Here is a 55,863-nt window from a genome sequence, read left to right on the forward strand (position 1 = left end):
ATTATAATAGTAGAAACAATAACTGCTAGGACGAAATAAAACTAGCCTTGTTTTAATACTCGGAAATGATAAGACACATGAGTTAATTTAGAAATAATACTAGTATCGAGCAATAGAATTAGTCTGCATATCCTTAAGTAGTATGTGATGCACTTTAAACCGACTAACTAGGGCCTAGGCTTGACACTAGCAAGGGGTGGGTTAGTAAATGGTATTGTGTTCGATGTAGAGATTTCGGGCCTCGTCCTCTGTGGACTAGAGGGGTGTATGAGCTCCGAGATGCAAACCTCAGTCGCACCATGATGTTTACCATAAAATAAAGAGTACAGTATACGAGTATACTCACTATTGCATTATTCCAGTTAACTGAGCATTTAGTGAACACTTTTAGTATGTCTTAGTTGTTAGTGTGGCACTGGGCTAGTTAGCTCAGTGTTTGGAATTTATTTCCTTAAGCATATTAGTATAGGAGCAGTTGAAGAGCCTTTTTGAAGCAGCAGTGATCTAGTCTGAGTTGTGTGCAAAGTACATCTCAAGATTATTCCTTTAAACGGCATGTATATTTGTAGACCCCTATTTTTGTATATTCGAGTCGTAACTTTATTCAAAACATTGGTCTGTATATTTTGATATATTTTAATTGGGAGTTCCTCAACATAAAAAATTATTATAACTATGGATGAAATTCTTATTTGAAATGATTTTAATGTGGTTGATTTATAACGGAGTTAAGAAAAAAATTGGTTAGCCACTTTGGTGGTTCTGTGTGACATTCAAATCGGGTGAATGTGTGTCGTACTGCTTTAGGGTGTTACACCACCACCCACCAAAACCAAATCTGACCAGCCCATTATCGCACTAAAGAAAAGGTGCATCAAGCATATGGTGTATAAGACAACCCCACTACTACCAAAGTAGAGTTAGCCAAGGTACCTTGCATTACATTTCATTTTAATTTAGCTTTCATGCATTGAGGACAATGCCTCCTTCAAGTTTGGGGGAGGTAATGTTCATAGTTAGGCATTTGCATTGATAGTCATTAATAGAATTTTGCTATGGCATTTGTTAGGTTTTTAAGCAGTTTTTGAAATAATTTGATGATGCTTAATGATGATAGAATTTTTTCATTGCTGTGAATTATTGAATGTACATGATTGTAGAGATTGATAGAATCAACTCTAAGACTTGATTATTTGTGTTCTAATTGATACACGATTGTATGTTTTCTACGCTTAAGAAAATTAGAAACTTTTTATGAAAGAATTCTTGCATGACTTAGTATAAATTGATGTTAATGAAATTAAATGACAAATGATAGCTTGAAAGGCTAAATTAAACTCCCTTGTGCATATGAAATGTGTGAATTCTGAATAAATGTTTCGGCATAACTGTAGAGGGACACTCCTCTTTTCTATGACATTGCCTGGAAACCCTATTAAATAAATGGCAGCTATAGCATATGAGTGAATAAAAGTAGTCACACGATGACTCTGCTCAATAGGCTAGGGAATGGGGTGTTTGCTCCACTTCATTTTAAATTATAGGAAAGTAGTTGTGATAGACTGTCTCCCCTTAAAGTAGTGAAATTGTTTTGAATTTTAAGGAAATAGGAGTAAACTTGTTCTTAAACGTTGAATAAATGCTAAAGTAGAATAGAGAACTTCCATAGAATTTTTCTAACATTATTAAGCATATATTGGATACAGTCATGCACATACACGTAAATGATCTTGTTCTAGGGAAAATTTCTTAAATTCTCAACTTTTTTAACATGTTGAAGCCAATTGTTTGAGGGCTGAGTTTTATACCTTACAAATGCCTTGGATAAAACTTTATCATAGCATTTCTTTTGCTTATTAATATTCATTGATTGAGGATAAGTAATCGCTTAAGTTTGGGGGTATGATAACTCTGAAAAAAGCCTATAATTTGTGCCTTTTTTTACTTTGGTTATTGGTTGTTTAAAAGCCCATTTAATTTCATTTAGTCTCATTTAGTTGTATTTATCATACTTGTGGTGTAGTTTGCTCACTGGTCTTTAATTATCTTATAAATGATGATTTGTTGGGAGAAATGTAGCGTTTTGGTGGTGATTTGTGCAGGTGAAGAAAACTAGAGGAGAATTGGAAAATGTTGCAACATTATGGACAACATTCCAGGGTGGAAAATTGCTACAACATTCTGGACAGTATTTCTGGGCACAAAAATGATAAAAATATGAAGATATTTTATTATTGATGCCAACTATCACACATGAATGCCCTCTACCAGCTGTCTAGTCTAAACATGTGAAGGGAATATTTCCTTATAGTACAAAAGGAATTAGGGCATTCAACCCTAGGATCCCCCAGTATATAAAGAAAAATTCACCACATTTATGATGGGAGAAAAAGAATGGGTTTTGTGAGATAAGAGAGAAAATTAGAGAGGCATCCACTCTTGTCTTATTCATCGTGTTGACCTCTATTGTTGGAGCACCAAAGGGATAAAGCTTGTTGGCCTTTGAGAGAAGCGGTGATTTGGGTGGTTTACAGAAGTCCACAATAACTCTTTGCTTAGGAGTTTTCTTCCTTCTATAGTTGTTTTTTATTTTCATCATCTTTTTCTAGATATGGGTTGTATTAAACTGATGATTATGGATGTTAACTACCCAGTCATTAACTAACTTAAGTTGGCTAGGTTTTATCATGGATAAATATGTTTTGTGTTTTAATTAATGCTTTAGCATTTTCAGTTTATATACATGCTTTATTTACTGTTTTATTGTTTATATTTGTAAGATCTTTCGAGACATAGCCTCTATGTATGTTTGATGCTTGATATCGAGAGAGTTAAAGCTTAGATCTACGTGAACAGTAGAGTTGACCTGGGAAGTAAAACTCAAACTCGCCTTAGAGATAAGGAAAGGGTTTCAACGACTAAAAAGAGTAGGATTTAACTAATAGTATCTTGCTAGGCTTCATGCTGATAGGTATTGCTGTATTATTTTTATTGTCAGATTTCTTACAAGAGATGGCCTTGAAACAACTTAGAAAACTCCACCAATCATCATATTAATTGGAAAATGTTAAGTATTCATTGAGGAAAAAATATAGGATTCCAATATAGATCCAACCATTTATCCATCTTGAGAGTTCCACACGTGTGAAGGTTGTATCGTTGTCATATCTTGTATACACAATCCTTAACTCAATTTTTCCATAGCATTCTTTATTTTACAATTTGTCACAACATTTCATACTCCATACTTGACACTTTGCCACAACATTCGCATCACCTTGTTTATATTATTTAACATTTTATTATCTTTAGTTTAATTGCATTAACATACCTTGTAAATCCCTTTAATCCCTGTGGAGATGAGACTCACTCATCACTATTACTTCTTCTTCGATTGTGTATACTTTTATATATTTGTGTGCCAAAGCATAGTACATGACACACACAATAACACCTCATGAAACAGATCAGTCCGAGAGTTCTACTAAGCATCAGTCTCGCTATGATCAAAAGTAGTACACAATCCTAAACTATATCAAAATAGGGTTACTATCGAAGTAAAGTACTAAACAAAGTATTTAATAGATTTACATAACTATATGAGTAATCACGGCTCACGTGACCAAATAGATCAAGAAAAACTGGGTCGAGTAATCGTACGGTCGAGATAAACACGGGTACCTATCATAACCAAAGTTATAAATCAGTCCTTGCCTTTCTTTATATTTCCTCAACCAATTTAACTAAAATAACTATGCAATCATGGGTTCAAGGGTCAATTTTGAGGCTTTTGGGTTAAAATTTGGTGAAACGGGCTTCGAATTCAGATTTTGGACGTCGAAAAACATGAAATGAAACTTTTTGGAAAAAGTTAACTTATTGTTCAAAGTCAACGGTCAACGCAGTCAAAGTTAATGGGTCTGGTTAACAGTCAGTCAAAGTCAATGGTTCAGCCATGGTCAACGTCTTGACTCTGTTCGATTTGAGTTGACTGCCTAACTCGATATGATTTTACTCGACTGACTCAATTTGAGCTGACTCAGTTCTAGAAAACTTGAACAAAAAATAAGCCCCATGAGTGGCGGAGATGTGTGGCACCACGTACGGTGGTAAAAGGGATAGGGAAGGGCAACTGAAAGATCGGAAGATAACTAAACACCCAAAACAACTTAAATAACCTTAGATTACAACCCAAAACGTGATGAAATAACAGAAAAAAGAAATATAACTTTACCCATGACAATGATAAACGACGGTAGAGGGGGACGATACTGGTTGGGCTTTTGTTAGAATTGAGTGAGGAACCAGATGGTGGTGGCGGTGAGATAAATCGACGGTCGATTTGGTTGAAAACCCCAAAAGTAGCAACAGGTTTATACATTTTTAACGAAGCTTGAATAGTAAAATCGTAGCGAACGGTGGCCTTAAACAAATCGATGGTGGTCAGGTTTTTCTCAATGTGGGATAGTGCTCCGTTTGGTATGGTGGTGCGATAGACGAACAACTGTAGTGGTCAGAATCAAAAAGAGACTGAAATGGGGTTTTAACGAAGCTTCTCGGAGCTCTCTACATTGATGAATAGTTGTTTACAATGAATAGATATAGGGGTTTTATCAAAGGACGGTGGGGAACGTCACAGTGGTGGTGGTGTACAACACTGTTGGTCAGAGATAGAGTGAATGGTGGTGAGAAGATTATATAGTTTAAGGTTTTTGGGTTTTGGGGTTTTTTGGAAACTTTGGGAGTTTATGGATTTGGTTCCCAAATTGGGGATTTAAAATCCCTACCAGAAAATTAAGAGATATTTTACAATGACCTAGGCTAAATGATAAATACATAGATGAAGCTTCAAAAGGGCTTGGGTTCAAAACCTAAGAACCATAAAATTTTTATTTTTATTTCGAAAACCAAGAAAAAGGGTAAATCCCACTTTTAACCCTTGAACTAATAAGAAACTCACAAAAAATATAATTGATTCCAAATTCTTGCAATTTAATCCCTTTAAAAGATAATTTAAAATTACTAGAATTATTTTGAGAATTTAAGGGGTGGCAACTCCCTATTTCTTAAAGAAATTTTAGCTCGAAATTCACCTAAGTCGAACATATACAGAACTAAGCCTACAACCTTTACTTCAAAAGATAACCTAAGTTCCCTATTTACCAAAATTAAAGATCCCACTAAACTTATAGTGGTAACAAGGATCGTGATATACTCAATCAAACTCTGAATGTCTACGAACAGAGAACTATAAATATAAGGAGGGCATATAGGACCATTTTCTAGTGATATATGATAAGGAAATAGAAGTAACAATAAATATACCTGCAGACATCTGGGCTCATCCTGGTATCAAAATGTTTAGTAGCATAGACCAGAGTAGGTTGTCTTGCCTCAGATAAAATGATCCTCCACTCTGCTATGATTGGGTTCTACCATCAGTACTAAAATATCCAGAAGTCCTACCCTGATTATGACTACTAGCTGGGGTCTGAACAGAAGCCTGAGAACAAATAGGGGACGCTCAAAAGAGGAAGGGTGGGAACAATTCCTAAGGAAATACTTACTAGACCACAATGATAATAAGTACCCATCTTTTTCTGACACTCTCCTTTATGTCGATTACCACATTACTCACAACTCAAAATAGAGAGAAACCTGAAGAGTCGTCTCGACTAACTGCTGAAGGTGGAGGTGATATATTCCTCAAACCAATATGACTCCTCTGAGGGGTGACAGAACGAGATTTCTTCTCATGAGGGTAGAAGACTCATATATGCTTGAAGGTCTCTTAGACTGCTATCAATCTACTTTCTCGCAATCATGAGCCTTAGCTTTCAATTTACTCAGCATCATTCGCTATCCCTACCAATCTATTAAACACTTCATCCTGATGAGTAAAAATCTGCTTACACAAATCATACCTAAGTCTCTGAGCAAACTACGACACTTATCTCTCTCTATAAGAACCAAGCTAGAACCATATTTTGACAACTTTAAGTATTCAATCTCATACTCAGAAACATTCATATCTCCCTGAACTAGGTCTTGAAACTACTATCATCTCTATGCCATATATCGCTCTCCCAAGAATCGATTTCTAAAACACTCCCTAAAGAAGTCCCAAGTCAGACGGTCAGACGAAATACTATTCACTACAGACTCCCACCAGGTGTGGGCATTCCCATCAAACATGGAAACAACTCTTAAATATTTCTTATACGGATCTAAACTTGTCTGATCCATATGTCTCTCAATATCATAAAGCCAATCATCAGCCTCAATTGGAGTTCCACCAGTAGGGCCTATAAAGGTCCTAACTCTATTCGTAATAAGGGTAAAAGAAATAGGCACCTCGGGTATAACACATATGGTTCTAACCGCACCCTGAATCAGTTGAAGAAACTACCTACCAATTCTCATCTAGAACAACATTAACATGCTCAGTCCTAGAATATGACGCTCATCTAATCGAGGTAGTCAAACCTATACCAGGGGTAGAAGGTGGATCTATCGGGGTTGTAGGAGCCTGAGAAGTAGAAGGATCTATAAGAGCGAGGTATCTATATGTGTATCATCTAACGGGTCAGCAAACCTAGTCGGTTGACCTCGTCCATGGCTAAGTCAATGGTCTTGTCTAGTACTCATCTCGGAGAGTTTCAAGGTTCACTACATAAGATGAAACCTAGGATTAGAGTCAACACATGGAGTCTCCGTACACAATAAAACTTGTAAAAACTTCATGACATGGCCTTCAGAACTTGTTTGATAAAACATTTCAAAATTATGTGTGTTTTAAACCCATCCACAATCAGATTTTTAAAACCAAAAGCTTGATACCATAAATTGTAACTCCCTAGACCAACATATGTGTTACGACTAAATCTAGCATATTACAATAAAAATTTATAAAAATAATTTTCACACTTTAAAATCGTAACTTTTTAAAAAAAACATGGTTTTAATAATAAAACCCAAATTAAGTGATAGAAAACATGAAATTTCATAAATTAAATAAAATAATAGCAACTAGTGTCAATATAGTCCATACATCAGAGGTGGTAAGAAATAGATCATAAAATAGTATATCAAGACATAGGCACGTGTCACAAAAACAAAGGCAGTTCGAAAGATTGAAACATTACAACAAAATATATTGTACAGAATGTGTCGATCCTATAAGTATTGGGTTTAGGGTGCCTATCCGAGATCTGAAAGGTGAAACAATGAGGGAGTGAGCTAGGAAGCTCAGTGTGTTCCAATAAGTGCATAATAAATAAAACACACGGGTGACTTTTTAAAACTTATTTTCATGTCACAGTACAATAGTGATAGTAAGATTTTTATCTTAAGAACAGAGTTAAGCTTCCAACCCAAGAACATAAGTAGTTCCCCAAAACTACATCCATAAGGACTTACCCTAGGCCCATTGGCCCTAGAAGCCAATTTAATGGAGCACCTTGGGTCCATAAAGACTTACCCTAGCCGAAGCATAGGGGCCACCTGAGGGGAGTGCCCATAGGTCCATAAGCAAAGGAGCCACCCTATGAGAGTGCCCTAGGGTCCATAAAGTCTTACCACTACGCCCATAAATCCTAGAAGCCCACCCAAGGTTCACCTTAGGTATATAAGGAATAATTAGCTTTATCGGAGTTGAACCTATAAGCTTCCAGAATTTATCCTAGAAATACCCCAGTAAAACAGTTTCATATAGAACCAATAAAATTAAGAGATCATAAATCAGACATTTTACAGTAACAATAATCCAAAGAACATGCACTAGACAAGCAAAAATTTCAAATCAGTAAAAACAAAACTTAGGAAAAAAGGAAAATTAGTAAACAGAATCATGTTTTCAAAATCAGTTAAAACAATCATGTGCGTGGTAGTTCAGATATATATTTAAAACAGATAAATATAACACACAAGGAACACATCTCGTGAAACAGGTCGATCTAAGATCTATTGAGCAACGGTCTCGCTATGATCAAAAGTAGTACACAATCCTAAACCATATCAAAATAGGGTTACTATCAGAGTAAAGTATTGAACACTGTTACAAAACTATATGAGTAATCACGGCTCACACGACTGAATGGATCGAGATAAGTTGAGTTGAGCAGTAGTACGGTCGGGAGAAACATATGTACATATCATAACCAAAGTTATAAATCAGTTCTCGTCCTTTCTTTATATTTTCTTAGCCAAGTTAATTAAAATACTGTGCAAGCTCAGGTTCAAGGGTCAATTTGGAGACTTTCGGGTTAGAATTTGGCAAAACAAACTTCGTATTCAGACTCATGACACCAAAAAACATAAAATAAAAAAAAGTTAACTTTTTAGTCAAAATAAACGATCAACACGGTTAAAGTCAAAATCAAAGCTAACAAGTTTGGACACCGGTAATGCCAAAGTCAACGGTTCAATCAAGGTCAACAAGTTACCTCAGTTCAGTATGAGTTGACTCGATTTGAGTTGACTCAGTTAACTCGATCTAAGTTGACTCGGTTCTAGAAAACTTGACAGATAAACAAGCCTAACACGCGACGGAGGCACATGGCGCATGCATCGGTGACAGGAAAGGGCGATCGAAAGCTCGACAAAACACCCAAAACAACTCAAATCATCTAAGATTACAACCCAAAACATGATGAAATAACCAAAAAAGGATATAGAACTTTACCCACGACAACAACAGAGGAACAATGGCCGAGAGGGACGATACCGACTGGGTTTTGGTTGAAACTAAATAGGGAACTAGATGGCAGTGGCGATGAGGTAAACCGATGGTTAATTCGATCGAAAAATGCAGAAGCAACGACAGCTTTATAGTTTTCCAACGAAGCTTCAATAACTAAATCGTAGTGAACGACAACCCTAAACAAAGTGAAGAGGTCAAGTTTTGCTCGGCGTGGGATGGTGCTCCGTTTGGTGATGCAATGTGACCCACTGACAATTGCAATACCAGAATTGAAAAGAGAGTAAAACAGGGTTTTGACGAAGCTTATGAGGTTCTCCACGTCAATCGACGGTGGTTTACGATGAATAAACAGAAGGGTTTTGATCGGGGGACAATGGGAAATGTCACGGAAGTGGCAGTGCAAGCCACGGCTGGCTGGAGATAGAGTGAACCACAGTGGCAAGATTGTATAGGTTGGGTTTTTAAGGTTTTTTGAAGGCTTTGGGAGTTCAGGGATTTGGTTCCCAAATTGGTGATTTAAAATCCTTACCAGAAAATTAAGAGATATTTTTACAGTGACCTAGGCTAAATGGTAAAGGCATAGAGGAAGCTTCAGGTGGGGTTGGATTCAAAACCTAAGAACCACAAAATTTTTATTTCAAGAACCAAGGAAAAAAAGGTAAATCCCACTTGTAGTCCTCGAACTAACAAGAAGCTCACAAATAAGATAACATATTCCAAATTCTTGCAATTTAATCCCTCGAAAAGACAATTTAAAATTAGTAGAATTATTCCAAGATTTTAGGGGTGACAAATTCATACTATTTTATATATATATTAACTTTAAAAAATATTTTTATATTAACTTATTAAATATATTTTATGTTAAACATTTTGAAGTTAAGATGAGAATAAAATATATTTAAAATAATAATATAATATATTTAGTAAATTAAGATAAAATATATACTTTGGAGATTTAAAACAATTATAAAATATATTTTTAACAGAATAAATAATATATATATATATATATATATATATATATATATATATATATATATTAAATTGAGTTAATAATAAAATATAATTAATAAGTTAATGTACAAAATATTTCTTAGAGTTAATATGTTAAAAGTAGGATTAAATTGAGAGAATGTGTAAAAGTGGGATTAAATTTATTTTAATTTATTATAAGTATGACTAAATTGAGATAATTTGTAAATAACATGAACCAAATGTGTGATTATACCAAAATATGATGTCACCTAATATGTTAACTGTTAATGACATTTAACCCTCGGTGACTACTTTTACTTAAATAAAAACAAAAGTATCATATCTTAATTAAATAAAAATGAAAGTGATCATATATTATAATTTTTCTAATCAATGAGAAAATAGATAAAATGTATATATATATATATATAAATAATCAATCGTTCAGTTAACTCAAAAAATATAATGTGAAAATCAATTTTTCATTCGGATGAGTTTAATACAATGTGATACTGAATATCAGGAATTGATGGGCTCAATAGATCCAATTTAAATGGACCCAGAATTAAAATTTCAGGTTTCCTGTCAGTCTTTTCTTCTCTTCTTAATATTCCTGCCCTCGTCAATATGGGCCAGCTTTTTTCATAAAAAAATATTTATTATAAAATATTATAAAAATATCATAATATTAAAAAACATATTAAATGCTATCAATCAAATCGCTTTGCACTGGCATTTAACAAAAGAATTGACATAATAAAAAGACAAATATTTATTACATTTGGAGCAAAATAAAACATTTTTCTTTTTTTATAAAAATCCTATAGTTTCATTAAAAATAAAAAATAACCAGAATTATAATCAAGATTTACAAATATAATCGTAAATGTAAACTAAATTATATCTCTCTCCCTCGCTTTGGTTTTTGCTGAATTCTCTACATCCCATCTTCGGTTTCAAATTTCTGGAAAATCCCCCTTTTGTTCTCTCTCAAAACAGATCTAATTTAGATCCCTTGGTTCACTTTATTTCCACCTTATTTGGAGCTCAAAAGATGCAAATTTTAGAGTTTTCTTTTGGAAAAATTGTTTATTCAAGCTTTTGAATTGTTGATCCTTCTTGTTCTTACTATTTTCTTTTAAAAAGTTTTTACCTTTGAAATTTCGGCTTTACAGAAGCTGGATTTGTTTTTTAAGATATATTTTAATCTGCTGGGTTGATATAAAAGTTTGACTGTCACTTAAATTGCTTCTCGACGAATTCGAATCGGTTCTTTGTTGAAGGATGGGAAATCGGTTATTTCTTTATTATCATTTCGGCCTCTGCTTTCTTTGTTTTTTCTCTTCATTTTGTTTTTGGATTAGTGTATATTTTCAGGCTATCTCTCTCCATTTACGGTAAATTTAATTTTCCTTGTTCGTAACAGATCTAATTCTATTTTTGCTTCCTTATTTCTTTTATTTTCTATTCAGGACACTGTTTTGACTAGATCTGAATGTTTTTTACTACAATTTTGAAAATATCTAGTTAAAAACCTTGTTGTGTTGTTTCTATATGCTTCTGTTTGTTAGTTTTTCTTCAATTTTTTCATATCTTATTATAGCTGCATTTTTCTTTATTGAATCATTAATTTTTCTTTGAAATATAGGTCTGATTCTTCTTGGACACACTTTCCTATCTTTCCTTTGACACTCTTTAAACTTGTGCTTTTTCATCAGATCTTCTATCTTTTCATTTTCCTATACTTTTCTTTCAAAATTAAGATCTGGGTGTATTTCATTTTGTGATTTACGGTTCAATTTTTCTTTGCTTTTGTTGTTGGGTACTGTAAATTTGTTAAAAGAACAAAACTGCATTTGAGTGTTTTTCACTACGTTCAGTTTTACTATTTAAGCTTGAAATACTACTTGTTTATATTGATATTTTGTTTTTAACCTAGTTCAGTACAAGAAAACAGGAATTTACTTGTTTTTGTCTTTGATTTGAGCTCTCGATTTGATTATTTGGTGACAATAAGCCTTTTTAATATTTACCTGGACTGTTTAAGGTTGAAAATATCTACTTGTTTACGTAGATCTTTTTCCTTCCCTTTTAACACTAGGCTTTTAGCAATAATAATAACAATAGTATTTTATAAATTAAAATCCTATTAAGTAACCAACTAGGCTTCTTAGTACCCATCAATTCTCTAGCGTTTTATTGGTGCAACTTCTGTCTTCTTTGGATTCCTTTTTCATAGTTCCTCATAGCTTCGGCTATAGATGATTACTTGAGGTCATGTCCTTGTTTTAGATCCCATAGGGCGTATAGGGGGCAGACTCGACATAGTGATGTCAAGGAGACTAGACTTAGAGTTTGTACGTTGAATGTAGGCACATTAAATGCTAGGCTACTGGAGCTGACCAACGTACTAAGAAATAGGAAAATAGATTTTGCATGTATTCAAGAGACTAGGTGGAAAGGGGCTCGCGCCAGAGAGTGTAACGGGTACAAGTTGTGGTATTCAGGCGTAGATAACGCTAGAAATGGGGTGGGTATCTTGGTATCCTCTAGACTCAAGGAAAATGTAGATGAAGTCTGTAGATACCGTGATAGGATCATGATGATTAAGTTATTATAGAAGAGGAAGTGGTGAATGCCCTTTCAGTGTACGCCCCACACGTTGGGCTAGAGGAGGGGGAGAAACGTTGCTTTTGGGATTAGTTAGATAATGTTCTTAGGAGCATTCCGGAGGACCAAAGAGTTTTCACAGGGGAAGACTTCAATGGCCATATAGGTAGTGAAATCGATGGCTATGACGGTGTTCATGGGGGTTTTGGTTTTGGTAGTAGGAACGAGGAGGGGCATACGTTGCTTGAATTTGCTACTGCACACGATATGTGGTCACTAACTTATTCTTTAATAAGAGAGATGTGAACTTGATTACGTTCCATAGCGGGGGACATTGTACCCAACTCGACTACATCCTGGTTCGAAGTCGGGATCGATGGGTTTGCATTAACTGTAAGGTGTTCCCTGAAGAGACATGTGCATCACAATATAGATTATTAGTTTTGGTGCTCCACGTACGCCACGGTGGAGCACTCATAGGAGGGCTACACTAGGTAAATCTAGATCCTTTGGAAGAACTTACATGGAACGAAAGCTGATGACTTTAAGAGTAAGGTTATGTCTCATATAGGTTTTGTAACTACAAACTCAAATAATGCAGATGTTATGGAAAAATATGGCCAATTCTATCAGAGAGGTGGGCAAAAACACCCTTGGGTTGTCGACAGGAAGGCCAATAAACATAAAGAATCGTGGTGGTGGAACGACGAAGTCCAAACTAAGGTGAAGACAAAGAAAACTTGCTTTAAGGAGTTGCTACAATGCAATGACGACGAAGAAAGATCGAGAGCCAAACAAATATACATAGAGCAAAGCGGGAAGCCAAGAAAACAGTGGCTAAAGCAAAGAATAAGGCATACGAGGAAATGAACAAGAGATTAGACACCAAGGAATGACAAAACAACATCTTTAGGCTTGTAAAATCCAGTGAGAATAGGAAAATGATCTAGGTAGCATTAGGTTTATTAAGGACAACAATGGTGTTCTTTTAGTGAAAGATCATGATATTAAGAGGGTTTGGGGTAGTTATATCTTTGGCTTATTTAATAATGGTGCCTCTCCCTGCAGAGATAGTAATGTTGATGGGTCAGTCGACCATCATACTACGGCCAATGACTGCCCTACAAGTAGGATTGAGATTGAGGAAGTCAAATGGCCCTTAGAAAGATGGTGAGGGACAAAACTGTCTGTCTATATCAAATTCCTATCACGGTGTGGTTGACCATAGGAGAAGAGGGAGTTAGGTGGTTGACTAACATCTTTAATATTATTTTAGAGACTGCCAAGTTGTCAGAAGTGGAGAGAGTCTACGGTGATACCAATCTATAAGAATAAAGGAGATCCACAAAGTTGTGGTAACTACAAAGGTATTAAACTACTCAGTCATACCATGAAGCTATGGGAAAGAGTGATAGAGCCTAGGTTGAGATAGATTACTAGGGTTTTGGAAAACCAATTTGGCTTTATGCCAGGCAGGTCTATTACGGAGGCAATTCATCTACTTCGACGGCTTATGGACAAATATAGGGAAAAAATAGAGATCTTCACATGGCGTTTATTGACCTTGAGAAGGCGTATGATAGCGTACCCCGCGATACGATCTGGAAGACCTTGGAAACGAGACATATCCCAACTATAGATCTACTACATATGTCGGGACTACAGTTGGCGACACCGAGGTATTCCTGGTGAAAATCGGACTCCATCAGGGGTCAGCTCTTAGCCCTTACATCTTCGCCTTGATTATGGACGACATCTATTGTGTGACACCAGACGGTGTTCCATGGTGTATGCTTTTCCCTGACGACATTGTCCTAGTTGCTGAAACAAAAAATGAGCTGAATAGTAGTCTTGCTACCTGGAATACTACTTTGGAAGAAAAATATCTAAGGATCAATATTGAAAAGACAGAGTATTTATGTTCAAACTTCAGTGGGAACCAAATCGATGAAGATGTAGAAGTATGCATCGAAGGACACGTTCTCCCCTAAAAGGATTGTTTCAAGTACCTAGGTTATGATCATAAATATGATGGTGTAGATGACGACGTTACACACCGTATAAAGGCGGGATGGCTAAAGTGGAGGGCTACTACTGGAGTTTTGTGTGACAAGAATGTGCCTCTAAAACTCAAGGGAAAATTTTATAGAATGACAATAAGACCAGCGCTACTGTAATACCCTTAACCCATATCCGACCCGAATACGAGTATGGGGTGTCACATTGACTTTTCAAACTTTGACTCATGACAAAATTCAAAGAAAATTTAAAACTTTGATTAAAATAAAAACTGTTTATTTACATAAATTGACCAAAATAACCAAAATTGATCAGAGCATATTCAGCTCAATCAATTAGTACATGCCAACTATGTTCAGATTAACCAAACATTTAAATAATTTATTTTCTGATTTGAAACTTTGTAAGGAAAATGCTGACCTGTCTTGCTCCTCTAAACTTCTCTTCTTGCTTTCCAGAACCTACGTGTGAAACACTCACACGCTAAGTCTATGACTTAGTGAGGCATTAAACACATTAAAGTAACTTTAACTACTTAATCATGCATGAACATATCATATCATGCTATAACACAAAACAATATAGCATTTCATGTAATCAAATGTACACATATACACATCATCATATCAATCATATAATACATTTCATATCACAAAAGCATATACTTTACATGTAATATATATGTTTATTATTATCTCTTTGTTAGCCCATGTACATCTGTGAGAACTGTAGATATGTGAGTCTATTGAGGTTGTGCACTATGATGTCACCACAGCTCGTATGGGGTCCACTAGGGCTATGAGATTTGTCCCAAATGACCTATGTACTATATTTGTCCCGAAGGACCACTCTTAAAACCATATACATATTTCAATGGATCACATATGTGTCTCATAAGACCCTGTAAACGTTCCAAAGAATACATATATGTCCCGAAGGACCACGTAGAACCCTCGACTCTTGGCTTGCCACTATACCTCTAGCTCTCTTTACACATAACATGGGCATTAGCAATCTATCATGTCACATATAATTCATGTCATGCATATACGTATAATCATATATTCATGCATTCTAACATAGGAAATAGACTTGTCACAAGTCTTGTTTCCATTTAGCGCCATAAACGAATTAATATGCAATCACCTTGGCCTCACTAAGTTCCAATCCATTTTTATAATTTCCTCTCTTGCGAACGAATCATAACTTGATAAGCGTTCCGGGACTTGTTCATGCTCGATATCTATATAATCATAAATTGATACATATTAGTATCCAATTGATATACACTAATCAATCATTTCTTAGACCAAAAGAAATGTCTATTTCAATTTCCCCTTGAAGTGCATCGATGCATTCTACAGTGCATCGATGCATTCTTTAACATGTGCATCGATGCACTACCCATGCATCGATACACAAATTACCTTCGATGTTTTCATTTTTAAGGGGTGCATCGATACACACTGAACAATTTCTGGAAATTTACCCTTGATGATCGGTGCACATTGAATGTGCATCGATGCACATAGCCCAGAATTCCAATTTATGCCCGAAAATCCACTCTTTTCAGCTTAATTACTTCATATATCATCCCCTTTCTTATTCTTAACTTACATACTCATATTCAAACTCATTTCTATTCATTAATCACCTCTTTAACATCAAAATCTATTCTCCATATGTAATTCAAGAATTACACCCAAATTTTAACATGTTACAAATCCAATTCTAACACTTCATACAGGTTAATTAGATTGATGAAAAGGTCAAATTTATCTTCAAATTCAACTTATCAACTCTATTTCAAGATTTCATTCAAAAACTCTTTCTCTTTAATCTTTTGTAACTTCTTCATCTTTTGACTTTAAGATGACTTAAGTTTTCCTTAAGCTTAGTTATCACCTAATGATCAAAACCCAACCATAAAATCTACAAATAATCAACTAAATAGAAACTCACCTTTGCTCAGCACGTTGGAGAAGAAGAAAGCAAGAAGAAGAAGAGTTTTCCAGATACTCCCCCCACGTGTTTATCTATTCTTAAAGAGATAAAAAAATATCTTTTATGACAAATGACCACTTTGCCCTTAATTCCTTTAATAATTACTAACAACTTTATGGAAATATTCCCAAATAAATCATTGAACTATTTCATTCTTCTACTTTAGTCACCAAATTCTGAAACTTTACAATCTGATCACTAACCCGGTATTGAGGATGTTACAAATCTCCCCCCTTTAAAGAAAATTCGTCCTCGAATTTTCACTGAACAAATCAATAAGAACATATCTTCTATTGTTCTCATGTTACCTCATTTCTTAATCTTTCCTTCCTTTATTTCTTCAACTACCTTTTCCTTTATACATTCATTTACTGTCACTTATCATATGCACTTCCATCTAACCTTTATCGTATCTGATCCTTTATCTCATCCCTTTCATTTCTTTATTCCTTTATTTATTCCTTATACCCAAATCATATATTTCATTTCATGTTCACATACTCTTGTCTTATCACCTACACTCATCTCTATGTACCAATCTTCATTGCATCCTCATAAGTTTGATAACCATTTACTTATATAGAACTTCATTCTTTATCATTTCTTATACTTGTATTTTCCTTCCTTAAGGTTCCATGCAAATACTTATCTTCTTTTCTACATCATAGCTATCTGATCAGAATACATAATTATATTCAGTTTCACATCATAATTGATTAACTCAATTTTACCTTTTCTTCTAATCTTATAACCTTTACTCTGACAATTAATCAATAACATCTGTCCAATCTAGGGCACAAACCCTAGTCAACCAATCACATACATCCTTTCCAAGCGAAATTATCTCAAAATTCATTTACTTAACTTGTCAATTTCACCTCCATTCTCATACATCTTGAAATTTTCGTTGTTCAACTCAACATTATGACTTCCTTTGTCTTATAAACTGATCATCGATATACACATTCTCAAACTCTTCTTATCAATCCTCAACTTTACTCAAATATACAAATCCTTATTTCCTTTATTACACCACATTATTATGATCCAAATATACAATTGTATCCAGATCCATTTCATATTTGGTTATCATATCCTGACAATATCTTATAATCTCCAGTACATTTTTATCACATACTCTGGTTAGCCAACGCTAACTCTTTCCATCTTAACTGCAAACTCTTATCATAAACATACTTTTGTTTATGCTCAATACTATCACTTTGTTTCAACTCATAAGCTCTGACTTTATACATCTAATACAATTGTCACTAATGCACTTATTCTTGAGTTCTTCTATAAGTACTCACCACGTCATTCGATCTTTTTAACATTTTTATAGTAACACTTGTTCATCATATTCTATCTTATCCACATACTAACAAAACTAATCCTTATCATTTTTCCGATTCAAAACAATAATGAACTTCTTTCACTATTCTAATATGATTTCAACTTTCTGAAATCAACCTTTGATCTTATGAGGCACTTCCTAAGGTGTCCGCTCTTCCTCCTGCCTGGCCAGGGTAGATGAATTGCTATAACCATCAGGTTCAACCCTCGCTTTCTTTGAAATTCTCATAATCAGATTTCTACTATATTAAACTAATCTTATTCTATTAGCAAGACAACATACTCCTTACACTATCAGATCAGATTTTTTTTTCACTCTGTGTTGCCATGTACACATTTTATGACACTTTGGACTTTAGTTTATGCCAAGAATCGGCTAAACCGTAGCTCTAATACTATTAAATGTAACACCCTCAACCCGTATCTAACCCGAATACGAGTCTGGGGTATCACATTGACTTTTCAAACTTTGACTCCTGACAAAATTCAAAGAAAATTTAAAACTTTGATTAAAATAAAAATTGTTTATTTACATAAATTGACCAAAATAACCAAAATCGATCAGAGCATATTCAGCTCAATCAATTAGTACATGCCAACTATGTTCAGATTAACCAAACACATTTAAATCATTTATTTTCTGATCTGAAACTTTGTAAGGAAAATGCTGACCTGTCTTGCTCCTCTAAACTTCTCTTCTTGCTTTCCAGAACCTACGTGTGAAACACTCACACACTAAGTCTATGACTTAGTGAGGCATTAAACACATTAAAGTAACTTTAACTACTTAATCATGCATGAACATATCATATCATGCTATCACACAAAACAATATAGCATTTCATGTAATCAAATGTACACATATACACATCATCATATCAATAATATAATACAATTCATATCACAAAAGCATATACTTTACATGTAATATATATGTTTATTATTATCTCTTTGTTAGCCCATGTACATTTGTGAGAACTATAGATATGTGAGTATATTGAGGTTGTGCACTATGCTGTCACCACAGCTCGTATGGGGTCCCACTAGGGGCTATAAGATTTGTCCCGAATGACCTATGTATTGTATTTGTCCCGAAGGACCACTCCTTAAGAACCATATACATATTCAATGGATCACATATGTGTCTCATAAGACCCTGTAAATGTTCCAAAGAATACATATATGTCCCAAAGGACCACGTAGAACCCTCGACTCTTGGCATGCCAACTATACCTCTAGCTCTCTTTACACATAACATGGGCATTAGCAATCTATCATGTCACATACAATTCATGTCATGCATATACGTATAATCATATATTCATGTATTCTAACATAGGAAATAGACTTGTCACAAGTCTTGTTTCCATTTAGCACCATAAACGAATTAATATGCACTCACCTTGGCCTCACTAAGTTCCAATCCATTTTTATAATTTCCTCTCTTGCGAACGAATCATAACTTGATAAGCGTTTTCGGGACTTGTTCATGCTCGATATATATATAATCATACATTGATACATATTAGTATCCAATTGATATACACTAATCTATCATTTCTTAGACCAAAAGAAATGTCTATTGCAATTTCCCCTTGAAGTGCATCGATGCATTCTACAGTGCATCGATGCATTCTTTAAAATGTGCATCAATACACTACCCATGCATCGATACACAAATTACCTTCAATGTTTTCATTTTTAAGGGGTGCATCGATACAAACTGAACAATTTCTGGAAATTTACCCTTGATGCATCGGTGCACATTGAATGTGCATCGATGCACATAGCCCAGAATTCCAATTTATGCCCGAAAATCCACTCTTTTCAGCTTAATTACTTCATATATCATCTCCTTTCTTATTCTTAACTTACATACTCATATTCAAACTCATTTCTATTCATTAATCACCTCTTTAACATCAAAATCATATTCTCCGTATGTAATTCAAGAATTACACCCAAATTTTAACATGTTACAAATCCAATTCTAACACTTCATACAGGTTAATTAGATTGATGACAAGTCAAATTTATCTTCAAATTCAACATATCAACTATATTTCAAGATTTCATTCAAAAACTCTTTCTCTTTAATCTTTTGTAACTTCTTCATCTTTTGACTTTAAGATGACTTAAGTTTTCCTTAAGTCTTAGTTATCACCTAATGATCAAAACACAACCATAAAATCTACAAATAATCAACTAAATAGAAACTCACCTTTGCTCAGCACGTTGGAGAATAAGAAAGCAAGAAGAAGAGTTTTCCAGATACTCCTCCCCCCACGTATTTACCTCTTCTTAAAGAGATAAAAAAATATCTTTTATGACAAATGACCATTTTGCCCTTAATTCCTTTAATAATTACTAACAACTTTCTAGAAATATTCCTAAATAAATCATTGAACTATTTCATTCTTCTACTTTAGTCACCAAATTCTGAAACTTTACAATCTGATCACTAACCCGGTATTAAGGATGTTACAGCTACTGTATGGATCAAAATGTTGGGTAATGAAAAAGGATCACGTAAGGAGGATGGAAACTGCAGAAATGAGAATGCTTCGATGGGCATGTGGTAGGACTCTATGGGACATGACACCAAACTCTGCTATTAGGATGTCCTTGGGGGTGGTGCTGTATCCGAAAAATTGAGGAGGGAAGAATACGGTGGTTTGGGCATGTCCTTAGGCAAAAACCGTCGGATGCGGTCAGGAAGGTAGAGTCGATTACAGTCGACGGTGCCAGGAGGAGATGACGACCAAGGAGAAGTGGGTAGATTGCTTAAGATCTGATTTAAAGGATTTATTCCTTATCAAGGACATGACCTCTGATAGGAAAGTATGGAGACTTATGACCAGGGTAGCCGAGTAGTGTGGTCAATAGCTATAGGGTGTAGCATCTCTGTCTTCTTTTTAATTGTCTTTGTAGTAATTTCCATGATCAACGTTTCTGGCTTTGGAATTTATGAAGACTTAGAACTAGGGTAGTGGAGTAGTGTTGCCTTAGTTTAGGTTTTAATCATTTTGACTTTATTCCTTCTCGAAACTTGTTATCGCTGACTTCTGTGTATCCTTCTCTACATGTTTCCTCTTTTCAAATTTAGTCGGACTTACGTTTCTGTCTATATGCAGAGATTTTTAGGCAGGGATTTATTTGTAGGGATTACTTCCCATTATAGACACGTATATTAATGACTGCATATGAAGATTGTTCAACTATGCATTTATTTATTTATTTATACATGCACTGTATTTTATCTTTATTTTTAATTTCCTGACTACCGGAGGTCTTCCACGGAAGCTGCTCTCAACCTGGCGTTGGGGGCAGCCTACTAACCTCCTCCCCTTACCCCATTGTATATGGGAATAGGGTTTTATTGTTGTTGTTGTTGTTGTAAACTAAATTATAATTAGGACATTTTCCTATAATCATTAACATAAAAACTAGCCACCTAGATCACACAAGGACTACAAAAAGAAAATGTTAAAAAACCCAACCAATGCTCGAACAAAATAAAGATACGAACAAATCTGACTGCATTGACAAACGAACCACAAAAGAGATAAAACTACTAAAAGATCACAGACAAATCGCAAATCAGAGTTAAGTGACGTGAGAAAACTATCCACGAGCGTAAAACGCGTGTCCAAATCAATATGATGGTAAAAAGGGAATATCAGATGATAACAATTAAGCACAATCTTGATCAGTCTTGGCGATGTCAAATCCAACCCTGTCAAAAAAGATAAACAAAAAAACGACAAAAAATCGTAAGCTTCCAAAAGTAAGAGAAAAATGTGTCACAAAGACTGAGATAAACGTGACATAAAGGTAGAGAATATATCACAAAGATATAATTATTTTAATTAAAAAAAAGATAACTGGTAAGCATCAACCAACATCAAAACCATTTTCGTCGCCGGTTAAACAAAATTAAAGAAAAAAAGTTAATTTAATCAATAAAATTGATACAAATTATAAAATAAAAAAAAGAAGGAATAAAGTGGTTAGAGTTTTTAAATAAAACATTTTTCTAAATCATGGTGTTTCGACTCATCCTTTTCTTTTCTAATCTAAAATCATATAGAAATCGTGGGTCTATTGATAAACAGTAACAGCGTCGCACATAAGCTTTTTATATGTGATGATTCAAATGGACCAAAACAAGCTATATGGAAATGTTGTAGTATAAAGAACAAAGCGACCCCTTCGGTTAACCCTTAAAAAACCCAATCAACTTCACGTGAGTGGCCGCCTTCCACTGTCTCTCATATGTGCACTTATTATGTTCATTATGATTTCACCTTTTTTTGTCTTTCCTAATTTGTTAGTTTATTTACTATTCTTTGGGTCAATGGTATTTTATCATTTTTAATTTTTTTTAAATTATTTAACTTTTTTTCATCTCTAATTTTCAAATTTTTTTGGAAGGAATCGATTAATAAAAAGTAATGAATAAACTGATGTTAATTATTTTATTTTTTATTAATATTGATGTTACTTTTTTTCTTCTGTATAAAAATATTAAAATATATATTAAATATTAAAGTCTTATAAAAATATAATTAAAGTATTGAAAACGTACAAACTATAAAAATCGAAAAAATATGAAAATTTTATATAAAAATGTATGAAAACTATTAAATTATATTATTTTCCAGTCAATTAATTTAGTTAAAAAATTAAAGATAAAAAAATAATTAATTAAAGATTTTAAAAAATATATCATTAAAGCTTAATTTTCTTCTACAAGTTCATTACAATTTGAGCTTCTAATTTCCCAAAGGTATATGCTAAAGAAACAAAGAGAAAGCGAAAATCACCTAAGAGAAAGAAAAAAGATAAACTGTATTCACGTCAATAAAAATAGAAAAAAAATGTGAAAATATAACTTTTAATAATTTTCATTTCAACCCCATTCTTTTGAATTTATACATTTTAAAATTCAAACTCTCCTAAATAGCTGAATCTTAAGCAAGCTTAAAAAGTTGAAAAGATCGTGTGCATTGTTTTCACTGGTAAGCCACGTGTCCTAAAGTTTTAGCTTAATTTAGGTATCTCATCATTCACTTTTTGATTACTCTAAAACCAGGATTATTAATTATTTTATTTTTTTCCTTTCTCCATTTTTTTTTGATTTGATTGATAAGTGTGTAGTTTATTGCAATAAAAAGGCTGTAATGATCCTAACTTTCTTGTGAGTTACCATTAATGATGGCTTCATTGTAAGCCTCCAAAAGCACCCTGACCTCTCATTTGTATTATTTCGGACGCAACTTAATTATAACTTCGCTGAAAAGCGTAATAATAAAATCAAATCACATTAAATGGATTAAGCGTCCTCTCCAAATCTAGTTAATCTCAGCCTTTAATTTATTTCAATTTAATGATTTTAAAAATATGTAAAATTAAAAGAGTTTTATATAAATATATATGAGGCAAGATCGTTCAAACTATAACACCATAAACTCAATTGAGTCTAAAGTGTCACATTAGGCTACCATGATAACCCTTATTTAAAAAATATGTTCATTTTCATTTAAAAATATATAATGTGGTACCAAAATAAATATATACATCAGTCATAAAAATACTTTTATAAGACCAGACCTCCGTGACACATAATTTAATTCAAATAATACAACTCAAAGTTTACAAATCTCAATACATAAGTAAGGGTCCTGTGAATACACATGTCCACTACAAGTAACCAACCAGTACTCTGAGAGGAAACGTTGAAAATCCTGTTGCGACGATTCTCCTCGAACGGCTCAAGCTATCAACTTGAGAACGGAAAACATCCGAAAGCTGAGCTTACAAAGCCCAATAGTATAATTGCTAATCTATAGAAGCATTAAGAGTTTCATAAACTTAAGCATGCTAAAGGCATGGTACCAAGCAGTAGGTACATGCATGATCCTGATCAAGTGCTACCTACTTAAGGTTCACCAGTTCTACCTCTTTAGTATAAGTCTCATGCTTCCCTTAGTCTTTGTTAAGGGCCTCGCTATGAGTAAACGTATACCAGGTCTCTAACCTTGGTATCATCCTACAATGCATCATCATGTAACACACAATGTTAGTAACCGATATAAAAAAGACAATATGTACAATCACACAACAACAAGTAAGCATCATGGTGTAGCTCGGGGTCATATAGTATCACGGAACTCACACCCCTGTTTGTTTACTAAAGAAACTTTAGGCAAGATTTGGGTCACACGACATTAGCATCTCTCTATTATCTCTGGTGAGATCCGGGCCACAAAGCATCAGCACCTCCCAAATACCTTAGGCTAGGTTCGAGTCACACAACATCAGTACCTTGCTTGGCTAGTCTACTCCTCTTGAGCACGTGGGATGTGTCTAAGTCACACATCATTAGTACAACATCCAACTAGTGCTTTAAGTGCCTTGGCACTAACTTGGATATATCTGGATATTCTATACACACAAGATGATAGTCATATTACTAAAGTAACTCGGATGTCATTGTTGTTTCCCAAGTTTCACACAAAGGCTAGTTTTATGGAATCTTACCTTATAAGGTTCTTATGATTATCACACACAATATTATTATCTTATTACTATCTTGTTTTTATTACCAAGCTCCCTCATAGAGCTAACACCTAGATACACACACGTCAACCAATGTCATGCAAGGGCAATCAGAGTAACTCAGTTACTCACTATCGAACTTATCAAAGTCAAGTGAGGTCATCCCCTCACTCGACACTAATCCACTTGTTCTCTCATCTAGAATGTTATACAAGTATTTATTAGTATGTTATTGTTGTTAGCTATTAAGATGCTCTATTCTGGTCATTCGTTACTTAAGGGCATTTTAGTCATTTTTTTTATTTGGAGAAGTCTCTACGCATTTCATGGTTTTACGATAATATTGATTTTGATATTCACTCGTATTATTTACTGGCCCGGTACCTGAATCGGGTTCAATACTGAGTAGCGATACTCTAGTCACTCTTACTAGGCTTTCTCTCTATTCACTCTTGAATCAAAGGGACAATTGTACGTTCATCATTCGCTGACATTCTTGAAATATGTAAATCCACTTAATGTTTTTTTAGCATTTTAAATTGAAATTGGAGTTTAAAAGAGAGAAAAAAACAAATATGATGAAAAAGATATATGATAGAAGAGAAAACACATACGTGATATCGTCCAACCTTAATGGTTTTCAGCCTTTTAAACTAAAATTAGGATAATTATTTTCTTGGACCCTTAAGCTTTGGTTAAATGTCAAAAGTCCCATTTTTAACAACAATTAGGACCAATTTAAGCCTAATTTCACTCAAACTTGAATCAAGGTTTCCTACATGCTAATGGGTTCATCCAAGGCCTTTTTGGGTTGGCTCGAAATTCTTAACCCAAGATTTAGGGTGTTACAGTAAAATTCAAGAACTTGACAACTAAAAACTTTCTAGCTATACTATCCTCAACTTTATATTTGTGGTCCAATGCCTTCTACAATTTCTTAATTGTTGCTTAAACAATATATAATGAATACAGTGAATCCTTTAGACTATTTAGTATATGATTCTAGTATAAAATCAGTGTGCTTCTAAGCATAAATAATATTAAAGTGGTAATATTGTCTACCTATCTTTCTTCGTCTCCCAATTTAAAAACAATAGGATCTTCCTTTAAGAACTTAGAACTGTTCTTTGTGGTCATATAGAAAAACATCTTTTGTTGTAATGTGTTGAAATTTTCTCCATAATTTTTTGTTGGTTTCTTGTCATGGTTAATTATCACTATCGATTGACTCTTTGTTGAAAACATTTTGATATTTCGATATAATAAATTAAGATAAATGAATTTTAGGATTTTTCCAAAAAGATTTTCTAAGTATATTCGATATAATTATTCGAATATAAAAATATTACTCCAAATCTTTCAAAAGTCATTTTTAATCCTTACTCAAGTGTAAAATTAAGTTTTAATCTTAAAATTATTTCAAAATAATTTTACAAAGTATTTTGAACCATTTCAAAGCCAAAAATTCTAGAATGTCCATAGGGAACCGATTTCCCCCTGAATGGTTTGGCTTCGAGAAAAACAGAATGCTCGGAGGGAATTGATTCCCCCCAAGGGGGTACCCATTTCCCCCTGTTTAATGGTCTAAATATTTGAATTTTACACTTAGAAAACCGATTCCCCATGAGGGGGTACCGATTCCCCCCACGCTTCAAGTTGTTTTATTAATTGATTTCACACTAAAATGGCTCTATTGACTCCACTAATCATCCCCAACGTTCAGAATCATTTGAAGGTGTATTTAAACAAGCTTAGAAGCCATTGATCAACAACAAGAAACAAGAATCAACAAAAATCAAGAGAGAATCAAAGAGAAAGCATCAAACCTCAAGTTTGAGCATTTTCAAGCCTATTTCATTTAATATTCATTTTTGCTTTCAAGAACACTTATTGTGCTCAATTGTATTATTCTTGAGTGTTCTTTCTTTGTTCTAGAATTATGCAAACATCTTGCCTTGTGAGGATTTTCTTGTAAGTTTGCAAAATTTGTATTGTTCTCTTTGGGAGAGAGTGTTCTCAAGAATTTGGGGTATAATTCTTGAGGGATTTGTAAGGTTACTCTTTGTCCTCAAAAGAAAGACAAATTAGTGAATTTGTGAAAAATCCTTAGTGTGGATAGCTAAGGTAGTGGACGTAGACTTTGGTTGAGAAAGTCGTTCCGTTGCGCAATTACATTCAATTTTCTACACAAGCTTCCACTGGAATTTTTATTTGCCAATTCACCCCCCTCTTGGCCATATTCATAGATCGATTAACTCAACAATTGGCATCAAAGCTTGACTCATTTGAAGGTTTAACTGCCTCTTGAGTAGATCCGGGAAGAGTTACATCGATAATCAAAGTCATCAATGGCCTCCACTTCAAGATGGTCTCGATTCGATGCCCGTCAACAAGCCTCCTTTCTTAAATGGAGCTAACTATGCCTATTGGAAGAATAGGATGATGTATTTCATTCAAGTAGTGACATGGGAGCATGGAATATTGTAGAAGACGGATATATCAAACCTCTCACTCATTCAAGATTGTGGAGTGATTGGGAGACAAGAATGTTCCAGCTCAACTCCAAAGCTATCTATATCATATTTTGTGCTCTTTGACTAGATGAATATGGAAGAGTTTCATCTTGTACAACTGCCAAAGAAATATGGGATAAACTACAAGTCACTCATGAAGGCACCGATGAGGTAAAAGAATCTAAAATTGGTCTTCTAACACATAGCTATGAAAATTTCAGGATGAAACCAAATGAAGATATCAAAACTATGACGGATAGATTCTCAACTATTGTCAATGGTCTCAAATCATATGGAGAGATCATTCCTAATGAGAAGCTTGTTTGGAAGTTAGTTTACTCACTTCCAAAATCATGACAATCCAAGAAGACGACAATCATCGAGGCTAAGAACCTAAAGTCCTTAACTCTTGAAGAGCTAATCGGTTCTCTCCTCACTCATAAAATGATGCTTGAAGATGAGGTAGACCTCGATAAGATTAAAGAGACGCCAAAGGAGAAGGAGAAGAAGAAAAACATTGGAGTTGCTCTTAAATCCACAAAAGATGAGAGTGATTCGGATGTAGATGACGATGACGAGGAAATGGCATTGTTTGCCAAACGGTTCAAAAAAATGATGAGACCTTACCGAGGAAGAAAATTCAAATGAAATGAAGGCCTCAAAAATGAACCAAAAGAGAAGGACCCGATCATTTACTATGAATGCAAAAAACCAGGGCATGTCAAATATGATTGCCCACAATTGAAGAGAAATGTTCAATTAAAGAATAAGCACAAGGCTTATGTGGCTACATAGAGCGATGAAGAAGGTTCCGATGAAAAGGAACAAGACGTAGCAAACTTGTGCTTGATGGCATTCGGGGAAGATTCTAAGGTAACCTCTAACTCATCTGATTTTGATGATTTATCTTATGATGAGCTATTAGAGGAATATAATGGGTTGGCTTTGGATTATGAGAAATTGTTTTTAAAATACAAAAATGATGTTTCAAAATTGAAAAAAGAAAATAAACTCATATCCAAAAACAACAACTATCTTGAAAGTAAAATCAAAGATTTGCAAATCAAACTAGAAGAGTTTGAAAAGAAAATTTTGGATTTGCAAAATTTACTTTCAAAGGTCAATGATGATCATCAAAAGAAAATTGATGATCTTAAAACCTCTTTTGATAAAGTTGGAACAAAACGTTTTGAAAATGGAGAAAATTCAAAATCCAACTTTGTTAGAAAAAGTTTTAAAAACTACAATCATAGATGTCCCCGAAGAACCTCTAATAGAAAAATCGTTAGAACTATATGGATTCCTAAAGAGCTCATTACTACTAAAGATAAGGATATCCTACACAAATGGATACCTAAGGGGACTAGGATTTTGGAAACTAATGAATATAGACCCAAAAGAATTTGGGTACCAAAAATTAGAAATTAATCTATGTTTGTAGGAAAATGAGCATTGCTACAAGGCACGGGAAACAAATTCAAATTCATGGTACCTTGATAGTGGATGCTCGAGACACATGACCGGAGACAAAAGCCGGTTCATAGATCTTAACGCCAAAAATGGAGGAGAAGTGACTTTTGGTGATAATTCAAAAGGTTACATCGAAGGTATAGGTACAATAGGTAATACCACTTCCATACAAATTAGAAATGTTTTATATGTGAATGGATTAAAGCATAATCTTTTGAGCATTAATCAATTTTGTGATAAGGGATTCAATGTCATGTTTGAAACTAATGGTTGTAAAGTCATTGACATTACATCTAATCGGATTATGCTTGTTGGTCATAGAATAGGAAACATTTACATGGTGCACTTAGACTCTATAGATATGACTAATTTATGCCTAGTTGCTAAGGATAAGCATGATAGTTGGTTATGGCGTAGGAGACTAGGTCATGCTAGTATGAGTGTTTTGCAACGGTTAATTCAAGGAGATTTGGTTCGAGGACTGCCTAAACTAAAATTTGATAATGATAAAATCTTTGATGCTTGTGTTAAAGGAAAACAAAAACGAGTTTCTTTTAAATCCATTAATGATGTATCAACTAGTAGAGTATTGCAATTGATCCATTTAGATCTTTTTGGGCCATCTAAAACTACTAGCTTGGGTGGAAAACAATATGCATTTGTCTTGGTAGATGATTATTCTAGATATACTTGGGTTCTATTCTTAAGTACTAAAGATGAAGCATTAGAAAAATTCATCACGTTTTCAAAATTAATCCAAAATGAAAAAGGTTACTCTATAACTAGTGTTAGGAGTGATCATGGAACTGAATTTGAAAATCTTGGATTTACTGAATTTTGTAATTCTAATGGTATTAGTCATAATTTTTCAACACCTAGAACCCCTCAACAAAATGGAGTTGTTGAAAGGAAAAATCGAACTTTAGAAGAAATGGCTAGAACCATGCTTTGTGAAAACAATTTGCCAAAATATTTTTGGGCGAAAGCCACAAATACAGCTTGTTATGTTATTAATCGAGTAATGATTAGGCTTATTTTGAAGAAAACTCCACATGAACCTTTTAAAAATAAAAAGCCTAACATTAGCTATTTTCATCCTTTTGGATGTAAATATTTTGTATTAAACAACGATAAAGACAATCTTGGCAAATTTGATGCTAAAAGTGATGAAGGAATTTTTATGGGTTATTCCTTAAGTTCTAAAGCTTATCGAGTATTTAATAAAAGAACTTTAGTTGTAGAAGAGTCTATACATGTTGTTTTCGATGATAATCTCCTTTCGAGGAAGGATTCTTGCTTGAATGATGATGTAGGTATTATAAATACAAATGACGTTGGACATGACATTGGAGAACCATCATCAAAGGAAGAAACGAAAGATGAGGAAACTCATGATCCTCTCGAGAATCCAACCATTGAAGAAAGGGAAGTATCTTACCCAAGAGAGTACAACTATATCAAGGATGGTGAAATCATAGGTGATCCATCAAAAGGGGTAACAACTCAATCTTCTCTTAGAAATATTTGTAATTATGTTGCATTTATTTCATGCATAGAGCCTAAGAATATTAAAGAAGCATTAAATGATGAACATTGGATTATGGCTATGCAAGAAGAGTTAAATCAATTGAGAGAAGTAAAGTATGGACATTAGTTGAAAGGTCTAGTAATAAATCTACTGTAGGTACTAGATGGGTATTTAGGAATAAGCTTGATAAGAGTGGTAATATAGTGAGAAACAAGGCTAAACTTGTTGCTCAAGGGTATACTCAAGAAGAGGGCATAGACTATGATGAAACATACGCTCCGTAGCTAGGATGGAAGCAATTAGAATGTTATTAGCATTTGCATGTTTTCATGAATTTAAATTATATCAAATGGATGTTAAAAGTGCATTTTTAAATGGTTTTATTAAAGAAGAAGTGTATGTGGAACAACCTCCAGGTTTTGAAGATTCCAAATTTCCGGATCATGTTCTTAAATTGACAAAAGCACTTTATGGTTTAAAACAAGCTCCTAGAGCTTGGTATGAAAGATTGTCAAACTTTTTAATTGAAAAAGGTTTTTCAAAAGGGAAGGTTGACACTACATTGTTTTTAAAGCATAAAGGTAAAGATTTATTAGTAGTTCAAATTTATGTTGATGATATAATATTTGGTTCTACTAATGATGTTCTTTGCTAAGAATTTTCTAAGCTAATGCAAAGCGAATTCAAAATGAGCATGATGGGGGAGCTCTCATTTTTCTTGGGACTCTAAATCAAGCAAAGAAAAGATGGCATCTTCATCAATCAAGCTAAGTACGTCAAAGATATGCTCAAGAAGTTTGGGCTGGAAAATGGGAAACCTTATGACAATCCAATGAGCTCATCAACAAAGCTTTACTTAGATGAAGGAGGTAAATGTGTAGATGTTAAATCATATAGGTCAATGATTGAATATTTACTTTATCTAACTACAAGTAGACCAGACATTATGTTTAGTGTTTACTTATGTGTTAGATTTCAATCATACCCTAAGGAATCACATTTACTAGCTGTTAAAAGAATCTTTAGATACCTTAAGGACACTCCTAGTTTAGGACTTTGGTATCTTAGAGACTCTAGCTTTATCTTGCATGCATTTTCTGATACGGATTATAGAGGATGCAAATTAGATAGGAAAAGCACCTCCGATACTTGCAATTCCTTGGAAATATGTTGATTTCTTGGTTTTCAAAGAAATAAAATTGTGTTGCATTATCTACCACTGAAGCCGAATACATTTCAGCTGGTAGTTGTTATGCACAAGTTTTATGGATGAAACAACAACTTTTTGATTATGGAATTGAAGTAGGTATCATTCCTATCAAGTGTGACAATACTAGTGCTATTTGTCTCACTAAAAATTCCATCCAACACTCTAGAACTAAGCACATTGAAATAAGACATCACTTCATTAGAGACTATGTCACATTGAAATAAGAATTTGTTGATACTTTGCATCAATTAGCGGATATCTTTACAAAACCTTTAGACAATGAACGTTTTTGGACACTTAGGAGAGAATTAGGTTTAACTGACCTATCTTCACTTAGTGTTTAAAATAATTTTAGCACTTTTAAGAATAAATGAAAAATGCATATAATAGTATTTTTTTATCGCATTCATTACTTTTAGTTAGGGAGAGTTTATGATTCTTGGTGAAAATTAACTTTATGTTCAAATAAATTTTAATGATAAATTTGATTGATTGAACATGATTAATTTTCAATATATGAGTTGTCAATACCACTAGAGAAAATTAATTTAGCATTTTGAGTGTTTAAAATCAGATTTTATCAGTTTTGGTGCAAAGGGAATCGATACCCCCTTGAAGGGGAACCGATTCCCTCTGTAGGGGAATCGATACCCCCTGGGGTTCTGTTTTTTTTTAACACGGGCAGAACACCCCCAAACTCTCAAACCCTCTCTTCTCTCTTACCATCGTTCCTCTCTATACTCTCTCCCTACCTCATATTTCATCAAAACAACGTTTTTAATCAGAATTCTCTTCAAATATCATCTCCAAACATGTTGGAATCATCAAATCATGCAAACTTCATCTAATCTCACTCAAATCCAAAAATCTTCAATGTATTTTTCTAAAACTTCTTTTTCATCAATTTTTGATTTTAAAACTAGTTTTAATTAGTTCTAGGTTGAACTTTAGATCGGGCATTGATTGTTTAGTGATTAGAAACTAGATTTTACAACTAATTCCCTCAAAAACACAAGAATTTTCCAAAGTTCTTTGAAATTTTCGAAATAAAAAAATTGTTTTTCAAATTATTGTGTTTTGATTGAATTATGTTGTTGTTATGAAAACTATACATATATTGACTCTCAAAACATTATTTTTCAATAGTTTTCAAAAACTTTGCCCATTAGGATTGGTATAAAGAACCTTGAAATATTGAGGACTCAATTGAGTTTTGGGATTGATTATTTTTCATACATATGTTTTTAAAATTGCATGTTATCTTTTCATTCCGATTATCTTAAATCATGTCTCATAAACGTTCTAGGGTCTCCTCTAGTCGTTCTAGCCAACCTCCAAACTCACCTCCAAATCCTCCACCTATCCCATAAATTCCTATTCCTAATCCCGATGATCCAAACATGACCATTCGCAATTCTTGTTTCAATGAACCCGGTCGTAAACAAAATCTCTACTTTAGGTTTTTTCAATACTTTGAGTCCTAAAAAATTTGGAAGAATGTATCTCATCTCTTCAAGCCATGTTATACATCAATTTCCATCATCTTCTTACTCTTCATGAGTGGAAATTTGACAAACTCTTCGAGCTTGAACCAATTGTCTACCATCAACTTGTTCGTATCTTCTACTCTAATTCTGTTTGCATTAAAAACTGAGAGAAAACCTTAACCATAGGAATCCGATCCTATCTTCTAGGACGATTCTTTCATCTTTACTCAGAATCCATTGCCAAAGCATTAGGATTAGATAATGAAGGGTTAGGCAATGAAAAACTTACGGTAGGATCTCAGTATAAGCGAAGGGATAGTGCAAGTGTTCTAGACATTCATGATCGTTTTCTTCACCTAATGATCTCTTGGTGGTTTCGACCATGCGGAGGCCGTTACTCTATTCTTCGAGACTTAGATCTATTTTGGCTTCATTGTGTCCAAAATAATCTCAAAATTAACCTTCCACATATTATTTTTGCTGAACTTGTCGAAATCGTAAATATTATTCCCAGTAAGAAATTATGTTCTTCTTTAGTTTACGGTTGTATTCTTAGTAATCTGTTTAGGAAGGTTGGGCTTATAGTTGGTATTGATGTTTCCTTTCCCCTCAAAAACCAAATCAATCTATTTTCTTTAACTAAATCGGGATGGAATATCAATGAAGAAACTGGTCTTTGGGTTCATACCGGTGAGCAACCTCCGGAAGAAAACGACTCCGACAATGAGCCAGAGCAGCACGAGGAACAAGCACCTCCAGAGGAACAACCTCGTCCAGAGTATCAAATGCCTCCATACTTCCGATCTTTTATGGAGAACATTGATTTGAGGCTTGCATCTATCGATTCAAATCTGACTGCTACCACTGAAATGATGAATCGTCATTTTGATTCGTTGGATGAAAGGGTCGATGCACTTTCACGTGATGTGAACAATATTTGGTCACATTTATCTCCTCCTAATGCACCGATGGACGATTAGGCCATGTTCTTGCTTATCTTTAATGGATCAAAACTTCAAACTTATTGTTTTAACATTTTGGATATTTTGGAATGTTTGAATTTGTGGATTGTTTGACTTTGAATTTTTTTGAATTTATGGATGTTTGAACTTATATTTCTATATATTTGGTTTGGTTAAATTTATTCATTATTGCATCATTTACATCAATTAGATATATGACCAATTTTGCCATGTCATATTGTTTATGAATATTGATTATGAAACTAATGGCTAACATTTCTCTTGATTGTGATCTTAGCAGCTTAAGCTATATATATATATTTATAATCAATTGGTTAAATGATTTCAAAACCTTGTTTAAAATATTTTAAAATATATATTTTAAAAGTCTTTTTGATTTAAGAAAAAGGGGGAGAAATGTTAAAGTGTTTAAAGGGGAGAAGTGTTAGAGTAAGGGGGAGTAATTTGGGAGTAATTTCAAAACTTGATTTCAAAATCTTAAAATTACTAAAATGTTTTGTTATATCAAAAAGGGGGAGATTGTTGAAAACATTTTGATATTCCGATATAACAAATTAAGATAAATGAATTTTAAGATTTTTCCAAAAAGATTTTCTAAGTATATTCGATATAATTATTCGAATATCAAAATATTACTCCAAATCTTTCAAAAGTCATTTTTAATCCTTACTCAAGTGTAAAATTAAGTTTTAATCTTAAAATTATTTCAAAATAATTTTACAAAGTATTTCGAACCATTTCAAAGCCAAAAATTCCAGAATGTCCAGAGGGAACCGATTCCCCCTGAATGGTTTGGCTTCAAGAAAAACAGAATGCTCGAGGGAACCGATTCCCCCTGTTTAACGGTCAAAATATTTGAATTTTACACTTAGGGAATCGATTCCCCATGAGGGGGTACCGATTCCCCCCACGCTCCAAGATGTTTTATTAGTTGATTTCACACTAAAACGACTCTATTGACTCCACTACTCATCCCCAACGTTCAGAATCATTTGAAGGTGTATTTAAACAAGCTTAGAAGTCATTGATCAACAATAAGAAACAAGTATCAACAAGAATCAAGAGAGAATCAAAGAGAAAGCATCAAACCTCAAGTTTGAGCATTTTCAAGCCTATTTCATTCAATATTCATTTTTTATTTCAAGAACACTTATTGTGCTCAATTGTATTATTCTTGAGTGTTTTTTCTTTGTTCTAGAATTGTGCAAACATCTTGCCTTGTGAGGATTTTCTTGTAAGTTTGCAAAATTTGTATTGTTCTCTTTGGGAGAGAGTGTTCTCAAGAATTTGGGGTATAATTCTTGAGGGATTTGTAAGGTTACTCTTTTCCCTCAAAAGAAAGACAAATTAGTGAATTTGTGGAAAATCCTTAGTGTGGATAGCTAAGGTAGTGGACGTAGACTTTGGTTGAGAAAGTCGAACCACTCTAAATCGATGCGCAATTACTTTCAATTTTCTGCACAAGCTTCCATCGGAATTTTTATTTGCCAATTCAGCCCCCTCTGGCCATATTCATAGATCGATTAACTCAACACTCTTATTGTAACACCTTAATCTAGTTCGACCCGAAGATCTATGGATTACAATGTTATATGAGACTATCGAAATAGTGACCCAAAAATTTCTTAAAAACTGTTTATAATTTATTGATAAATAAATCATCCATAGTGATAAAATAAAATGTGATAATAATATGGGTTTACAAATAAATGAAGTGGTCCCAAAATACATCCACAAAATACAAATAATGAGTACCAAGTAAACTTACGACTGAATACAAAATGGGTCCATAATAGTACATGCCCTCTAAATATGACTCAAGACATACTCTAAAAGACTCTGGAAATTTGGTATGATGCACTAGAATATCTTATGACGATAACTCCCCACGAATTGCCCCTAAAAACTTACACACGAAAACACATTCTTAAAGTTGAGCTTACGAGCTCAATGCCTCACTAATAATTGTACTATACTACATGCATTAATTTAATGAAACTACTAGTGGCACAGGTTTGAACATGCAACTACTAAACTACTAACTATGGTTGGCATCATGGTGCGGTTGAGGGATCTACATCTCGGAGCTCACGTACCCTTCTAGCACTACTGGTATACTCTCGGTACATCATGGTGAGATCCGAAATTTACATCGAAAATGTACACCCTCCAACTTACTTCGTCAAGTCTTGGGACATCTGCACCCAGTCAACTAATGAAGTGCCTTGGTACTGACTTGGATATCCACTGACTATCGTATTCTGCTAAGGAGGAACTCGGGTGTCCTGACTGTTTTTCGAGTGTCAAACAAGGCTACTTTTATGTTACCTAGTTGTTATTGTTTCTATTTTTTTGTTATTAATTTCTGTTATCACTTGAAATCTTATTTGAGGTTATTATGAGTATATAAGGCACCTTGAGTTTGATCCCTTAACCCTTGGATTATTTATCCAAATATGCTCGTGGGTACCGATATTGACCCTTCAGTATCGATGCCTATATGTTGTATCGATACCCCTAGACTGACATTGCTTTTGGATTAAGGAAGTATCGATGCTCTGGTACTAGGCTGAGTATCGATACCAAATTTCGTTTGATGTTTTGAAAATAAATACCCAATATCGATAGGGAGTATCGATACTCCTGCTCTGGTATCGATACTCATTGAATGAGTATCGGTACTACCCTTATAAAACTGCCTATTTTTTGCCTGAATAATGAACAGTATCGATATTGTCACTACTGGGTGCCCTGTTTTGACACGAAAAATCCCATCTTTCTACCCAAAATACCTCATTGAGGTTACCAATTGATGTTTAAGTGTTTTATTTGATATTATAGGTCATAAAGAGTCTGTAAGCAAACTGAAAACACTCAATCAATGAAATCTACCATGATTATGCCTCAAACTTATGCACATACACAAATCTTACCTAATGAACTACATGTGGTATAGATGAGTTAAAAGTGAGTTACGTTGAGTGTATAGACTGCTGGAAATGTTCAAAGCTTAGCTTAAGGCAAATTTCTCTTTCCTTCTAGCTTGGGAGCTTTCTCCAACCTCTCTCCCTAAGCATGAATCAACGAATAAGGTTACTAGTTGAATATAGAGATTTAGGAGTCTTTAAAAATGTTTCATAAGCCTATCAAACGCTGGAAACAAATTAAAATCTATAGTTTGTTAAACCCCTCTAAACCTGTTTTCTAAAACCATGGCCAAACTTTGTTCTTGAGGTCTCAAAATGAAGCTTTAGAGATGTTAAGTTCAATTCTTACCTTTAAAACGTTATTGGAATCTGGAAATGGTAAAGTTTGGCTTTAATCTTAAGAGATAGAGAAGAAGAATGGGTTGAAGAAGAGAATGGGACAAGCCTTGTGAAGAAGGATGGGACAAGTAAAAGAAGTGATCTCACCAAGTTTTAATTGGATTTTATTTTTAATTTTGAACTATGGTATAATTACCTCCTTGGTCCTTCTGATTATGACTGCAGATTAAAAACACTCATTTTTAATCTCTATTTGGCTTTACTCAAGGCCCAATTTACCTTAATTTGGGTCAAAGCTTTCTACAGGCTAGAGATTTATTCCAAGCCCTATCTCAGGTTAGCCCAAATCTCTTAGCCCGGGATCTGGGGCATTACACACATTCAGATTTGGATTCTGAACCAAAACCATCTCTAGGATTCATGTTGGGTAAAGTAGTGGAGTCTACTGTCTCTATTACTCTCTATGAGAAATAGAACCGAAATTAGTAATAATCCCAATAAACAGAAAATTAATTATCATTTATTTTCAGTTTTATTATTGAACAAAAACAACATTCTGAAACAAAATTAGTAATCAATGTTATTTTAATGATAATTTCTGTTAAACAGATTTGTCCACTTTGAGATTAAACAAACCCATTTAAATGGCATGATAAGTCCTAAAAACAATTATTTGATATCTCAAGTTTACCATGATATCTGAATCATCTCGGATTAAAAAAAGTAGAAGAAAGTATAATTTGTCTTAGGATTATTAGTAAATAATAACAATCTAAGACGATAATCAAACATGAGACAATAAAATAAAGGAAGTTAAACTTCTTTGAAATAAAATAAAATCGTATAAAAAGAAAAATACTCTTTTTGATAGATATATCGATCGAAAATGGGTTAAGGCATGTAGCTGTGCATTTTTCTTAAGACGATTTTCGACCACTCCTTGGTGCTCGAGATCATTGGTCGTGTGTCTCCCAAGATACAACAATTAAATTATCAGCTACAATAATACAGTTGTAGAGGTCATGAACTACCCTTTACATTTTCCTATCTCCGAAAAAGCTATAGGAAGATAGAAAAAGATTTTTCAAGTTGTTTGAAGTTCTTGAATTTTGAGATATGTTTAACCTAACAAGTTAGCACAGTATTTATAAGAGATTCTTAAAGAGATTTACTTAAAATAAATATCTTTTAATATTCAAATTTAAATATATAATAAAATATCTTTTAATTTAAAATATTTAAAAGATATGGATACCTTTGAATATTCAAACTTAAAGAGATAATAGATATCTTTTAATTTGAAGTATTCAAAACGATATAATTATATTTTAATGTTCAAAGTTAAATAAATAACAAAAAAATCTTTTAATTTTAAATATTCAAAAGAATATAATTATCTTATTAATATATAAATTAAAGAGATAAATATTTTTTTAATTTGGAATATTAAAAAGATATAAATTTAATTTAATTATTAAACTCATCAATGAATTCACTTACTTTTTTCCTAGGATAACGCACATCTAACTTTGAAGTACTTCATGAATGAGTCTAATGTGATTATTTTATTGCTTAATATAGTTTTTGTGTGTGTGAGTTTATAGTAGTGATGCTCCTTTAATGGTTTGTGGCGTGCTTATGTGTTTAAAACTTGGTTGAAGGTGTCAATATAATTGTTTTTGTGTGTAGGATGGATTTAAACGATCTTACGTGAAGTTATTTTGAAGTATTCTCAAACTCAATTTACGCAATTTACTAGGAAGTTTGAAACTAAAAGAAATTATAGAATAACAATTCAGGATGAATTTATATAACAAAAAATTATAGTATAGTAATATTATAAACAAAAATATTATGGTTTAATTTTAAAGGAATTTGAAGGGTTCTAGGTTTTTTTTTTTTTTGAGTTCGGGACATTTTTCGAAATAGACATCGGATTAGCCTTTAGGATATTAAAAAGGAATGAATTAAAAAAATTTAGGATCTAACAATCAACGATGACGATGGTCGATGTCGATCGACAGTGATAAGTAACGGTAAACGATGAGAGACTTTGATTGAATTCAGGGTCAAATTAATATTTTATCTCACCTTTAGGACTCAAAATGATATTTCATCTAAAGTGTTAGGTTAAATTCATATTCTAACTAAAGTTCATGGCTCAATTTAAAAAGCAACCATCTTTTAGTAACATGTCACATCATCAAACTAAAATGAGTTAACAATTCGATTATCTAAATGTACCAATCGATAATGTAAATGATCAAAATTTAATAAATCAATAATATGAGTGACCAAAACATAACTTATAAAAATTTGATGAGAAAAATGTACCAAGATAAAGTCATAAAGAAGCGATCAATCCGATAATTTTCCAATGAAAAAGAACATAAGAAGAAAGTAAAAAATATCTAAACTTTAAAATAATGCCACTTTGTTATGCAGACCTTAGAATATTTGAATTGTTAAAATTAGATTTGAGTAATTTGAATTATTTATTCAAGTGATACGGTAATTCAAATCATTAAATCAATTATAATTTTTTAAATAAAATAAGTCAAATTTTACTCATTATAAATAAGAGTATATAAAAATATATGATAAAAAAATTCAATAAATTAACCACAATTTAATTACAAGATTTAAATATGAAATGACAAATAATTAAAAGATAAATTAATATAAATTATATTTGAAAACGTTATCCCTAGTTTCGCCGCTAATTAAAATATGATGAAAATACATTATGCCATTAAAATAGGATAAATTATGTGTTCAATACCTAAACTTTTAGTGTTGATTCATTTTAGTATCTAAATTTTCAATTTCTTAAAACCACACCTAACATTTAGGTTTTATTTTGGTTTAGCACCTCTCTGTTAAAAACATAACGGGCATTTGTTTCATGGGTAAATTGCATCATTCATCACTCGACTATTTTCTACTACTATTTTCTCAATAATTTAAATTTTTTAATTTAATTACTTAACTTTCAAATTACTCCTAATTTAGTCACTCTAAATTGCTTGTCCAGCTCAGTTGGTAAGAGCGCAAGGCTCTCAACCTTGTGGTCGTGGGATCGAGTCACACGGTGGGCAATTCATAATTCTGACTGTCGGAGGTCTCTCACGGAAGCTGCTCTCAATCTGGCGTTGGGGCAGCCTACTATCCTACCTCCCCTTACCCTATTACATATGGGAATAAGTCACAAATTTTAGTCACTCTAACTTTCAAATTTAATATTTTTAATTATATTAATAAAATAATAATAATAATAATGTCATATCACAAAAATTATTAATAAAATAGGAGCAATTTGAAACATGATTAGTTAAATTGAAATTTTTAAACTTTAGTACCAAAATAAGAGTGAGAAAATAGTTGAGTGATAAATAATGTAATTTACCCATGAAATATGTAGTGTCGTTAAATTTTTAACGACGAGGTACTAAAATGAAACAAAAAATATACATTAGATATAGTAGGTCTAGTTTAAAAATTTAAAAATTTAAATATTAAAATAAAATAAAATTAATAATTTAAATACTAAATACATACTCTACCTTAAAAAATACAAAACATAACGTACTAAAAAATTATAAGATGTTTTATGAACTACTTTGTATCTTTTAAGTATTTTATAAAAAAAAAAAAGGGAAAAGCGATTGATTGATGTAGACTACAAAATACTTGTATTTAAGCTTACGAAAACGGATAGAAAATCTTATACGATTCTAAAGCACATTTTTTTTGTTAAAATGTCATTTTCTAGTGATTAGCTTATTATTTCGAAGGAAAACAAATCATAAATCCAAGCTGACCGTTGGATTTGGCGTTTCATTTCCCATTTATCTCGATCCGGCATTCCGAGCTGTGCGTCGGCAGCTCCAGCGAACAAAGCCAAAACCTGAAATTACCAATATACCTTTCATCTTTTCCGAAATGCCTATCATACACAAATATTAAGCGGTAATATTACAATAATGACATAACGCCAACAAACTTTATGAAAATGTAATACCTAAATTTAATTGTTTTGATGACCTATTTATGTAGTTTCAGAGCCAACAAAAATTCCTTGGACCGTTGATGCATGTTTTTCAATTTGATTTCAATGTTTCTTCAAAATGAATACAATGAAAATGATGTTTGAAATATTGTTCAACAGCAAATATATATTTGGTTACTGTTACGAATTAATTGAACATTTAAAAATAAAAATCTGTTTTATATAGCAAATAGTATTACACTATGATTGTTTAGGTTTTTTTTTTTGTTATTTTATATAAAATCTTTATTATTATAAATTCTCTTATTGAAATTCAGAGATAATATTATTGAAAAGGATTCGTTGTGAATCTGAAATATGAATAAAAGATATTAAAATATTTTTTATAAAACTCGATTATTCAACCAATTGAATTAATCTATGATGTTGTGTTTTTCCCCTTTTGGGTTACCCCATTGTGATGGTAAAGTTATATGGTGTGATCGCTATTGAATTCTTAAAATACTTTTATTTTGGTTATTGAACTTTTAAAATTATATCACAGTCACTAGAATTAAAAAAACTGATGTAACACGTTAAAAATTCTAAGTTTTCTTTTTAAAAATGGGCAATTTTCGCTCCTCCTTCCACTCTCATTTTTACTATTTTTCAGTGATTTCTCTTATAAAAAGATCACTAAACCACACTAAAGTACACCAAACTACACCTTTTCTTCTTCTTATTATTCTTTTTCTTTCCTTTGTTTCAAACTTGCTTGATAAACCTTTCAATCTCTTTAAATCTCATTTGAAACGAAAAGCTAAAACATTTTTACCCGCCATTGTCAATTCTTATATCAACTTAAAACCGAACTATTTTAATCTTTGGCTTAATTATAAAAATATGTGCACAAACTATGACGCTTTTCACGAATAGGTATCTAAACTATTTTTTGAATGATCTCAAGGCCTAACGTTACCACTTTAGGTGCTCGGGCTATCAACAGCGTTGATTTTCTACGTTAAGTGACAAGTATTACATTCTTGTAATTTTAAAAAAAAAATATTTAAAATAAAAAAATTATACTTTTAAAAAAACACACAAAAATTTAGAAATAACCCTAAAACTTTAAAAGCCCTTCATTTCAGTCCCTAAATCCACGCCGACCAACTCCCTTTGTCGTCGATGAAGCTCCACCCGACCTCACCTCCCATACGACCAAAACCTCTATGAAATCATGAATGATCGACATTGAATCGACGGTTTATATCCCACGAACCCTAGGATAAAAACCGCGATCTCAGACGATTCTGATGGCCAATAAACGACATATGACTAGGAGGCTAGCATGGACTATGTTGATGGTAGTGGTCATGGTCGGAAAGGGCAACGACAATGGGTTAGGGTTAGGGTTAGGGTTAGGGTTAGGATTTAGGGCTTTTAGAGCTTTTTTATAATTTAAGAGAAATTAGAATTCTTTTATAAACATAATAATATTTTAAATATTTTTTAAAAATAAATTTCAAAATTACCGGATTATGACAATTATCACTTAATGGAGGAGATTAACGTTGTTGACAGCACGATGACCTAAAAGGGTACGTTTATAACATTAGGCACCGTGATCATTCAAAAAATAGCTTATGCACATATTCGTAAAAAACGCTATAATTTGGACACTTATTTTATATTTAAGCCTTAATATTTTATCCAAACAAAGCTTGCTCATTGTTGATATCGACAGAGGACCGTTTCGTTCCTCATAAACTCATCAAGGTCAAGATTAATAATTTTCCTTTTATCCTCTTTATCTTTATTTGTTTATGCTATTATTTTTTGTCTGTTGCGATTAGTGGTTGAAATTGTTGATGATGATCGGAAGAACGTGACATAAACGATGATAAAAGGAGTGACGATTTCAATTTAAAATATGAATCCCAAGATTTTTAACGTATCATATTATTTTTCAACGACAATTAATGACGACAAATTCAACAAGAACAAATCAAAAGTTTAACGAGTGTAATACAATCTTTAGAATTTAACAACTAAAGTAATACACCCTAAACAAATTAACGATAATCCGTATAATTTAATCTTAAATAATTAGGGAAATGTATTTATTGAGAATGTAAAATCAAATTAAAATTTAAATAATTAATATTAAATTGGAATATAAAAATAAAATATGTTTTTAATAAAAAAAATACCTTTAAATAATCTCCAGAGTCTAATTTAAATTAAGTATTAAAAAATTCAACCAAACTGAATTAAAAAAAATCATATCACCAACTCAATTTTGATGGATTAAATCTGATTAGGTTAAGCAGTAAATAGCAGTAGTAAAGCTCGCGTAATAGTATGAATAAAAAATCAAAATAATGTTGCATTTTCTTGGATCTCCCTATTTAGCTTCAATTCATCCATCGGTTACCATATTTATTTACTACCTTCCTCCTATTAAATTTGTAACTTATAAACTTTTTTTTAAAAAATAAAAGATTTTAAATTTTGATCATAATTATTTTAAATATTTTAGAAAATTAAATTTTATTAAATATATATCTTAAAATTGCTTAATTAAATACATTTAAAATATATTATTTTATATTTTTATCAATGGAAATAATTTAAATAATAATGAATTAAAATTAAAGAAAAAATTTAAAAATCAATAAAGACCATTTAAATGGACTGTATTCCAACTATCTTGCCTACAAATAATCTGCAATCAATTTAATATATTTTCTCGTTCCCTGCAATTGCATAAATTTTTTAATATAATTATTTATATTTAATTTATTTATCAGTTAATTTAAACAAAAATAATTAAAATTTATTATAAGCCAATTTTAACTATTAATACATTTAAGTTTATGGAATAATTTATTAAGTAGAAATATTTTTCAGCTTTACCTTTTATGTCATCATTTATGTTTTCTGCCCGCTTGAACCTCGACCGGAAACAAGAATTTGCAACAACAACAAAAAATTGAAAAGGGTATTTATGTCATATCAACGACCTTAATTTACTGTTCCCTTGGATCAAAAGTCAAAAACAAACACTCTTGTTTTATTAAGCATTGATATTTTGAAAATTACAACCTTCTCCTTTATTTCCTTTTTTGAATTTTTATTATTTATGCATTTTTTATACTTTAAAATAAAATGTGCAATCTCTTTCCATCAAGTAGCACACTGCTACAAACACAAATAGAAAGTGAAAAAAAAAAAGACGTGAAAGAGCTCTTCTACTTTAGATCTACTCTATTTCAAAATGCTTCCTTGTTTCTGAGTTCTGGACTCGGTCTCTGGCTCAGTCCTCTCTTGCTATCACCAGCTTGTTTCTATTTGCTGAGCTCAACCTGTAGACTGGTTCAATAGGTTTTGTTTTCCCGAGCGTGTCAGCACATTTTGATTGTTTTTTGAACATTTGATCGAGCGATCAAATAAATGATGTGTTTTCGGCGAATTATGCTGGAGCTCCGGTGAGAGTTCGATCTCCAGAGATTTTTCTGGGAGAGATGTTTAAGTCGGCCAGATGGAGGAGCGACAGGAACAAGATAAAAGCTGTCTTCAAGTTGCAGTTCCATGCAACTCAAGTACTATCTCATCTTTCAATTTATTTTTAAAAGTTCAATCGATTGAATATTTTATGGAATTTTATTTGGTTATCTGTATTTATTAGCTCCATTTCTCAGAAAATGCAGTTCAAACAGCGAACAGAGATAGGATAGTTTCCGAAACTACTTGATTATGTTTGCTTGCTTAAAGACGATAATCCTTTGAAAGATTTTTATAGTTAATAATTGTTTTGTTTTGTAAATTGTGATGTGATTGTATAATTTGTGGAATACTGAAATATTAATTAATTTCTGTATAATTTAGGTGACGCAGTTAAATGCGCAAACATTGATGATATCGGTTGTTTCCGGCGATGGGGGAAAACCGATAACAAAACTAGAGAAGGCGACGGTTCTGGACGATAACTGTCGATGGGATAAACCAGTTTACGAGTCCGTTAAATTTGTTCGAGAGCCAAAAAGTGGGAAGATCAACGAAAAAATCTATCATTTCATTGTATCATCAGTAAGATACTTTTGATGAATTTGTGTTCTTTTTTTCTTTAATTGAAATATAAGTAATATTTTATATGATCGTTGTAGGGATCGGGAAAAGGAGGTTTGGTTGGGGAAGCTTCAATTGATTTTTCCGCTTATGCTGAGGCAATTAAAACTTCTACAGTTTCTCTTCCATTAAAGAATTCAAATTCTAAAGCAATTTTGAATGTTAGTGTACTCTCATCACTCTCTGTTTCTCTCTCATATATTCGTGTCACGACTCACGTATTACATTTTCCTTTAAATCTTTCCTCATAAATTTGTTGATTGATGTTTAAAATTTGAATTCAAGCTGTTGGTTTTGGGCAGGTTTCAATACAGAGGCTGCAAGAAAATGCTGATCAAAGGTAAAGAATCGCCACTTTTTTGTTGATTTCTTATTGTCATTTTAAGTTCGTTTCTGGAATCTTGGATCGTAGTGTTTGTTTGTGAGGTTGATTATGTGCTGATTATTTTTTATTCCAGAGAGTTGGAAGTAATTGAAGTTGCAAGTATTAAATCACAAGATAGAAGCTTGAAGGCCCACTTGAGTAATAGTGATGCAGATGAAAGCATTAAGGACGATACTGTTGAAGTAAGGCTCCTATCCCATTTGTGAATGCGTTCATTTTGGGTTTTCTGACTGCGGTTGTTATTCAGGCCATTTTCTTCTTCCCTAATCGTTTTGCCTCTTAAATGTGCTTAACATAAATGGTGTTTGAGAACGGATTTTCTGTTTTACTTATTTATTTTTTATCTATGTGATAGGATGTGCCTTTCAGCAAAACCCCACACAATGTTGAATTTCATGGGAACCATAGAGGATCTAATGGTTTGGATAATACCAGTTCAAGTTCTGATAGTAGCTCTGGACTCAATACTCCACGGGAACTTGGAAATGGAATGAGGAATGACTGCATCAATCAGGACCCTCCTACTTATCTGTCTTCAATGAGTAACACCTCAACTGCTCCTAAACCAACACCAGTTGCCTCAACAACGATCTATAGGAGTGGTCGGCAGGTTCTGATCATGCAATGAGTACCGATGACTCTAATAGTTCTCAAGATACCTTTCCAAGAGAAAACTCCCAACATGGTTTAGATAACGAGATCGAAAGGCTCAAGAACGAGCTCATTGCTTTGTCCAGGCAAGTGGATGTGTCAGATTTGGAATTGCAGACTCTCAGAAAGCAAGTTGTGAAGGAGTGCAAAAGGGGGCAGGTTCTCTCACGGGAAGTCGTTACTCTAAAAGAAGAGAGAGATGCTCTCAAATTATTGTGTGAGAAACTGAAGTCTTCTCAGAAGCGAATGGATGATGCAAACGTAAAAAGCAGGATGCAGTTTGAAAGTGGGGACCCCTGGGTTCTTGCTGAAGAAATGAGACAAGAGCTGAATTATGAAAAAGACGTGAATTCCAATCTTCGGTTACAACTGCAGAAGACACAGGAATCAAATGCCGAGTTGATACTTGCTGTGCAAGAACTAGAAGAGATTTTGGAGGCGAAGAATGTGGAGATTCCCAGTCCTCCCAACAATTCTGGATCTCATGGAAATGCAGAGGAAGTGAGAGAGATCATCTCAAGAAGTGACTCAGATGAGGATGAGGAGCAGAGGGCATTGGAGCAGCTTGTTAAAGAACAAAAAGGCCCCAAAGAAACCTCTCTCCTGGACCGAAAGATCATGGACCTCTGCAGTGAGATAGAGACCTACAAGAGAGATAAAGAGGTGCTTGAGGCACAAATGGAGCAGCTAGCACTTGACTATGAGATACTGAAGCAGGAAAATCACGACATCTCATACAAATTAGAGCAAAGCCAGCTGCTAGAACAACTGAAGTTGCAGTATGAATGCTCGTCTTCTTTAGCTAACATAAATGAATTTGAGACCCAAATTGAGTTCTTGGAAAGTGAACTCAACAAGCAGTCAAAAGAATTCTCCGATTCTTTAACCACAATAAATGAACTAGAGACCCACATCAAAAGCTTGGAGGAAGAGTTAGAGAAACAGGCACAGAGATTTGAAACGGATCTAGAATCTATCACACGAGCCAAAGTTGAGGAGGAGAAAAGAGCTATCCAAGCTGAGGAAGACCTGCGAATGACAAGATGGAATAATGTAAATACAGCTGAAAGGCTGCAGGAAGAATTTAAAAGACTCTCCATCCAGATGGCCTCTACATTTGATGCAAATGAGAAGGTAGCTACAAAGGCTCTGACTGAAGCTAGTGAACTACGCTCGCAGAAAATTCAGCTGGAAAAACTGCTCGAGAATGCTAAAGCAGAGCTCCAATCAGTCAGGGATGATTATGAGGAAAAACTCTTTAACCTTTCCGATCAAGTAAGTCTAAAATCAAATCAAATAGAACAGATGTTGGAGGAAATTGTTGATAAGTCTAAGAAGCTTTTACAACAAAAGAAGCAGGAGGAAGAATTTAGTGGGGCTTTTACCCAGGAGATTTGCAGCCTAAAAGCTGAGATTGAAAAGATGATTATAGAAAAGAATTGCATCCTTCAACAAGCTGAAAACTTGAGGCTTGAGTTAGAACACACAGAAGCATTAGCTAAAGAAGCTGAAGTCCAGCTGCAAAGAGGATATATAGAAAGAAATGAACTGGTGAGCGCAGTTGCTTTGATGAAAAAGGAAGATGCTAAATCACTGGAAGAATTGCGAAGTATGAAGCACCTGAAGGATGAGAAAGAAGTGGGAGTTGAATCTCTACAATCGGAGCTGGATATCCTCAAAACTAAGTGTGATAAATTGAAACATTCTCTGTCCGAGGATGAAGTAGAGAAAGAAAAACTAAAAAAGCAAGTAGTTCAACTACAGGGTGACCTTACGAAGAAGGAAGATGCATTTACTGGCATGGAAAAGAAGCTGAAAGAGGGCAACGGAAGAGCAGCAGTTTCTCATGGAACAAGAACACCATTAAGAAACAGTAGATCTCCCACGGTTCCTGGCGGTTCTAAAGAGGTTGCAAGCCTGAGGGAGAAAATAAAGTTGCTTGAGGTAAATTTACACATCCAAGTTCTATATAAACTCAACTTCCACTTTGAAACTTCGTTGCAAATGGTTTAACATCAATATGGAGATTCATGATCGTTGTCATAGTATTCCTCATTCCTCTACTAAGATCAGTTTTTCCCTTAGTTTTTTTTCCTTAATGGCGTGCAGTTAAGGAAATATTATGTTCGTAATGATCTCTTTTTTAATGTCAGGGACAAATAAAGTTAAAAGAAACTTCCCTAGAAACATCCACAAATGTTTTCCTGGAAAAGGAGAAGGAACTGCATAAGAAAATCGATGAGTTAGAAAGCCGAGTAGAAGAACTCAACAAGCACAGCACCAACTTCTGTGAGTACGAACTTCAAAAGGTCAGAAACATTGTACCATGACTGAGAAGAAAAAGGAACTAAGAAAAACGAACATCAAAAGGGAAACTATTACATCAGTGAACAACATTTTGAAGTGTCATTACCGAACTCATGTTCTTTCCATAACATTAAATTATGATGGCATTCTAGGACCTTAACAATTGTTTTATTATAACAATATTTTGAAGTGTATTGATTGTTTCGACTTATAGTTTGTTTCTTCCTTACCCGAACTTGTATTCTTGCTTGGACTTACATATTTTGTTTCAAAATGGTAAACATGTAGGTAGTTAAAGATCCTAAGGAGGCAATTGTATGGAATGACATTATATCAGATGGGAACTTAAAGGAAAGGTAAAACTTGGAGATATATAACTTAAACTTTTGTGTCAGTTTTACTCTTTGGAACAAAAAGAAAAGGGCGAATACGTGATAATTACTTTCATTGATTTCTTATCTTCAGAAATGACGATTACAGTTTGTCTGCTAAAGAACAAAATGCTTGTATTGTCGATAAAGACAGTAGCCAGGATGAATTGATAGCGGAACTAGCAGCATTGAAGGAAAGAAACAAATCTATGGAAAGCGAATTGAAGGATATGCAAGAGCGATATTCCGAGATAAGCCTCAAATTTGCAGAGGTTGAAGGTGAACGGCAACGACTTGCGATGACCGTGCGTAAAATAAAGAATGCCAAGATGAGCTGAAAGTAGTTGATTTCTTGGTATACAAGGTATTACAATGTATAGTTGAAGTAGCTGCTGGATTTCACCCACACGGAAATTGCTGGTGAGATGGTTCCCCTTTTGGAGTGAAAATAAATTAAGTTGCATATAAAATCAAAGATGCATTCACCTCACCTAGTCGTTTCCATACATGGTTAATTTTTCTTTTTACCTTTCACGTTTGATTATTGTTCTCATAATTTCATTTTAAAAAAATTCATGAGCATTTCCATAAATAATTATTTCATTTTTTTTATAAACAAAACTAGCTTTTCTTTTTCCATAAAAAAATTCTTAGTATTAATCAAATGGAGTTTAATATGTATATATGAAATTTATTCAATTACAATCAACTATTAGATTTAGTTTAGTAGTTTAGGTGTTTTTAATTTCTCTAATTGACCTTGGTTTGAAATGAATCTCACCTTGCTTACTTTTCTTTCTTACTTCTTTTACAAATTATATAGATAATGTTGTAAATTATATTATAAATATAGGGTTTGGTTTTAGTGGTACTCTCCACAGGACCACAAGCCCCATGTTTGAATTCTTCTCCCAACACTAAATATTTTGTAAGATATTTTGCCTTCAACAAGAAGGTGACATATGTCGATATGTGTCACACCAATATAGAAGATTAAATTTATTGAATCAAATTAAAATTAAGATCGATAAAATATATAGGTATTGATGATTAAATATATAACTATATCAATTTTATTAACTATCATGTTAACCCTTGATATCATTTAAATAGTTAAGTAGTATGATTAATAAAAATTGAAAGATCGATGATCAAATATTTAAGTTTTATATTTTCTTTATGTGATTTTCTTAAATAATATAATTTATAAAAAATAAATATGAATCAAGTATCAATAATCCAAAAATATGAATACTCAACGTACGAGTACCTAAATACAATAATTTAGATAAAAAAAACGAATACTTAATAATAACGCCCATAGATATATTTTTTTTTTTCTTTAGTTATGAATCTTTCTCCTTCAATAAAAAATTTATGAAAAAATATTAGGGAGTTCGAGTACAAAAATTTAATTAAAGTGTTAATTGTAAAGAAAACAACGCCTTTCACATTATTACCTTAAACATTATTATTTTTATTTAAAATATTAATATTTTTAACATTTATGGTAAAATGCTTAATAATAATAAAATCGATAAAAAAAATCATTAGCGTTTTACCGGATATGTTAACAAAACCGTAAAACATCCAATAATAATAAAATCGATAAAATAATAATATTTTTATAATTTTTATTAATTTTATTAAAAATAATAACAAAGATAACACTTTTCATATATTAAAGCTGCGCACATACTTTCCCGCATGTGATTTCAGCTTTATTAGCTTTTCCACATTTATTCTACCGAGGATTCAAGATTGGTGAGCTCGTATCACAACTCTGAATTCTATACCAATTTATTTTCTTTTTATTCTGGTCAAATAATATATCAATTGCAAAATATTGTTTTCTTCTTCGTATTTCATTTAATTGATAAATAAAATAGTTCAGATTAATCCATTACCCTCTATTAGGATACATCCATCTACACTTGATTTTCTCTATTTATGTCGGCTATATTTTTTGACTTGCAAATTCATTACTTATTCTTTGAGCAACATACGTAGAAGGTTGTTAAACTAAATGTATACTAATTATCATCTTAAATTTTTAAATAACTAATCCACCAAACTTAACAATTATGACAGATATTCTCGATTTCTTATGATCTCATTGGATACATATATAAATAAACACACATACATACGTACGTATGTATATATATATATATATATACCCGTGGCGCATGCGGATTGAGTATTTTTTTTCATTTTTTGGGAAAATAAAAATAATATGAAGTGGGAGATACTATGATGCATGTCGAGGAGGAATCTACTGACCAAAGGGTTTTGTCTACGGCTGGTAACAACATGGAGGATCGGAAATCCTATGCAGCCATGGTTATGAATTCTGGAACCACCACGGGAATTTCGTTTCCTGACCTGAATGATGAGGATGTTAAGGCTAAGGAAGAGGATGTGGTTGTCGATCTTAGCGGAGCATACCCGGTAATTCACTTCTCGAATCGGATACATGATTCGATAAACCAAAAGATGCAGAAAACAGTTATCGTCCGACTTTAGGGAGGACAATTGGGTATTACGTACATCGGAACAAGATTAATACGTTGTGGGAGCCGACGGACGATTCCGGTTGATTGATCTGGATAATGACTACTTTCTCGTGCGCTTCGAAATCGAGTATGATTATGTTAAAGTATTGACAGAGGGACTGTGGATGGTGTTTGGAAATTATTTGACAGTACAACCTTTGAATCGCAACTTTAGTACGGCTGAGCAACATCCCTCGCATATTATGGCATGGGTTCCATTGCCTGGATTGTCGTATAGATATTATACCAAGTCTTTGTTCAGACTCCTAGCCGCGGAATTTGGGAAACTGATTAAAATTGATTACAACACTAGGAGGGGGAACGAGGGAAGTTTGCGAGGCTTGCAGTTGCTGTGGATTTATCAAAACCGTAATTACCGTGTAGAGGAATTGACGGTTTTATTCAGAGAATTGACTATGAGGGGCTTAGCAACATATGCTTTCAATGTGGAGTCTACGGGCATGTTAAGGACCAATGCACTCTGACTCGTGAAACCTCGGCTCCAACTGGGGAATCGGCGAGCATGGGGACTGGCTCAGGGTGGAGAGATATTTGGGCCTTGGATGGTGGCTCCGGGACGTAAACGAAAGAGCTCAAAACGGAAAGAATGAGGAGTGGAAGGTCACAAAGATGGTCAACAGGCAAGTCAGTCACGTTTTACTGTCTTATCGTATTTAGGGGATGGGGAGAATGCTAGTACACAACAATAGTCGGTATCAAATTATCCTATGGAGAGCTCTTTGTCAGAGAAAGCTCGCGGGAAAACGACGATACGTATGGCTGGAACTAATGTAGCGAACTTCAGTGTTAAAGCGGGTTCATCAAGAACTATTGCGGATGCGATGGTTAGCAATAAAGAAGATAGAACTTATCAGAAAGTCATTAAGGAATGAAGGAAACGAGCAAGGTGGTTGGCCAGGGGGTGATTGTGGAACAAAATATTTGACGAGGAAACCTTTGGGAGAGATTACAATGGGCAGATTCGTCTAAAGCATTCAATGAGGGTATTGTGGTTCCATCGGTTCAGGAAAGTGATACCAATGTTCAGGTGACGGTACCGAACATGCGGGGGTTAATCACATGGCCATCACAATTAACGATGGTGCGATGGAATTTAGAGGAGGGATACGAGAGCGTTTACCTTTGCATAAGGTTGGAGTAAGAAGTAGTCCGAAGGTAAGGGCAGCGAAGGGCTTAAGGTAAATAAGAATTGGCTTTACACAGCTCCTGATCGACCTATGTTATCTGAGTGGATTCAAGAGATTCCGGTTCTTTGGATAGAATTGCTATTGATCCTTTTGAAGCTTCGAGACCAGGGAATCGGGATATTAATGCGGCAATGGACCAATTATATGATCATGTACCGGAGTTTCAGGGACATGAAGGTAGTACTGGGGGTAACTCCGTTTAAATAATTCTTTTCCATGTTTAGTTGCATGTTTTGGAATACTCAGGGCGCGGGTAGCCCTACTTTTTGTCGTCATTTTAGACAATTTCTAGGACGATATTATCCATCTATTGTTGTTCTTTTGGAACCGAGAATAAGTGGTAAGCGTGCGGACCTTGCTATTCAGTCTTTTGTTTTTTTGAATTCTTTCCGTGTAAAGGCACATGATTTCAGTGGTGGGATCTGGCTTCTTCGGAGAATGAGATAGGGTGGAAATTTTTTGGGTTGCTAATCAATTCCTTCATCTTCGGGTACAAGTGAAGGAAGTCGATCGTCCGCTTTTCATTACACTGATGTATGTGTGCCCGTCAATAACAATCCGTCGGCATCTTTGGTCTTCTGTAGCTGATTTAAATTGCTAGAAATGGGCTTTCACTGTCTCATCTGTTTTTTTGCTGATTGCAGATGCTTCTCTTTGTGCTTGTGATTTGTGTTCTGCTTCGGGACACAAGGTTAATCTTTCCTAAAACTACATTTGTTTTTCAAAGAATGTGGATGAGGCTACCCGTGATATCAGTGAGAGTTTTTAATTTACCAAAGGCGAAGATTTGGAAGTATTTGGGAGGACCGTTGCTTCATTATCGTGTTTCTGTCTCTACGTACGGTTGTTTGGTGGAGAAATGCAGGAGGATTTAGCGAGTTGGAAAACACGTTACCTCTCTTTTGCAGTAGAATTATTTTTGGCAAAGGCGGTTCTTGCTTCAATTCCAGTTTATGCCATGCAAACTTGCTACCCCTAAGAAAATTTGTGACGAAATTGTACGGATTATTCGAAATTTCATCTGGAGTGGAAATGATGAGCGAAAGCACATACATTTGTAAAATGGATGATTTATGCAAGCCGTTTGGTGATGGCGATATTGGTTCGATTAATGTTAATGAAAAAATCGAGGTTCGGTTAATAATTTTTAAATAAATTTTGGTTCGATTACGGTTAAAGAAAAAAAATAATTATTTTATTCGGTTAATTCGGTTAATAATTTCCAAATAAATTTGGGTTCGATAGTAAAGATGACAGGAGATGGAGCGGAGTGAGCGAAGCGAACGCAGCGAACATCAACTGTCCTTACAAAGAAAGTCTCGTTGTGGCGCTAGAAGTTTTATTCAATGATATTTTAGGTCTATGTTACATCTCTATTTATAATAGAAAACTCTGGTACATAATTACAAAATCAATCATGTACCGTACCGCGGGGCCTGCGCCCCCGCACCCCCAACCCACATAATTCGTAACCCCACAACGAGACCTTCTTTGTAAGGACAGTTGATGTTACCCTGACCATCGAATTTCGCGACTTCGAATTTTGCTCCTGACATCTGATACCAATTGTTAACGAAAACGGGTAAAGGATCTATTGGCGCAGCAAGTGATCTTGAAGGCTTTGCGACCTTCAAAGCCGGCGTCGATGGATGAGGAAGATTGGGAAGAATTGCAGCAGCGAGCGGCAAGAACCATACGATTATGTTTGGCGGACGAATCGAATTAACCTAATTTTTTCTATAACCATTAATCGAACTGAAATTTATTTAACCAAATAATTTGTTTAACCGTACAAGTCAAATCTAAATTGTTGTAAGTTAAAATCATTGGGGACCTTTGACCTAGTGATTTGGACACCTGGTCACTCTTCTCCCCCCTTGGACACATGTTCGAATCCCCTTGGGCGCATCTTTGTTATTTTATTTTCCATTTCAATTGGGTGGTGACACGTGTCACAACCTGATTGGTTAAAAATCATTTAATTAAATAATTTAAAATTCATAAATAAAATCTTCCAATCATGTATTGACATGTGTCATGTTCTAATTGGATAGTTAAATTTATTTAATTGAATTAAAATAGTGACTAAATTGATAGAATATGTAAATATTAAGGACTAAATATATAATTATGTCAGTTTTATTAACGGACACGTAAGCAAGTCTGTTAAAATTAACGGTGTGGTGGTCTAATTGAATCAATTAAAAAGTTTAGTGGTCGAATTGAGATAAAAAATAGTTCGGTGGGAAGATTGATTAATGACCATAGTTTGGTGGTCTCACGTGTAGTTTACCCAATATTTTATTGTGTAAAGCAAATCCCAAACGACGGGGTACCGCGGTGGCCAAGTATAATGGTTTTCTTTCAATCAGATAGTAAATAAATTTAAGGGTAAAGTATAGCAATGGTCATTGAATTTTTCTAAAATTTATATTTTGGTCCCCCAACTTTTAAAACTTGCAATACAATCCTCCATCATTTAATCTGTTTGCAATATGGTCCCCGACGTAACCGGCCGTTTTACACTACCTTTAGAAGAAGATGACATAGTAGTCCTCCAACATTTAGTTCGTTTGCAATATGGTCACTGAACTTTTCATGCGCTTGCATTTAGGTCACTCAACTTTGGTCTCAAATTTCCTTTTTCGCTTCTCTCTTCTCATTTCCAGCGTAACTTTTCAGTCGGGGATGCATGGAAAATTCTAATCTAACTTTGAATTATGTGGAGGTGTTGACTTGAATAAAGGTCCATTGAGAGAAGACCCAACCAAGGGACTATCGGGACCATCAACAAATAAGGTGTAATGTTAGATACAAGTTATCTCAGGTGAAGCATAAATGTTCGATGAAATGCTTGTAAAAACAATGGGGTTAGAAATGTAGAGTTAACAAATACTACTAAAATGAACTAAGTATCATTGTTGAAAGTCACCAAAAAAGCTGGAATTATTTTGTATAAATGTCATATAATAATTTCTTCTTTTAATCCTTGTGGTTAAAGATTTTCCAACATATGATCAAATATAATGAAATCCCAAATAGTGCCTTCAACTCTCTGTCTCCTTCGCTCACATGCACTCTCGTTTGATTTTTGTTCTTCAGTTTTCCGCCATGTAAAATTGTAAACCCAAGCAGTCAGCTTTTTATTTACAAAGAAAAAAATGAAGGAAGAATTGTGTGTTTTTTGTTGAAATTTTTATGTTTCTGGAATTGCATGTCAAGGATCTGGATATTCAGTGTTAGTTTTGAACCAAATTCATCTAATTTTCTTTCTTTCTTCTTAATCAAAACTTTTAGTACTCTTTATGAAAGATATTCAGTCCATCAGAATAAAAGTGAAAGAGGGTCTTAGGCTAAATTTTTTTGACATTCTTGTTTGGTTTTTCTTTAAATCAAGGAATTGGTTGTGAGTATCGATATAGTGAAATCGCCAGGCTCAATCCGAGAGACTGCTGGTACTAGTTTGTTGGGAATTGTATTGATTCGACCTGTGGTTTTCGACGTCCTATGAGCTTGTATTCTTTTTTAATAAGTTCATATTGATTATGGGACTGATATATCGTGAACGAATTGAATTTTTTTGACAT

General features: G+C 33.6%; 1 non-coding gene and 1 pseudogene across 1 annotated transcript; both read left to right on the forward strand.

Annotated features, from left to right (window-relative positions):
* Positions 1-39,707: 39,707 nt before the first annotated feature.
* Positions 39,708-39,781, forward strand: TRNAE-CUC. The gene has a single exon. It is a non-coding gene; the product is annotated as a tRNA-Glu (tRNA).
* Positions 39,782-43,923: 4,142 nt separating this feature from the next.
* LOC120114391 lies at positions 43,924-49,022 on the forward strand (annotated as a pseudogene).
* The last annotated feature ends 6,841 nt before the right edge of the window (positions 49,023-55,863 follow it).

Source organism: Hibiscus syriacus, unplaced genomic scaffold, assembly GCF_006381635.1.
Source record: "Hibiscus syriacus cultivar Baekdansim isolate YM2019G1 unplaced genomic scaffold, ASM638163v2 tig00110223_pilon, whole genome shotgun sequence".
NCBI classification, from domain to species: domain Eukaryota; kingdom Viridiplantae; phylum Streptophyta; class Magnoliopsida; order Malvales; family Malvaceae; genus Hibiscus; species Hibiscus syriacus.